Genomic DNA, 69,309 nt, shown 5'->3' on the forward strand with positions numbered 1-69,309 from the left:
AACCCCATTCATGACCAAGGTTGAGAGGCAGTAAGCATCTTGCCTCATTCTTACATCTGCCAAAGCTTTCTAACCCAGAACCACAGTGGCTGAGATGATTCAGCCCCATCCCAACCCCAGCTCCAAGGTAATCTGCGGAAGTCCTGGGGGAAAGGCAAGAGGGCTTTAGAAACGGAAGCCACGGAAAGCACCAGCTTCTAACGGGTATGAGACGTCCCTGGGGGCCTGCACCACAGGACGTAAGCAAGAGGCTCTAGGCCGCCCGCACTTGCCAGTGTGCAACCAAGCGATTCTGCAGGCTACCTCCTCGCCCAGAGTCTAAGCCCGCCTTGATCCTCTGCACCCACCTCCCCCATGCCTGCTCTTCCCAAACCCTCAGGACCACAGCCACGGCTGATTCGCTCCCCGTAACCGCCAAGCCTTCCTGCTTCCCGGTTTTGTCCCTGTTATCTTCTTCACCTGGAACCCCAAATCTTGGCTGCCAAACCTTCCCTCCCCCTTCAGGGCTCAGCACGGAAGCACCCACCCCCAGAAGGGGCTTCTGGCAAGCCACTGAGCTCACTCTGCCCTGCACCCTCCCCACCGGGCCCAGAGCTCTGTCTACTGGATGTGTGTCCCGGCGGCCACTCCACACCTCTCTAGGGCACCATCCTGAGGCACAGGACTGCCAGCCACAGCCAAGTATGGCCTGTCGGTGTACAGAGGCACCGAAGCCCTGCTCCACAGCACCAGTGGCGCCGGGTCAGAGGGGGCTGTTTCCCTAACTCACCGCACAGGGATGCTGTGCCTGTTCAATAACACGTGCTGACAGGACACGTGGATGCACGCCCACCACTCCACCAGAAGTCCCAAAGCTGTGTGGAGCCTGTCCCCACGCCCCAAGCTGCTGGAGCCGGAGCTTTTCCAAAGGCCCCTAGCCATTTTCTCCTCTCCCATCCACCCACACCCCAGGGGCCTCCTAAGGCAGGCAGAGCAGGGCCCTGGCAGCCGCAGCGCTTACCAGGATCCGCTGACTCCTCTTCCTGGGGTTTGCGGAGTCGCTGCTCTGGTACAAGGTGAAGCGCATGTTGCCCGGGTTCTGCAGCTTCCCGTTGGAGAACTGGACTGTAAGAGGACCGCCCGACAATGACCATGGTGCATGGTGGGAGGGAGCTACGGCTGGATGGGGCTGGCAAGGAAACGCGGGTCCGTCCGAGAAGAGGGGACAGGCTGGTGGGGCGAGCGGGGCGGGGGCAGCTGTGACAAGAGGGAATGGCGGCAGGGATGAGGCTGACCAAGGGGCCTGGTCCAGACCTGGGGAGGGAGAATCCGCGCCCAGCGGAGAGAGGGAAAGGAGGCAGGTGGGAGACCTGGCGGGGAGGGGAGGGGAGGGGAGCGTCCCGGGCACCGCCCTGGGGAGGGGGTGATGGAGATGTCCTCATGCAGCTGGGAAGTACCGACAGAAAGGTAGCGGGAAGCCACATGGACCGGGCCGAGTCCCAGGCAGCGGTGGAGACGACAGGGGGCCCAGACGCACTGGGCGGGAAGGGAGACCTGGAGAGGTACCGAGCCGGAAGGGGAACCCCGCTCCAGCTCCGCGGTCCTCACCCAGTACAGCTTTCTGGCTCTCGTCAGGCTCCCCACAGTACAGCCACGTCGCACTCGGCAACACATCTGCGGCCATCCCGTCCGTCAGGCCACCAAACCCAGGAGTTTGGACAACTGCCGGCTCTGCAGCGACGGTCTTCACGCGGCGGCCGGGCTGAGCGGTGAACCGGAAGGGGCGTGGCCTCAGGGCACCGGCCGCGTACGCAACCGTGCGTGGCACGCCCCCTGGAGGAGCCGCGTGGGCCCCGCCCACCGCTCGCCCCGCCCCATCTCACCCGTCGCCACGCCCCCTTCTCGACCAGCAGGGCCAGAAGATCTTGCAACTGCAGCATAACTTTCCAGTAAGGCTTCCTCCCGCTCAGCGCGGTGCAGGTGGAGCACAGGCTGTCTCTTCTACCATGACAAATGTGTCTTCCCTAGGACTAGAAGGCCAAGTTTAAATTTAGAACCATCGGACAGGAATTTTTTGAGCCTAGGCTAAATGTGGCAGCTGGCGGAGGGCCACCCCAACTGTGAGGTGTCCCATACAAGACACGTGGCCGTGCAGCCCTTGAGACCAAGTATTGTCCAGAGCCTGGCAAGCATCTTGCTGCCTGGGTCTCACCTCAAAACCAGATGTTCACCTGTGGCCCCTCAACCTTGGAGGATGGGCCAGGGGAAAGGCCCACCAGGCTCAGAGCATTGGGGCAGAGGATTCTGGAGTGGTCTAGAAGGTGTAGTCTTTTTTTTTTTTTTAAAGATTTCTTATTTATTTGAAAGTCAGAGTTACACAGAGAGGAGAGGCAGAGAGAGAGAGGTCTTCCATCCAATGGTTCACTCCCCAGATGGCTGCAACAGTCGGAGCTGTGTTGATCCAAAGCCAGGAGCTTCTTCCAGGTTTCCCATGCAGGTGCAGGGCCCAAGGACTTGGGCCATCTTCTACTGCTTTCCCAGGCCATAGCAGAGAGCTGGATTGGAAGAGGAGCAGCCGGGACTAGAACCAGTGCCCATATGAGATGCTGGTGCTTCAGGCCAGGGCGTTAACCTGCTGCACCACAGTGCCCATCCCTAGAAGGTGAAGTCTTTTCTAGCTGATGAATGTGTCCCTTTGTCCCTGTGGATTCAATCCTTTAAAGTCTCCTAACTGCCTTCTTTAAAGACAGCCTCATCCTGACCATGACACCCAGAGTCCTCCAAATAATCTCTACACCTGCACTCCCTTTCCTGAGCACTCATTACCTTTTTCTCATTGCCCAATCTCAAACTTACAGAACCATTGCAAGTACCATGCAAAATACTTTCTTTGGCCCTGAACCATTTAGAGCAAGTTGCCTGCCTGGTATCCCTCTACCCCTGAAGACTATAGTATTTCCTACAAGGACAAGGTCGCTCTCTAAATAACTACAGTACAGCTATCAAAATCAGGAAATGGACATTGTTATGTCCCTACCGTATAATCCTCACACCCCTTTTAAGTTCTCCAATTGTCTTAATGCTGTGTTTGCTTTTATTAGGAAGGAATAAAGAAACAGAGACAGAGAGAATCTCCCATATTCTGGTTCACTGCCCAAATGCTTTGCAATATCTAGTTAGGAGCTGGAAAAACAATCCAGGTCTCTCATGTGGTAGGGACCCAAGTACTTAAAGCATTACCTGCTGCATCCCAGGATGAGCAATAGCAGGAAGCTGGCTTCAGAAGCAGAGCCAGGACTCAAATCCAGGCAGTTCTGTGTGGGATACACTCATCCTAGGCAGAGCCTTAAACACTAGTCCCCTCCTCTGCCTTAATTTTTTTTTTAAGATTTATTTACTTATTTGAAAGGAAGAGTTATTGAGCAAGAAAGAGACACAGAGAGAAAGAGCTTCCATCAACTGGTTCACTCCCCAAATGGCTGCAACAAACAGGACTGAGCCAGGACAAAGCCAAGAGCCAGAAGCTTCTTCCAGGTCTCCCATATGGCTGCAGCTTGGACCATCCCCTTAGCAGGAGCTGGATTGGAAGTAGAACAGCTGGAACTTGAACCAGCACCTATATGGGATGCCAGTGTCACAGGCGGTGGCTTTACCTACTACGCCACAGTGCGAGCCTCAGACTGATTCTCTTTTAAGGCACATCTCTGCCAGTCAGACAAATCCGTTGGGAGTCCTCAGGATGGGCTGCTATGTGGCTGGGCAGAGGAGTGCAGAGTCACACACATCTACAAAAAGCAGACACTCCCAGAATTCCCACAAGCAAGAATGCAATGTCATGGAGATTGTAACTGGGGAAGGAAAGTGTTCATAGTAGGGCAGCTGGCACCCACATGGGAGACCCGGATGGATGGAGCTCCAGGCTCCTGGCTTCCGCCTGGCTTGGTCCTGGCCATTGCAGCCATTTGATAGCAAATGGAAGGTGTGTGTGTGTGTGTGTGTGTAACCCTGACTTTCAAATAAATAAATCTTCAAAAAAAAAATAGAGCAGCTGAAAATGTGGTATACTCCTATGTTGCTTAATTATTTACAGTAGCTCAAAACACATACTACACACACATACACAATATATATATATATATATATATATATATATATATATATATATATATATATATATATCACTGGGATGGGGCAGGCTAGGGGAGCCTTATGTAGGCAGTAATCAATGCCAACATCCACAGTGGCTTCTTCTAGATTAGAATCACGAGTTATACATAGGCAGAATTTATTACAGCATGCTTGTTTGGAAAGTTCATTTGGAAACGCAGAGACATCTGGAGTACTCTGTTGGCATCATTTTTCGGAGAACGAAAACTTGATTGTTGAAGCGGGAGAGAAAAAGACCAAGTAGTCTCTTCCTGGGTAAGATCCCCATCTGCTGGTGTTTCAGGATATCGCTGACGAGGACCCGAGTCAGATCCCAGGAGTGTGTTTGCCATGGCTCAGTCTGTGCTCAAAGCTGCCCCTCCGGCCCCGCCTCCACTCTCCTTTCTGGGCCTCTGTCTTGTACCTCCCTTTCTCCCTTCTGTGTTTCCTGTACTCTCCCGTTCTCCGTCTATCGTTTCCTTTCTCTTCCTCCCCGTCCCTGGTGCAGACACTGCTTGCTGACCTGTAGCTAGGGAAGACTCACTCCTTATAAAGCAGACTTTCTCCGTGGGCAAGTTTTTCTCTTCCATGGAACTGATCCGCCTTCTGAAGCTTCCGCTACAGCTTCAGATCCACTTTCCAGGGTCTACAGAACACAACGCCTCTGATCTGAGCCCTTCAAAAGCCTGTCCCGCTGGTCATTTGTCCACTCCTCTCCTGCTGCAGCAATTCTTTCTGCCCTCAGTCATCTCTCCCATGGCAGTGTTTCTGGATGCCTCCTTGTCCTGCTCACTGTGTTGGACACTGGCTAGCATCTCCGGATCCCCCGCATCAGCCACTACTCCAGCCCTGAACCAACCAGCACAGAGCAGGCAGGAGCTGTGACCTCCTTTGTTCTCCAGTTTATGCGTTATTTCTATGCATCCATACAAGTCAGTTAATTTCTTTGGGAGTTAACAATAAAGAAACATTCTTGACTTTGCTTCTCCTAAGTTACATTATCTCTGCTATGTTTTCCCACTTTATTTGAAAGACAGAAAGAAAGGTCTTTGATCCTTTGATTCACTCCCCAAATGACCACCAACAGCCAGGGCCAGGCCAGGCCAAAGCCAGGAGCCAAGAAATTCATTCAGGTCTCCCACAGGGGTGGCATGAGTCCCAGCACTCAGCCATCATTCTCTGCCTTCCCAGATCCATTATCAGGAAGCAGGGTCAAAGCAGAGCAGACAGGACTCAAACTGGCACTTTGATAGGGGGGGCTGGCATTGCAATGGGCAGCTTAACCCACTGCACCGCAATGCCAGCTCCAGATTCTACCAATTTCTTTTTTTAATTTTTTTTTTTAATTTTTGACAGGCAGAGTGGACAGTGAGAGAGAGAGAGAGAGAGACGGAGAGAAAGGTCTTCCTTTTGCCATTGGTTCACCCTCCAATGGTCGTCGCAGCCAGCGCACTGCGCTGATCCCAAGGCAGGAGCTAGGTGCTTCTCCTGGTCTCCCATGCGGGTGCGGGGCCCAAGCACTTGGGCCATCCTCCACTGCACTCCCGGGCCATAGCAGAGAGCTGGCCTGGAAGAGGGGCAACCGGGACAGAATCCGGTGCCCCGACAGGGACTAGAACCCAGTGTGCCAGTGCCACAAGGCGGATGATTAGCCTGTTGAGCCACGGCACCGGCCCAGATTCTACCAATTTCTATCACCACTGGCAATGAATGAGTGGCTGTTTATACCCAAACTGTTGCTAACATGGTGTGTTATCATTTATTTTTTCCTGTCTGGATGGTTGACAAATGATTCTTTATTGTATTATTTTGCATTTCTTCTGCATAAGGTAGAGTGAGACTCTTTTCATAGATTCATGAGATATCCACGTGTCCCTTTCTGTGAATTACCTATTTGTATCCTTTGCTCATTTTTTAAAGATTTGTTTATTTGACAGGTAGAGGTAGGGAGAGATAGAGAGATCCATCCGCTGGTTCACTTCCCAGATGACACCAACATCCAAGGATGGGCCAGGCTGAAGTCAGGAGCCAGGAGCCTCTTCCAGGTCTTCCACGTGGGTGCAGGGGCCCAAGGACTTAGGCCATCTTCCACTGCTTTCCCAGATGCATTAGCAGGGAGCTGGACTTAGAGTGGAGCAGCTGGGACTAGAACCAGCATCCACATGCCAGCACTTAACCCGTTTAGCCACGACGCCAGCCCATCACCCCAGGATCTTATCAGCGGTGTTACTGGCCCTAACAGCCTCCTGGGGCAGAGCAGGGGAACTCCTCTGAGCTTCCCCCAGGAAGAGGGCTGAACCCCCAGCTAACAGTTACAGAACAAGAGCAGTGACTCCAGGGGTACTTGCTGTTCTATTTTCGTTCCACTGCACAAAAATTTATTTTCTTTAAAAAATCATTTTCTCTGGCCCCCCTTTACACACCTAGGCTAATCCCTTCCTAGCCACCTTAACACTGCTGCTCCCCAGGCACATTAACAAGAACCTGGATAGGACGTGTTGTAGCGGGGACTCAAACTAAGCTCTCTGATGAATCCGGAGCTCACTACGCCTGCTCCTGTTGTTTTCGGTTTGTGTGTGAATGGATCGAGAGTGATGAACGCGCCATAACATGCATATATCAATCTGGGGTGCGGTGCGGGGGGGGGAGGGGATCGCACGTGCGCCCCTCCCACCCCGGCCCCGCCTGTGGCTGCAGAGCGACTCCAGGTGGCGGCACCGGGATGGAGCCCTCTCCCCTGCCTGGCTGAGGCGGCACCGCCCGCCGCCGGTCCGCCCCGACCACCCTCTGACCCAGGTGCTAACGCCACAGACCCCAAGAGCTACCCTTCCAACCCGCAGCGTCCGAGGGCGCGGAAGCCGCTGCAAGGCGCCCTGGGCGGTGAACTCCGAAGAGGCACGAGCCCTATTTTTATTTTATTTTTTCCCTTAAAGGGCTTTCTTCTTTCGTCCACACCGAGCAGGAGGGGCTCTCCCCGGGGCCCGGCGCCAGGCGTCCTCCCTGGGCGCGCACCTGCGAGACGGGCGCCGTCCCGGGCTCGCTCTTCCCGGACGGGGTCCACAAGCCCGCCGCCCTCCCACGCCTGGGAAGCTGCTGGGGAGCGCGGCGCTTCCAAGGCCGGCTTTTGGGGCGCTGGGCGGCTGTAACCTCAGTTCTGGGAACCGCCGGCTTCCTGGAGCCGCGGCACGCAAAGCGGAGTCGGCGCGACTCCTCAGGCGCCGGCCACCCGGACTGGCCGCGGGCCGGGCTCCCTCCTCGCCGCCTCAGACGGACGGCATTTTGTTTTTTTTAATTCAGGGCTTTTGGTCTAGATTTTAGATTAATGCCACGTAAAGGGCTTCTTGGAACTTCATCTTTCTCAACGTCTGAGGGGAGACCCTCTGGCTCGGTGTTCCCGGGGACGCACCACGACCCAGAGGGAGCCCCCCGGGTCACACCAGTGCCGGGCGCCTGGAGGGAGGGGAAACCTGGGACAGCCAATGGCCGGCCGCACCGGCGCGCTTTAGACTCCAGGCAGTCGTGATTCTGATTGGACAAACTAGGCGGACAACGCGCTTGTCTCACCCACAACGGATTGTAATTGGCTGCAACATACAGTTGCTTTTCTATGGTCCAAACCTAGAGGGGCTTAGTAATAAATCCCGCCTCAAAAGGCGTTTGATAACAGTTTTGCGTGTTGTAAGGCAAACGGTGATTGGTCACAGCGTTCACGGATTCCGTCGGTAGTAAACACAACCAGGCTCCCGGGACCGTGGATTGGTCAGTTTTTTAGGGGCCGAGTAAATTCCTCCGGGTTTCGTGCGCCGGCTGGCTGCGCTCCCGCCCAGGCCCCGCCCCGCCCTTTTCTAATTGGCTGCAGCCGGGTCTGGGAGAAGGTGAAATGGTGCGGGGAGGGCGCTTTTGCATTGCGTCACTTCCGTTCACTGCCGGGCGCCGCTGCTGTGTACTCCGAGTGCGGCGGCGAACCGGCTGAGGGAGCCGAGGGACGACGACAGGAGGGGTGGGCGGGGGGCGGGCGGGCGGAAGGGGGAGGAAGTTCCATCACGGAGACGCCAGTCTGGACGTTCCCGCCTCCTCCGGCACTGTCGAGTCCGTTAGGAGAAGGGTCGCCTCCTCCGGCGAGGGGAAGGGGGGCGGAGCCCGACTCAGGTGAGTCGCCCCTGTCAGCGAGAGTCGCGAGGGCGCGCCGCGGGCGCGCTCACGTGGAGGCGGTCGAGGGCCGGGGTCGCGCAGGGAGTCGGGGAGCGCGCGGACGGGTACTGGCCACCCCCGCCCCAAGCCTACCCTGTGGTTCTTTCTGAGGGGGCATTGTTACCCTTTGGCTCGGAGGGGCCGGGCGGGTTCTTCTGCGCAGGCGTCCCCTGTGTCCCGACGCCAGACTGTCTGCCGGCTGGGGCGGGGGCTCGTGCCCCCGCGGATCTCCGGCTGGCGACGTGGGTTCCCCTGCGTGGGGTGGGAGAGGCCTCCAGACCGGCCGCCTGACGGGGCGAAGCGAGGACCTGCCGTCGTGCAGCATGGGGTTGGGTGGCTCCCTCGTCCCCATCCTGGGTTTTCTCGAACGACGAGGTTCCGTTTCACGCGAGCAAGGCCACAGGCGGCGTGGAGTGGGGCGCCGGCGGCGGCCCCTGGCCGGGTGGAGTCGGCGTTTCGGAATGCCCGGACTCGCTCCGAGAGGACTGAAGTGTCTGGTGGGCGCTTGCTGAGCGCTCACCACTTGCAGGCTTGGTTGCGGGCAGCTGTGGGAGATGCGGAGGTGAGCCCCCGGCATCGTCGCTCTCCCTCTGTTTGGAGGACGGACATACTGGTACATAAATACTAGTAGAAGGCGGTGCATTAAGGCGCGCGCGCCAGGGGTGGGGGTTCTTCCCAAATGCTCATGTATTCCCAAGTCAGTCTGCATTTTGGCTCAGTGGAGTGTACTGTAGGAGCGCATTTCTGAATGCAAATCGAATCCTAAATAGTTAGCTTGGAGGCCAATTTTTCGGTAAGGACCCGGTTTAGTGTTGAGTACTGAGTGCTGGTGAAGGTGGGTTAGAGGAAGAAACTCATCGCCTGCAAGCATTGAAACCGTCTTTCCAAATTATGTCGGTAGCCTTTGTGGTTGGAGTAAGTCAGTGTTCCATTAGGAACTTCAGAGTAGAAGGGAACGCTGCGGCTTGGTTGCCACTGGTGATCTGTTGTCCGGGCTTGGACTGCTGTGCCTTAGGTAATCCTGTAAGGTGGGAGGGGGGTCTCCGGGGTTTTGCTGGGGAGCTGGCTGCTGGTTTGCTGAAGTCCTGTGACTGCTGCTGTGAGTGGTTGGCGCTGAGCTACAAGAGGCTGGAAGAGACCGGCTGGGAAAGGAGAGATCATTTTAGAGTAAAACCCCTTGGCCAAAGGAACACTTTCCAGTCTTCTGTGTTCTTTCTGGAATACAAGTCTGCAAACTTGAGAAGGCTGACCTGGCCACCGCAGCCAGGTGGGAGCCTGCCAGGTGAGATTAGCTAGTTGCAGACATGTTCTGGACCCTTGGGTTTTGCTGAATGAAGGAACCAGAATATTTTGAAAAGTACTGGAGTCAGCTTGCTTTCTGGAGTTTCTCCTTTTTTTCCTCCTAAAACTTGTGTCAAACATATCTTTCAGTTGGCTGGGGTACAGGCCAGCTGGGTTGTGGTTTATGGATGTGTCAGCAGAATTGTGAAAATGGTAAGATCTGGAGGAAAAGTATTTTACAGTGGGGTATTTTCCTAAATTTTAGGGGTCAATGCTCTCAAAAGAGACTTTGTCACAAGTAGAAGGATCTTTAAAAATCACTTGGATACCAAAATGCATGTGTTTCACATGTTAGAAACTTACTGTGTTGTGTTTGGTGAGGTGGACACAATTTGCTGTATGCAGACAGAATCTGCAGTCTGCCTCAGATCCTCCTTGTGTTACCAGGGTTACGTTGCTCGGGTTCTTGTCTTGGGCAACAAAGAATTCAGATGTGAGAGTGGCCCTGAGCACACTAGCAAAGTGAAATGAAGAATGAAGCGAGTACACCTGACAGACCAGGCGGCCACCTCAGAGAAGAACTGAGAGCCCAGTCTGCATTCACACTGCTGTTTTAGTGGATGTTGGGTGTGGGCCTGCCTTCTCCTTGCGCTGCACCATTTCTGGAATATTGCTGGGTGGAGGGTTTTCTAGGTGTGGAATCCCTCCCAGAGCTTCATAGTAGTCCCCTTGGTGAAGAGCAGATGCCATCTCTCTAAACTGCCCCAAGGGAGAGGGGCTGGGTCCCAGCCCACCCAACCAGGTTAGTGAACTAAGGCAAGACTTTTAACATGTAAATACCGTTTTGCTTCCAAGGCTTGCTTCCTTATTCCATCACATTGAAGTTTCCATTTTTCTTCAGCCTCTCACATACACTTAGGCTCATGTCTGCTTAGCTACCTTAACACTAGGACAGGGAAAAAAGAACCCAAGAAATTGATTCCATGTTAACTGTCAACTTTTCTTCTTTTTAAAGATTTATTTTTATTTTCTTGAAAGAGTTAGAGATGTCTCATCTGCTGGTTCACTGCCCAGATGGCCACAACAGCTGTGGCTGGGCCAGTCCAGGAGCCAGGAGCTTCATCTGGGTCTCCCACGTGGGTGTAGGGACCCATCTACCACTGCTTTCCCAGGAGCATTTAGCAGGGAGCTGGGTTGGAAGTGGAGCAGCCAGGACTAGAACCTGCGCCCATAGGGATGCCCACACTGCAGGTGGCAGCTTAACTCATTATGCCACAAGGTGGGGGACAGCTGTCAACTTTTTACTAATGTAAATTAATTGTAAATATGTTTCCCCTATGTGAGTTTTAAGCATGAAAGACCTTCAGATAGTTCTTAAAATGGATAATGTGCAGGGGAGTGAACCAGTGGATGGAAGACTTCTCTCTCTGCCCCTGCCTTTGTCTCTCTTTCAAATAAATAAATAAATCTTTAAAAAAAAATGCATACTGTGAAAAACCTGTGTGTGGATTTTAACTTTTTGCTCCAAAATAAGCATCTTTTACTTCTGTCTTCCAGAAGTACCCTCTGCGAGTTTTCTTTTACCATACTGAATGTTTCTCAAATATGATGATGTCTAGAAGAGCCAGTTTGGAGTAGCAGGTGGGGCAGAGTGTAACACTACACTGCACCTTTTGTCAGAGGGTGCAGGGAACTTGTCATATGCTGAAACACCAGCTGTTTCTGAGTGAGCTGTTGCTCTTTACAGTTGTTTTCATCATCTTCACCCCCTGAATGGTGGCTTTTAATCTCAAGATCGAGTTTTAGGGTATGATTTTCATTTCAGTAATTATACATATGTATTTGCAGAAAGTTTTGATTTAATCTACTTGACAGCTCAGACAAGAAATTGTGTTGGACTTTTATGTTATAGTAGGTGTAGAGTCTTAGTATCCAAGATTATTTTATCTGTACTTTCCCTACTCTTCTAACGTATTTGGATTATTTAAGGTTCCAGTATTTCCTTGATTCTGAAACACATTGTGTTTACATTTTACTTGCCTTCAAGACAGGATGCGGTAAATAAGCATGAACTGTGCCTTGGTTGGCAGAACTTTTTTCTTTCCTAGTGTTACATGAAATAGTGCATTTTATAAACCTTGGCATCTTAGATTTAATGGAATTTAGTATAATTAAAATACTTTGTACCCAGTTAATTCATTGTAATTGTAACCCTTGAATTTTCTAAATTTGCTGTTGTGCTGTGCTCTGGAGAAAGTTTGTCACTCTAAGGAAACCTGTTGGAGATTTTCTTTATATAGGTGAAAACTAAGAAATATTTCTTTTATAAGCTTTAAAGGATGAGTAAATGGTGGGTCTGTCTTTCAGAAATTATACCAGGTAATCTTTTGGTTTGTGCAGGTGTTAGTGTAGGTTTACAAGTGCTGTATTTCTAACTTCTTAAATTTAAAATGGTTCCAGTGAGTTGTCTCCCCTCTTTTTTGTACATTATTTTGTTAACATGGTGTAGTTGATTTTTCAGTGCATCTTAATCAATCAATTGTAATTTAAAATCCAGTCAACCATCTTCCTCTAAAAATGCAAGGGTTACACATTTGTAGTGCTGATTTAGTCTCTGCTGCAAAGGGGATTTGAGGAAGGAGGGCAGGGAGAAGAAAACCGAGTGTTTTAGAGTTCAGTTGTGAATGGAACCCAAAAATGCTACAAACATTGAGACACATTTTTTTTTTTTTTTTAAAATAGACCTTGAAAAGCAACTCAGCAGGTCAATAGCAGGGGGCAGTGGGAGGTGGGAGGAGAAGATAGCTCCTCCTGCATCAGACAGGTCTGCTGGCAGTGAGGAAGGCTTGGAAGGGTGGCCTTTGGTGGCAGTAGCAGCAGGGGGGGGTTTGAGAAAAGGGGAGAAGGGGGCCGGCGCCGTGGCTCAACAGGCTAATCCTCCGCCTTGCGGCGCCGGCACACCGGGTTCTAGTCCCGGTTGGGGCACCGATCCTGTCCCGGTTGCCCCTCTTCCAGGCCAGCTCTCTGCTGTGGCCAGGGAGTGCAGTGGAGGATGGCCCAAGTGTTTGGGCTCTGCACCCCATGGGAGACCAGGAGAAGCACCTGGCTCCTGCCATCGGAACAGCGCGGTGCGCCGGCCGCAGCCCGCTACCGCGGCGGCCATTGGAGGGTGAACCAATGGCAAAAGGAAGACCTTTCTCTCTGTCTCTCTCTCACTGTCCACTCTGCCTGTCAAAAATTAAAAAAAAAAAGGGGGAGAAGGGAAGACTTTGCTAGTTTTCCCTCCTTTTTCTTCACAGTGTTCACTCTTGACCATGACCCTGCTATTCAGTTCCGTCCCTGTAGTCCCTATACTGCCAGTCTTCTAGTCCTTATTGCTAGTCCTCATTCCTGACTACATACTATCTCTTCTCTGAATGTCCTGTAGTCAGCCACCTGGCCCATAGCTTGTTGGGGTTGCTCCAGTTACGGCAAAATGAGGTGTCATTAAGGAGTATATCTCTTCTTCCTCTTCTTCACTAACTGTTTGAATGAGGTATTGCTGGGAATGATGTGTATAAGGTACCTGGCTTAGTAGTGTTCAGCCATCTCATCTGCTCCTTCACTGCCCGACTGGTGGAGACATAGCAGGAAGTGCTGTGGCGGTGTTGCTGACACTGTGTGCAGGTACCTTTACCAGTTTGCTGCCCTAGGACCAGGTTAAGGAGATACTCTTGGGGGTGATCCTGGAAGGTGATGTTGTTGCTGGGAAACTGCTAAGAGCTTTATTCCACAAACTTAAAGTAGCACAACATATGTACAAGTTGAAGGCTGCCTTTATACTTAGTCTCATTTATGCTGTAATTTTGAAGAATGAAATTCCACGTATGACTTTTTTCCACATAAACTGAATATCCATTAAAAGTAATAAATCCATTATATTTGAACACAAACAACATTTTATAAAAACTATCTCTAAAAAATCTTTAGTGGAGTGTTGCCCCAGGGCACTTGGCAGCCTGGGAAAGCCCGTAAACTAAGGGCTAGACAGGCTCCCCACCTATGCCCAGAAATGCAGATTACCTGGCTGGGAAAAGCCTGTTGGACCACAGGAAAACTCCCCCTACCTAGGAAGGGACCTTGGATTCTACACATAGTGCAGTAACAGTACTTAGCCTCTGCTGTTGTCCACCCACTGCTGTTTGCAGCATGTTCCATAAATCTAACTCTGCTCGCTCTGACTGTTCTGCTGAATTTTCACCACCTGTGACGCTGGCCTCAATAGGTCACTTCCTGCAAGGTCTTGGTGGCCCATATGGAACTTCTCAGATCACTGGGAGCCAACTTGGGATGAGTGGCTGCAGCGCATCCAGGCAAATCCACACGTGCCATAGGCTCCCTATCACTCCCAGCCCTTCCTTCTCCCCTACCCCTGAGGATGAGGGATAGCTCCCCTGTGCAGGGGCAACTGACAGTTCCTGGCCAGGGTAACTCCCTGGTGAAATCAGAAGGACCTGAGGGGTAAGGACTGCACTTCTCTCTGTTCCATCAATAGCCTGTCTTTGTCCTTTTCAAAGTTTGCGTTGACTACTCCAGTGAATTTTTTTTCCTTAAGATTTTTAAAATTTATCTTATTTGAAAGGCATAATTCGATAGGGAGAGCCATTGAGATCAAGAGATCTTCCATCTGCTGATTCATTCCCCGTATGACCGCAAACAGCTAGACCTAGGCCAAGGGAAGCCAGGAGCAGCCAGGAACTCCTTCTGGGTCTCCCATGTGAGTGGCAGGGATCCAAGTACTTGGACCATCATCTGCTGCCTTCCCAGGAAACTGGATTTGAAGCAGAGCTGCTGGGAACTGGCACTTGGATATGGGCTGGATACGGGATGCCAGCATTGGAAATGGCAGCTTTTAACCCACTGCACCACAGTGCCAGCCCCTTTTGTAAATTCTTTCATCATCTGTGCTGTCAGCCTCAATCATGTCCTGTGACGGTGAAGAATAGCTTTTTTTTGGGGGGTGAGGGAGTTTTTTTTTTTTTTAAACAGTTTTAGATTTATAGAAAAATTGTAAAGACAGTACAAAGAGTTCCCACATACCCATACCCAGTTTCCCTATTGTTAACATCTTAAATTACTGTGGTATATTATAATTAGTGAACCATTATTGGTACATTAACTCAAGCTCATTCTTTATTCAGATTTGCTTAGTTTTAACCTGATGTCCTTTTTCTGTTCCAAGATCCCATCTGGGATAGCACGTTACTTTGAGTCATGTTGTCTCCTTACGAGTACTTAAGTTGGTTTCTTTAAAAGGCAAGCTCATTTCATTCATTTTCAAGAAAATGTCTGCCAAGCACCCAGATCTAAGCAGCCAAGGAGAAGTGGGCATTTGGTGCAGAGGTTAAGACAGCACTCAGGACAGCCATGTCCCATCTTCAAGTGTCTGGATTCCAGCCTGGGCTCTGCTTCCATTTCCAGCTTCCTGCTAACATGCACCCTGGGAGGAAGGGAGTATTGAGTGAAGTGCTTGGGGCCCTGATACACATAGGAGACCAAAATTGAGTTCCTGACTCCTGGCTTCAGCTGGCCCAGCCCCAGCTGTTTTGAGCAGCTGGGGAGTGAACTAGTAGGTGGAAGATCTCTTTTTTCTCTGTTTCTACTTCGCTCTGTCTTTCAAATAAATGAAAATAAATAAAAAATTTAAAACAATAAATAGCCATCGATTGTCATTCATTCTTTCGAGTAAAATTGGTGTGCACATGTGCTTTTCCTAGAGGCAATATCACAAGGGTACTTCAAAAAGTTGGTGGAAGATGGAATTAGGACTTTTTTTTTTTTAATAGAAATTCATCTTAAAAATATTTATTTATTTGAAAAGCAGAGTGGCCAAGAGAGAAAGATCTTCCATCTGCTGGTTCACTCCCTGTGTGGCTGCAACAGCTGAGTTTGCTCAGGCGGAAGCTGGGAGCCCGGAACTCCATCCAAGTCTCCCATGTAGGTGGCAGGGACTCAAATACTTGGGCCATCCTTCCCAGGCACATTAAGAGCAGAGCATCCAGACCCAAACCTGTGCTCCAGAATGAGATGCTAGCATCACAAACAGCAGCCTAATCCATCCTACCACAGTATCAGCCCCAGTACGTTTATTTTGGTATAAAAATTTTTTGAAATCCTGTTTTTAGTTTTTTGTTTTTGCAATATGCGCTTTCCCTGGATGTATGGAACTACCCTCCTGTTTCAGTTTGCAGCACAATTACCTCAGGGGTACATGCCATTTCATCATGTATATTAAAAGATACTTACTCTTGGCTGACGTCGCGGCTCACTTGGCTAATGCGGTGCCGGCACACCGGGTTCTAGTCCCGGTTGGGGCGCCGGATTCTATCCCGGTTGCTCCTCTTCCAGGCCAGCTCTCTGCTGTGGCCCAGGAAGGCAGTGGAGGATGGCCCAAGTGCTTGGGCCCTGCACCCCGTGGGAGACCAGGAGAAGCACCTGGCTCCTGGCTTCGGATGGGCGCAGTGCACCGGCTGTAGAGGCAATTTGGGGGGTGAACCAACGGAAGGAAGACCTTTCTCTCTGTCTTTCACTTTCTCTCTCACTGTCTAACTCTGCCTGTCCAAAAAGAAAAAAAAAGATATTTACTCTTAAATTAAAAAAAAAAGGTATAAGATACTTAGGTCGGCACCGCAATAGGCTAATCCTCTGCCTGCAGCGCCGGCACACCGGGTTCTAGTCCTGGTCGGGGCGCCGGATTCTGTCCCGGTTGCCCCTCTTTCAGGCCAGCTCTCTGCTGTGGCCTGGGAAGGGAGTGGAGGATGGCCCAAGTCCTTGGGCCCTGCACCCGCATGGGAGACCAGGAGGAAGTACCTGACTCCTGGCTTCAGATCGGCGCAGTGCCAATTGTAGCGGCCATTTGGGGAGTGAACCAACGGAAGGAAGACCCTTCTCTCTGTCTCTCTCACTGTCCACTCTGCCTGTCAAAAAAAAAAAAAAAAAAAAAAAAGATACTTAAGAGTTGAGATGTGGGGCCGTTACTGTGGCGCAGCAGGTTAAAGCCCTAGCCTGAAGCGCCAGTATCCCATGTGGGCGCTGGTTCTAGTCCCAGCTGCTCCTCTTCCAATCCGGCTCTCTTCTGTGGCCTGGGAAAGCAGTGAAAGATGGCCCAAGTCCTTGGGCCCCTGCACCCATGTGGAAGACCCGGAAGAGGCTCCTGGTGCCTGGCTTTGGATCAATGCAGCTCTGGTCATTGTGGCCATCTAGGGAGTGAACCAGCGAATGGAGGACCTTTCTATCTCTACCTCTCTCTGTAACTCTGTCTTTCAAATAAATAAATCTTTTTGAAGAAAAAAAAAAAGAGTTGAGACTTAAAAACAGTGAAAGAAGGGGGAGGTGAGGTCTGACCAGGTTGTTCCTGTTACCCATTCTGGTTCTGCCCAGTTCAAGCATAGGTGTCTACCCTTTCCACCAATTCTGTAATGAAGCCAGTAGTCTTTCAGTAAATTACTATCATCCTTAACTAAGATAAGCTAGTGTTGCTGCTACCAAGAAACCTGGCTAATAATTGTTTAAAATTTAAAGAAAAAAAAAAGAATAAAATATTTTTATGACCACTATCTGAAAGGGATGATAGTGTTTAGTTGAAAATTATGTGCTGGGCTGGCACCGTGGCTCACTTGGTTAATCCTCCGCCTGCGGCGCTGGCATCCCATATGGGCACCGGGTTCTAGTCCTGGTTGCTCCTCTTCCAGTTCAGCTCTCTGCTGTGGCCCGGGAAGGCAGTGGAGGATGGCCTAAGTGCTTGGGCCCTGCACCTGCATGGGAGACCAGGAGGAAGCACCTGGCTCCTGGCTTCACATCGGAGTAGCTCCGGCCGTGGTGGCCATTTGGGGGGTGAACCAACGGAAGGAAAAATCTTTCTCTCTGTCTCTCTCTCTCACTGTCTAACTCTGTCAAATAAAAAAAGAAAAAAAAAAAGAAAATTATGTGCCTCCTGTTTAACCTTTCTGATGAAGTGTGGTAAATATTAACATTAGTTAATAAGCAATCACTATGCAGTGCCTACCTCTCTAGACCTTCCTGCTTTTCAGCCAAGCTACATAGGTTGCTTCCCACTCCTCAACCCCTTCCCAACATTTATTTGCCTCTGTCTAGAAAGTGCTTTACATCTGTTTGTCAAAATCCAAGCCACCCCAGCTTTATTGTCCATGTTTTCATGAAATTAGAATGACTTTTGTCTTTTGTTTTTTTAAGATTTATTTTAAATTCAGATTTACTTGAAGTGAGACTTACACAGAGAAGGAGAGGCAGAGAGAGAGAGAGGTCTTCTATCCGCTGGTTGACTCCCCAGATGGCTGCAGTAGCCGGAGCCGTGCTGATCTGAAGCCAGGGGCTTCCTCCAGATCTTCCCATGCGGGTGCAGGGGCCCAAGGACTTGGGCCATCTTCTACTGCTTTCCCAGGCCATAGCAGAGAGCTGGATCGGAAGTGGAGCAGCGGAGTCTCAACCTGGCGCCCTATTGTGTTGGATGCCGGCACTGTAGTGCTGGCCCTCTCCTTTTTTTTTTTTTTTTTTTTAAGATTTATTTATTTGGATGACAGAGTTGCAGAGAGGCAGAGGCAGAGAGAGAAAGGTCTTTCATCCACTGGTTCTTTCCCCAGATGGCTGCAACAGCCAGAGCTGCACCGATCTGAAGCCAGGAGCTTCTTCTGGATCTCCCACGGGGGTGCAAGTGCCCAAGCACTTGGGCCATCTTCTACTGCTTTCCCAGGCCATATTATAGAGCTGGATCAGAAGTGGAGCAGCTGGGACTCGAACCGGTGCCCATATAGGATGCTGGCACTACAGGCAGCAGCTTTAGCTGCTACACCACAGCACCAGCCCCAACTTTTGTCTTCTTTGAACACTGATTACACTTCCTTCTTCTACATCGTTTAATGCTTTCTGCTTATGAATAGATTATTTATGTCTTACTTTGATTGATCGCCTGTAATTGGCAGTACTGTGTTTCACAGCACTTAACCCTGAACAAAGTGTGTACTTCCAGCCATTATAGGAATGCATTTGTGTGCCAAATTCACAAGTACATTAACAGGCTGTTGAGGCGTCTGGGCCGTATGGCTCCTCCACTACATAAGCCCTTGGTGGGTTAGCTATGTCTTCGTGCAGCTGTCAACGTAATTCAGCTAAGCAGCCACCTCTTGCCCTCATTTTAGAGTTGTCACTGTTCATCTTCAATCAGTTGGGGATTGAATTTTGTTTTTATCTAAAACAGAAGACTGAGAGCTTGAGGGGACTTTCCTGTGAGAAAATCTTTTCTTACACAGACTTTGATCTTTATTTCGGATATTCTGAGACTTTTTCTTCCTGGGTTTTGGTTGATCTTAGAGTTAGTTCAGATTCTCAAAAGTGATTGTTGGATAACGTGGTGTTACGTTTTATCTATATACAGCCAAATTTCATTCAACAGATAATTTGATGAATTGTATATCAGGCATCATGAGAGAGAGAAGTAGATAGAAAGTAAGCAAGCTGTTTTAGTAGAACAAAAAACATTTTTGGGGCTGGCCCTATGGCACTGCACGTAAAGCCACCACCTGCATATGGGCGCTGGTTCAAGTCCTGGCTGCTCCTCTTCTGATCCAGCTCTGTGCTATGGCCTAGGAAAGTAGTGCAAGATGGCCCAAATCCTTGGGCCCCTGCAACGGGGTGGGAGACCCAGAGGAAGCTCCCGGCTTGGGATCGGCTCAGTTCCGGTTGCAGCTATTTGGGGAGTGAACCAGTGGATGGAAGACCTCCCTCTCTCTCTCTCTCTCTCTCTCATTCTAGCTCTTGCTCTGCCTCTCTATAATTCTGCCTTTCAAATAAATTAAATAAATAAATCTTTAAAAAAGAATAAAGCATTTTGAATTTGCACTAGAAACTTTAGTGGGATACTACCTTTTCTTTTTTTAAAAAGATTTATTTATTTGAAAGGCACAGAGTTTGATTGATTCGCTCCCCGTTGACCACAAAAGCTGAGATTGGGCCAGGCTGAAGGCAGAAGCCAGGAACTGCATCCTGGTCTCCTACATGGGTGGCAGAAAGTCAAGTACCTGAGCCATCGTCTGCTGCCTCCCAGATACATCAGCAGGGAGCTGGGTTGGAAGTGAAGTAACCGGGACTTGATATGGGATGTAGACATTCCAGGAGGCAGCATAGCCAACTCTGCCACAATGCCTGTCCCGTAGAACCTGAGAACTCTTTTTTTTTTTTTTTTTTTTAAAAGATTTACTTAGTTATTTGAAAGAGCACTAGCTTCTATCTGCCGGTTCATTTCCCAAATTGCTGTAGTGGCCAGGGCTGAGTCAGGAGCCAGGAGCCTCTTCTGGGTCTCCCATGTAGGTGGCAGGGCCCCAAACACTTCGGCCATCCTCTGCTTCCTTTCGCATGCAGGCCATTAGCAGAGTGCTGGATGGGAAGTGGAACAGCCAAGACCCAAACTGGCGCTTCTATGGGATGCTGGTGTTGCAAGTGATAGCCTTACCTGCTATGTCACAGTGCCAGCCCCTTGTAAAACCCTGTTTCCTTAGAACAGCCTGACAGAGTGGTTGTGGCTGAGTACCACATCAAGAGTACCAGAAAGCATCTCAGTGTAAGTCAGAGAGTCCTTAATTAAACACAGTAAAGTTCAGTCAAGCTTTAAGGAAAAATATGTTTGAGATTATAGTATTTTAGTTCACAAAATCTCCAGGAAAGTGAGAAAGCCACACTTGGGTGCCTCAGAGCCGGAAAGATTGCAGGACCACATGGTGTAACCTCTGTAGAGAAATCATACTGCTACTGCCACCTCCACCACATGCTGCTTTGCACAGATCCTGCTCTAGACTAGCTACTTAGAAAAGGAACTGCTGGGGGCTGGCGCTGTGGCGCAGCAGGTTAATGCCCTGACCTGAAGCGCCAGCATCCCATATTTGTGCTTGCATGAGACCCAGCTGCTCCACTTCCAATCCAGCTCTCTGCTATGGCCTGGGAAAGCAGTGGAAGATGGCACAAGTCCTTGGGCCCCTGCACCCATGTGGGAGACCTGGAGGAAGCTCCTGGCTCCTGGCTTCGGTCGGCGCAGCTCCGGTCGTTGCAGCCAATTGGGGAGTGAACCAGCAGATGGAAGACCTCTCTCCCTGTCTTTACCTCTCTCTGTAACTTTGTCTTTCAGATAAATAAAATAAATCTTAAAAAGTTAATTGGCCAGTTTTCTGGCTAAGATTAGCTTTGATTTTAGTGAATTTGATTTCCATTGCGATCCAAAAGATCCTAAGGGAAGTGATTATATTGGGGTGAAAGAAGGTCACAATTAAGGAAAGATTATTTTGGAGTATCTCCAAATGGATACTTGCACATAGTTTCTCCAGATTTCTCTCTTTTTTTTTAATTTTATATTTTTTATTTATATTTTTAAAATTTTATTTATTTATATAAAAGGCAGCATTACAGAGAGGGAGAGACAGAGATCTTCCATCTACTGTTTTACTCCCCAAATCGCCACAATAGTCGGGGCCCAAAGCCAGGAGCCTGTAACTCCATGTAGGTCTCCCACAGGGTTGGCAGGAGCCCAAGTACTTGAGCCATCTGCTTTCCCAGGCACATTAGCAGCGAGCTAATGGAAGTGGAGCAGCCAGGACTTGACCCACATCCATGCGGGATGTGGGTGGTGTTACAGGCTTAACATGGCAGATATTTAAGGCCCAAAGTCGTAAATTAATGTTACTAACTCAATTATAGTATTTAGAAGACAGGCCCTGTGAGAAGTCCATAGGTCATTGTGGGTAGTGAGTGCTCTTAGTTCTCCCAAGAGAGATTGTTATAAAGGCCCGAGTTTGGAGCCAGCTTCGTCCTATGAGGGTTAAGCTGTCACCAGTGACACCAGCATCCCATATGGGCCCCAGTTTGAGTCCCTGCAACTCAACTTTATTTCCTGTCCAGCTCCCTGATGATGCACCTGAAAAGCAGCAGAAGGTGACCGAGTGCTTGGGTCCCTGACACCCACTTGGAGACCCAGATAAAGCTCCTAGCTTTGGCTTGGCCCAACTCTGGCTGTTTCAGCCATTTGGGGAATGAACCAGCAGATGGAAGGTTTCTCTCTCTCTCTCTCTCTTAACTCTACCTTTCAAATAAAGAAATCTTTTTAAAAGGGGGCTGGGGTGGGTAGCACTGTGGTACAGCAGGTTAAGCTGTGGCCTGCAGTGCCAACATACCATATGGGCACTGGTTTGAGTCACAGCTGCTCCATTGCCACTCCAGTTCCCTGCTAATGCACCTGGGAAAGCAGTAGAAGATTGCCCAAGTCCCTGCGCCCCTGCCACCTACATGGGAGACCTGGATGAAGCTCCTGGCTTCAGCCTGGCCCAGCCCTGGCCATTGTAGCTATTTGGAGACTGAACCAGCAGATGGAAGATCTCTCTCTCTCTCTCTCTCTTCTCACACACACTCTGCCTTTCACATTTGTAAATAAATCTTAAAAAAAAATTTTTTTTTAAAACATGGACAAAGTGGAATTAAGGCTGGCGCCGTGGCTCAACAGGCTAATCCTCCGCCTTGCGGCGCCGGCACACCGGGTTCTAATCCTGGTTGGGGCGCTGGATTCTATCCCGGTTGCCCCTCTTCCAGGCCAGCTCTCTGCTATGGCCCAAGTCCTTGGGCCCTGCACCCGCATGGGAGACCAGGAGAAGCACCTGGCTCCTGGCTTCGGATCAGCGAGATGCGCCGGCCGCAGCGGCCATTGGAGGGTGAACCAACGGCAAAAAGGAAGACCCTTCTCTCTCTCTCTCTCTCACTATCCACTCTGCCTGTCAAAAAAAAAAAAAAAAAAAAAGTGGAATTATTGACAAGTACATTAAAAAAAAACACACCTGAGTCAGGACGGGCCCCTCCCTCTGCTTCCTGGCTCACCATGTGATCCATCTTGTGCACAGCTTCGTGTTCTGCCATTATTGCCCTCATCGGAGGCCAAATCAGGGCTACCCAACCTTAACCGCTAAAACTGAGCTGACTGTACATTTTCTTTTTATGAAGTTAGCTTATCTCAGGTATTTCATTGTTGTAACAAAGAAAAAAATGACTAATACAGGGGATCTAATGTGGAGCTGAGAATCTCTAGACTGATGGAAAGTAGAAAGATTGCATGCGCTGTCTACTAGTATTTGAACCTCTGTTTTTTGGGGGGGTCATTTTTAAACTTTAAAATATTTATTTTGATCTACTTGAAAGAGAGAAAGGTATTTTCCATCTGCTGGTTCACTACTCAAATGCCAACAACAGCCAAGACTGGGCCAGACTGAAGCCAAGACTCCAACTGAGTCTCCGATATGGGTGGCAGGGCCCCCACGCACTTGAGCCATCACCAGCTGCATCCCAGGATGTATTAGCAAGAAGCTGGATCAGAAGTGGAGTAGTAGAGACTCGAATTAGGCCCTCTGACATGGGATGCAGACATCCCAAGTGACGACTTAACTGCTGCCCCACTGGGATCATTTTAACCCCCTCAGTAGCCTCCTCTTCTCATAGATCTGTGGGCCATGGGAAATTTCCTCAAAGTGGTGCTTCTGGAACCACAATCTCTGTGCTCTGTAGCTTTTTCTATGGAAAGTAGAGATTGCACATTGAGTTTGACATTTTAGTGACTGACCTTTTGTGGGAAGAGTCACAGTTTCTTCTTAGACTCAAGGTGAGATTTTTAAAGTAAGGTTTTTTTTTTGTTGTTGTTGTTGTTGTTGTTGTTGTTTTTTTCATATAACCTCTGCCTCTTGCTGAAAAAGGAGAGGCACTGAATGGAATATTGCCATCCTTTTAGATTCATATTCTGGGCTGAAGTTCTATTTCTTTGGGAAGTTACGGTTTCTACTTTGCAGGATTGTTTTGAACATTAAAAAGATTGTAAATCAAAAACCAGCACAGTTATTGGCAGGCACTTGGAAGGCTCTCAAATGGTAGGTACTATTATTTTATGATTACTTCTACAGTTGCTCCATCCTCCATGCAGGAGAAAAAGTGATAAGCTGAGTGTCCGGCACTGCTTGTTTTCCCATAGCAGGGCCCAAGTTTTCATGGTCTCTTACTTCTTAGGATAGCTGACTTATACAACTTGGAACAACTCCATTTCATTTATTTTGTTCCTCAAACTAGAATGTTTCGTGTCTGTTACTGTCACAAAATATTACACCTCTTTGGAACTTGGCACTGACTAGTTTATGAGATTACTTTCCAAAGCAGGGACTACCAACATGTGAGTAGTCATTTTGTTTAATCTTCCCAAATCTTTTTTTTTTTTTTTTTGGGCATTTAAAAAAAAAGATTTACTTATTTATTTGAAAGGCAGAGAGAGAGAGAGAGGTCTTCCATCTACTGGTTCACCCTCCAGATGGCTGCAACAGCTGGAACTGGGCTGATCTGAAGCCAGGAGCCAGGAGCTTCTTCTGGCTGTCCCTTGGGTCATCTTCTGCTTTCCCAGCCATAGCAGAGAGCTAGATCAGAAGTGGCTGGTGCCGCGGCTCACTTGGCTAATCCTCCACCTGCGGCGCCAGCACCCCAGGTTCTAGTCCCAATTGAGGCGCCAGATTCTGTCCCGGTTGCTCCTCTTCCAGTCCAGCTCTCTGCTGTGGCCCGGGAAAGCAGTGGAGGATGGCCCAAGTGCTTGGGCCCTGCACCTGCCTAGGAGACCAGGAAGAAGCACCTGGCTCCTGGCTTCAGATCGGCACAGCACGCCGGCCATAGTGACCATTTGCGGGGTGAACCAATGGATAGGAAAACCTTTCTCTCTGTCTCTCTCTCTCACTGTCTAAATCTGCCTGTCAAAAAAAAAAAAAAAAGTGGAGCAGCCGGGACTCATAGGATGCCAGCTCTGCAGGCAGTGGCTTTATGCACTGCACTACAGTGCCAGCCCTTCTTCCAAAGCTTTGAGCTCTGTGGCCCCTGAGTGAGTTGGGCAGAGGTCAAGGATGTGAAAATCCAGGACTGCATGCCACTGTTGGCTCTCTGCTCCCAGCAGGGAATTGTGGTGTAGAGGGATGTGGAATGACTGCCTGTTTGCCTTTATTTTTCTTTTTTAGTGACTATTTTATTTGAAAGGCAGAGTTACACAGAGAGAGGATAGAGTGAGAGATCTTCCATCTGCTGGTTCACTCCCCAAATGGTTACAATGGCTGGGGCTGGCCCAGACAGAAGCCAGGAGCCAGAAACTCCATCCAGATCTCCAAGCACTTGGGCCATCCTCCGCTGCTTTCTCTGGCACATTACATGGAGCTGGATTGGAAGTGGAGTAGCTGGGACTCAAACCAGCACCCACATGGTGCTGCAGGCAGTGGCTCAACCAGCTGTGTCACAGTGCTAGCCTCCCCCCACAACACAGCTTTTTTAAACAGATTTATTTATTAGAGAGGGAGAGACAGATCTTCCATCTTCTGGTTTACTCCCCGAATGGCCATGATAGCCAGAGCTGCTCCAGGTTAAAGCCAGGAGCCAGGGACTCCATCCAGGTCTCCCACATGTGTGGCAGGGGCCCAAATACTTGGGCCATCTTCTGCTGCCTTCCCAGGCACATTAGCAGGATTATAAGCAGAGCAGCTGTGACCAAACCAGCTCTCGGATATGGGATGCTCTAATGTCTCAGGCAGTGGCTTAACTCATTATGCTACAACACCAGCTCCAGTGTGAAAGACATTTTACTGAAACTAACAGCCACCACAGCCCATGTCTTCACAATCTCAGATGTGTTATGTATGCCTGGCCACTTCTGTTTCCATGTCATGTAGTGCCCTGTCCAGAGTGAGTCTCTGGCTCAGCTGCTTAGCCTGCGGGGGGGTTCTTCTGGCTCCTTGAAGGTGCCTGGCACTTGCCTGTAATCCAGGTGGGTTCCTAGGTGGGCCCAGGTCAGTCTGTCCTGAGGGCAGCTTCCAGGTCAGCTGTGCCTCCTGTGCCCTGGCCACCACTCAAGAGCCCCAGGCCTTGCCCTCCACATGGCTGCACACAGCCAGTGCCCAGGTCTCTGCTGTGAAGGTAGGCATGGCCCTGAGCCACCTGATAGGCACAGAGTTCCCCACGGGCTGGGGACTGAACAGGAATGTGGGTGGCGCTCGCTCAACATAGCTGTTGTACCACCTTCACCCTCACCTTCACCAAGACAGACTCAACAGTGCCTCCTTGCGTTTCTGATCTCACATAGAATCACAGAGTAGATACTCTCAATAGGAAAATGAGTGTTTTAGTGATAGATTTTGTTGTTGGAAATTCATCAGAGATTTAAAAACAAAACGTGGGCAACGTGTGGCTACTACTTTAAGACATTTTGCCATTCCAGTAGCGACTTTCCAGATAAAGCTAAGTGGTATGATACTCTCAGTTGCTAAGTCCACCTTTGGCTGAGTCCACCTTTGGTTTTTGTGGCTTCTAGAGTCTGCGAATGACTGCTTCCCAGGATCCTGAACAACTTTGGCCTCTTTTTAAGGCTGGGGCACCAGAGCAGGTGGTTGGATTTGGCTTCCATGTTGCCCTCCTCCTGCAGACATTTCTATGAAGTTCCATAATAGTATTTGTGAATTTGAAAGTTTGCAAAAATCTCAGGGCATATGTATTTAGAATGTCAATTATTTTTTGTATATATGTATAATCTTACATATACTTTGTACTTTGTCCCATCATCCTTTTTTAAAATTAATTAATTTGTATTTATTTGAAAGGCAGAGACAGGAACAGAGATTTTCTGTCCATTGGCTCACTCCGTAAATGCCCACAACAGCCAGGGCTGGGTCAAGCTAAAGCCAGGAGCCAAGAACTCATTCTGTGTCTCCCATGTGGGTTGCAGGGACCCAAGTACTTGAACTCTATCACCTGCTGCCTCCCAGGGTGCACATTAGCAGGAAGCTAGAACCTGAAGGAAGCAAGGTCAGGACTTGAACTCCGGTGTCCTGAGAGGGGACGTGGGCTTCCCAGGCAGTGTCTTAACCACCGAGCTAAATGCCTGCACTCTGCCCTCATCAGCCTTTCCCTCCAGGTTAACGTTCCTCAGAGGCAACTACTTTGAATTGTTGTACCCGTTTCTCAGGGCAGTGACTTCTAAATAACACTTCTCTTGCTATTTTGAGAAAATTCGTTTCAGATGGTATTTCTTGACTATAGAAAAGGTGAGGACTTCATTATATCATTTCTCCTCTGTCCCATTCCCCATACAGATTTGCACTTCCTCACTCTCCCATTATCTCAGATTCGGTTCAGTGTTCTATTATGACTATGCAAATATTGTCCATAAATGAACCACATAGTGTCTGGCAACTAAATAACTTTTTTTTTTAATTTCCTGGAGTTCATCACTGCCCCCCCCCCCTTTTTAAAGATTTTTTTATTGATTTGAGAGGTAGAGTTACAGACAGTGAGAGGAAGAGACAGAGAGAAAGGTCTCTGTCTGCTGGTTCACTCCCCAAATGGCCGCAACGGCCGGAGCTGCGCCGATCAGGAGCCAGGAACTTCCTCCAGGTCTTCCCACGAGGGTGCAGGGGCCCAAAGACTTGGGCCATCTTCTGCTGCTTTCCCAGGCCATAGCAGAGAGCTGGATGGGAAGTGGAGCAGCTGGGACTCCAACTGGCACCCATATGGGATGCCGGCACTGCAGGCAGCAGCTTTACCTGCTATGCCACAGCGCCGGCCCCATCTTCTTTCTTTTTAAATGACCTATTTCACACTTTGAGGGAACTGTTAAATTTTTACCACCCAGCCACATTAGATCATCTCTGCATTCCATTTTCTTTTCTGGGGGATTTCTTCCTTGATGTCTCTTCCTGCTCCGATTTGAACAGGTTGCTCTTGAGGTCACATCAGCTTTGGCAAATTCTCCTTTCCTGGCTCTCTGGTGGGTCTCTTATTTACCAGGTCATTTGCTTTCCTTCTCTTGGTTTATTCCCAGCTTGCTTAAGCATAACTTCTAATAGCTTCCCAGGAAAGGGAATGTAGGAAAAAAACCTCTTGTGCTCTTGCTTGGCTGAAAATGCCTGACTAGGTGTGGAATTCTACATTGGAAATAATTTCTTAGAGAATTTTGAAGAAAATATTGTCTTTAGCTTTGGTATCGCTTTGGAAAAGTGTAAATGTTCTTGATTCTTTATTTACTGTCAAGCACCCTCCCCTGCCTTTCGAACCTTTAGTGTCTTTAATCCAAGGAGCTGTGAAATGTCACAGTGATGATGTGGTGTGGTGATCTGTGTGTTCATTTGTGTTGTTGAGTGCTGGTACTTGTAGGCCTTTCTATTCTTCCTAAACGAGTCCTTCAGTTCTGGAAATTTTTTCTTGTGTTGTTTCCTAATCAGTTCCCCCTTCATTAACTAATCCCCTTGTCATATTCATTTACATTTATTTCTCCTTTGCCTTTGTGAAATATCTTCAACCATTCTCTTCCAGCCCTTCTATTAACTTGTAAAATTTTTTTCTCTTTTACATGATCAGTAGTTTTCTTATTCCCTGACTATTCCTTTCTTAAAAATAATGTAAAAAATATATTCTCATTTCATAGATATCTGTGTCTTGTCTGAGGGTGTTAATTACAGGTGTTTTCCCCCCTGCATTACTTCTTTCCAAACGCCTTTTTATTCTCTGTTTGTCTGGGGCTTTGTCTTTTGTTAGAGGTTTTTCCTTCCAGTTTGTGGTACTCCTCAAGGGTTCACATTTAGCTTGATGCATGAACTGATTGAAAGCTGAATGTTTGGGAAGCCTTGAGGACGAGTGGGTTTCACCATAGGAAAATTACTTGGGACCCCAGTGTTCTATTGGAGGGGCTCCCCAGACATCAATTTCCCCAGAGAGGACTCTCCAGTTTCTTTGGGCAGGTTGAGCCTGCTCCTTGTCTTGCTGATTGCTGGGCAGAGGAAGGGGCTGGATGGTCTGGGGTGGAGGGGTCTCCCCATATGCAGACTAGCTTGAAGCTTCAGGTTTCAGTTTATAGGGGCTGATCCCAGCCTCACTCAGGTGCTTAGCTAGTGTCCTGAGTATTCTCTCTGGCTCAACCCCCTTGTACTGCAGGGACCAGATTTCTTCCTGGAAACCTTCCACGCGCTCTCCCCTCACCCTTGTGAAAGGCAGGTAGTGTTCTTGGTTTCCTGTTCACCTGTTCTTCCCCTATCATCACACTTAAAATACTTTATTGTAATAGCCTGTTTATGAGTCTGAGGGCAGAATTTAGATCTGCCATTTTACTTATGGTACCTGGGCACATTAGAAACTCAATCCGCATATGTTTGTAAATTGGAGTTTTGTCATTAGATTCAACCTAACGCCATTGCAAGACCAGAAGTTCATTTTCTGGAGAGAAACAGGGTCTTGTTTTGTTTGTTTGAGAAAGAACTATATTGCTTTTTGGCCAGGGCTAGGCCAGGCCAAAGCTGAGAGCCTGAAACTCCATCTCGGTCTCCCATGTAGGTGGCAAGGACCCAACACTTGAGCTATCACCAGCTGCCTCTCAGGGTCTGCACCAGCAGGAAACTAGAATTGGGAGCAGAGCTGGGTCTTGAACAGTTGCTGTGACATGGGCATACAAAGAGTGTCTTCATGAGACCAAATGCCTTCATCAAAACATGCCAGGGGATTCCAGTTCAGTCCCATCAAGGTGGCATGTACCAATGCCATCTCACCAGTCCAAGTGATGAATTTCTGTTCACAGTTGATCATAATGATAGGACTAAGAGTCAAAGGGATCACATAAACAAGACTAGTGTCTGCAAATACTAACTGATAGAATAAAAGGGAGAGAACGATCCAACATGGGAAGCGGGATACACAGCAGACTCATAGAATGGCGGATGTCCTAAACAGCACTCTGGCCTCAGAATCAGCCCTTAAGGCATTCGGATCTGGCTGAAGAGCCCATGAGAGTATTTTAGGCATGGAAAGCCAAGACACTCTGGCAAAAACAAACAAACAAACAAAAACCCAACAACAACAACAACCCTACATGAAAGATCTCTGTGAGTGAGATCCCAGTGGAAAGAAGGAGATACCTTTCTCTGAAGGGAGGAGAGAACTTCCACTTTGACTATGACCTTGTCTAAATAAGACCAGAGTCGGCAAACTCAAAAGGCCTCCATAGCCTTGGCAACTCATGACAAAAGCCTAGGGTGATTCCTGACGCCATAAACAAGAGTGTCAATTTGTTAACTCAACAACAGGAGTCACTGTGCACTTACTCCTCATGTAGGATCTCTGTCCTTAATGTGTTGTACATTGTGATTTAATGCTATAACTAGTACTCAAACAGTATTTTACATTTTGTGTTTCTGTGTGGGTGCAAACTGTTGAAATCTTTACCTAATATATGCTAAATTGATCTTCTGTATGTAAAGAAATTGAAAATTAATTTTGATGTGAATGGAAGGGGGGGAGGGTTGTGGGTGGGAGGGAAGTTATAGGGGGGAAAAGCCATTGTAATCCATAAGCTGTACTTTGGAAATTTATATTCATTAAATAAAAGTTAAAAAATAAAAAAAAACAGCTTTTTTAAACATTGTGGCTTCTTTAGCTATAAAAAAGCCATGGGCAGAGGGCACAAGGGGGGTCTTTGGGATTACTGATCTTGTTATCCTGTTTTCTGACCATATAACCAGCTCTGTCACAGACTCCGGCAGAGGATAGGGGCTTTGATTTGGCAGTCACAAAGTTTTTAGGAAGGATAGTAGCTTCTTGGATGAGAGAAGTAAGTTCTTACCTCAGATGAGTCTAGAGGGGAAAATTGTGCAAATTTTTTAAAATTTTATTTTCATTTATTTGAAAGGCAGAGAGAGAGGTCTTCCATCTGCTGGTTCACTCCCCAAATGGCTGCAACAGCCAGAGCTGGGACAATCTGAAGCTAGGAGCCAGGAGCTTCTTCTGGGTCTCCCACGTGGGTGCAGGGGCCCAAGCACTTGGGCCATCTTCTACTGCTTTCCCAGGCCGTAGCAGAGAGCTGCATGGGAAGTGGAGCAGCCGGGACTCAAACTGGCACTCATATGGGATGCCAGCCCTGCAGGCAGCGGCTCCACCCACTGCTTCATTGCCCTTAGGGAAGGCAGGACTCCTTACAAACCTCTTTGAGAAGAATGTGCCTTCAGCCACACACTGGCCTTTTCTAACACAGACCCTCAGTGTTCTGAGGGCTCATGGGGAGCATGAAGGGGCATCTGTAACTGGCCAGTCACTGAGCCCATGCGTATGCACGCTTCCTGGGCTGGTAGCGGAGTCAACAGGCTCCAGTGCTCGGGCCCGTCATCAGGCACACCGCAGATTCTAGAGGTCCGTGCTTGGCCAGCCACACCTTTCTTCATTGCAACCTTGTGTTCTGACTTCGACTTAAGCTCTTCTGGGTCCTAACACTTTCCTTTGTTCTTCCTGTAGGATCATGGATTTTCCTGGTCACTTTGAACAGATCTTCCAGCAGCTGAACTACCAGAGACTTCACGGCCAGCTCTGTGATTGTGTCATAGTCGTGGGGAACAGGCATTTTAAAGCCCACCGCTCGGTGCTTGCGGCATGCAGCACGCATTTCCGAGCCCTGTTCTCGGTGGCAGAGGGAGACCAGACCATGAACATGATCCAGCTGGATAGCGAGGTAGTGACAGCGGAGGCCTTTGCGGCGCTGATTGACATGATGTATACGTCCACCCTCATGCTGGGGGAGAGCAACGTTATGGACGTCTTATTGGCAGCCTCTCACCTGCACTTGAACTCTGTTGTTAAGGCGTGTAAACATTACCTAACGACAAGGACGCTGCCCATGTCTCCCCCCAGTGAGCGCGTTCAGGAGCAGAGCGCCCGCATGCAGCGCTCCTTTATGCTGCAGCAGCTGGGGCTGAGCATCGTGAGCTCAGCCCTCACTTCCAGCCAGGGTGGCGAGGAGCAGCCGGCCCCCATGAGCTCCTCCCTGCGTGGGAACCTGGACCAGCGAGCGCCCTTCCCCATCAGGCGCCTTCACAAGCGCAAGCAGTCTGCCGAGGAGCGGGCTAGACAGCGCCTCCGGCCCCCGGTGGACGAGTCGGCCGTCTCCGATGTGACCCCAGATAATGGGCCTTCGGGGCTTCACTCTCGGGAAGAGTTCTTCTCACCCGATTCTCTGAAAATCGTGGATAACGCGAAAGCCGACGGGATGGCCGACAACCCGGAAGATGGTGCTATCATGTTTGACCAGACTTTCGGCGCTCAGGAAGATGCCCAGGTGCCCAGCCAATCTGACAACAGCGCTGGCAACATGGGGCAGCTGTCTATGGCCTCGCGTGCAACTCAGGTGGAGACTGGTTTTGAGCAGGAAGCGGCAGCTGAGAAGGGGGGTTTTCAGTGTGAGAACCCCGAGGTGGGCCTCGGGGAGAAGGAGCACATGAGAGTGGTGGTGAAGGCAGAGCCCCTGAGCTCACCTGAGCCTCAGGATGAAGTGAGCGATGTGACCTCCCAGGCAGAGGGCAGCGAGTCTGTGGAAGTGGAAGGCGTCGTGGTCAGCGCTGAGAAGATCGACCTGAGCCCCGAAAGCAGTGACCGGAGTTTCTCAGATCCCCAGTCGAGCACGGACAGGGTAGGCGACATCCACATTTTGGAAGTCACAAATAACCTAGAGCATAAGTCTTCTTTTAGCATTTCAAATTTTCTAAACAAGAGCAGAGGAAGTAACTTCGGTGCAAATCAGAACAGTGATGATAACATCCCAAACACCACGAGTGACTGCAGGCTGGAGGGCGAGGCCCCCTACTTGCTGAGTCCAGAGGCTGGGCCTGCAGGCGGGCCCTCTGCCCCTGGCTCCCATGTGGAGAACCCGTTCAGTGAGCCTGCAGACTCCCACTTTGTCAGGCCCGTGCAGGAGGTGATGGGCCTGCCCTGTGTGCAGACTTCAGGCTACCAAGGAGGAGAACAGTTTGGGATGGATTTTTCCAGGCCTGGCTTGGGCCTCCACTCCTCCTTCTCCAGGGTAATGATGGGTTCCCCAAGAGGAGGAGCCAGTAACTTTCCATACTACCGCCGCATAGCTCCCAAAATGCCAGTTGTAACTTCCGTCAGGAGCTCACAGATCCCAGAAAACACTGCCAGTTCCCAGCTAATGATGAATGGGGCCTCGTCCTCATTTGAAAACAGTCACCCTTCCCAGCCTGGCCCTCCGCAGTTGACTAGGGCTTCCGCTGACGTCCTGTCAAAGTGCAAGAAAGCCTTGTCAGAGCACAATGTGCTGGTCGTGGAGGGAGCACGCAAGTACGCCTGCAAAATCTGCTGCAAAACTTTCCTGACTCTGACCGATTGCAAGAAGCACATCCGCGTTCACACAGGCGAGAAGCCCTACGCCTGCCTCAAGTGCGGCAAGCGGTTTAGTCAGTCGAGCCATCTGTACAAACACTCGAAGACCACCTGCCTGCGCTGGCAGAGCAGCAATCTGCCCAGCACTTTGCTCTAACCGCCCTCACCAGACGAGGCCAAGGCCAGCTGTAGGACCGAAATGAAAGTCTGTGTTGTGTGGCAGTTAGTGCCGTGGGGCTTGGGGCTTCAGACTGCCCTGTGGCTCTTGAAGATTCCGACAGCTAGTAAGTGGAGAACTGCTGCGTGTCGCCCTAGTGCTGCTGCGGGCTGAGTGGCATGTACACCTCGGGAGAGGGATGGGATCCCTGAACGAAGTTCTTCCTTAGGGTCAAGCAGTGCATTCGTAGTAGTTTGTAATTGATGTTATTAAAAGCAGCACATTTAAAAAATTGAAGTGCAAAAAAAATTTTTTAACAATTTTTGTAAAACTGATGCATTTAATTAAATTTCCTATACCTTCTGATGGGAATGTTATATCCCTGTTCAGTGATGCAAAAATGCACTTACGTGTAACCAACTGGTGGTAACTTGGTGCCTGTCTAAAAGGCCCTTGAGGACATGCCTGTCTGCCACAAATGCTTTAAAGTATACCCTGAGCGCATCCCCGCCTCAGAAAGTACTGTATTTTTTATTTCTGAGTTGCAGTCACAGGCACTGCGCTTTGATGGTGCTGACACTGGTCCAGAGCACGTGTGCTCTTGGACTGTTAGTGTAGATACTTCCGGAAACACCCCTGTTGGGTAGATGTCTTAACAGTTGTTCTCTGGTTTTAAGAACAAAGTTGTAAATGGAGTATGTACTTGTAGGAAGTGACAAGTAAGGTATTGTTTCTGTATGTGCCGTCTTAGCAGTATTTTAACCAACTTGTATTAGTAATGTTACAGTCTCACGTTTGGAAGTCAGAAAAGAGCTAGTGCTGTCTTTGTTCTGATGATGTAATCGCTTTTTGTGGGGTCTTCTGTGGCACACAGACCTTTTGCTCACCCAGGCGTCCAGGGCCAGTCCAGTCGGTCACATCCCACCCGAGGACGAGCCTCTCCGTCTTGTTGCTTCACATTCCCGTGCCCCAGGCCTGTGTTGTTTTCAGTTACAAACTAACCAAAAACAGTGTCACCCTCCTCCCTCGTGGGTTTTGTTATTGTTATATACTGTACTTTTATAGACTCTGGACTTTTTATTAGTGTTGTTACCCCTCAACTTGATACTGTTTAAAATGGTCTGAAATCCAATGTAGTACCGTTCATGGATAAATATTTCCCCAGCTGTGTAAGGGGTAGACAGCCTGTAACTTAGAAGTCACCAGGTAGCATCCAAGACTGGTGGGCAGGCATTGGGGTCGCTTCCTGGAGCCTCCCTGCTCCCCATGGGCACTGATCATCATGGCTGCTGGTGGCACCGGAGTTGAGTTTAGGCCCAGCCCTGGCTCACCTGCATCCAGGGAACAGCACAGGCCAGGGCGTCTAGCACTCACCGAGTCAGTTTAGTTCACGCACGAATGTGCATTCATTTAATTGTTTTATACTGCTTTCTTAACGATACCAAACCTTTGTGTGTAATTCAGTTACTCAGTTCTTATGTTTAGAAAGCTAAATATTTATATAGCCTACAACAAACATGAGCATGTGTTTTCTATTAATCCACATCTTACCTATCTGTGGCTAGACCTGTCCCATCCACAGAGGGGCTCAGCGTCGCCTACTGACGATCCCCAGGGAGGGAAATCCAAAAGGAAACCTGTTGAGCAGACACGGGAGGATGTGTCTCACTGGCAGCAACCATGCTCTGACGTGATGTGCAGGGGCTCTAAATCCAGCCCTCTACACAACGCAGGGACCAGTGTGTTGAGATTCACCTTGGGAGTCAGGTGGTCAGCGTGGAGATGAGAGGCCCTGTCCGGGAAGGGGAGCCAGTGACAGGCAGGATGGGGACAGCTCTCCTTCCCTTCCATCCCAAGGAGGTGGTGCCGGGAGCCTGCTTCCCACTGCAGCTCAGCTCTAAGTTGGACATTGCTCTTGGGGGCCTGTGCCCTATGCTGGAGCCCCATCTCCTCTCCACTGCCAGACAGCACCTGGATCCTCTCATCTACCTCTTAGTTTCTACGCCTGAGAAGCAAGCTTGCGGGCCAGTGTCCTTGGACGTGCTGTAGCACTTAGGATTCCAAGGTCCCCTGGGGAACCAGTCTCAGGGTCCCTTCGACCTGCCATTTCTACTGGATTCTAACTGGTATTGGGTACCTGAATTCGGATTGGTTAGCCTTAATTCTAGCCTGGCATAATCGTGTAGAATCTTGGTGATCACATCACAAAGCTGTGTCAGGGCACCCATGTCAGTGGTGCTATCTGGTGGGAATTTGAGATTTTGAAATAAAAAATTTGTCATATTCATGCCTCTAAATACCTGTTCTTTGCTTACGTTACTAAGGTTGAAACAAAGACGGGAAGTGATGCTTCGCTCATGGCTAGCCATGCTTTGAACAGTACTTTTTAAAAACCAAGTGTCCTAGAAAATCATGCTGTTAATAAATTAGTGGTTGCTCCCCTCGATTAGTCCCTCTGCCTTGCCTGCACCCTGTCTTTGATCTGTGGGTACATGTGAGGTATCTGTCACCCAGCTCAGAGGGCCCCCGCGCCGCACTTACTGCCCAAACTGAGAACACCGTTTGCTGGCGGGCAGCTGTGAGCAAGAGCTGGAAGCTGCTTCCTTCACCCAGCCAGGCTTTGGCCAGGGCTGTGCTAGAGGCCTCGTCAGGAAGAGGAGAGGGTAGTGATTAAAAAAGCATCCTGTTTGGGGTGGGGGAGTGTGCAGGGGCTGAAACCCACCCAGGAGGGCATTTGGCACAGAGGTTAAGTTACTGCTAGGGATGCCGCCATCCCACATCAGAGGGCCCTGGTTCCAGTCCCACCTCTGTTTCTGACATCGGCTTTCTGCCACGCATGCCCTAGGAAGCAGCAGGTGATGGTTCAAGTGCTTAGACCCCTACCACCCATGTAGGAGACCTGGATAGAGTTCCGGGGTCCTGGCTTCAGGCTGTTGCAGGCATTTAGGAAGCAAACTGGCAGATGGATGAACTCTGTTTCTGACCCTTTGTCAACTAAAATGAAAAAAAGAAAACTTGAAATCAAGAAACCCACCTACTGGGACTGGCACTGTGGCATAGTAGATTAAGCCTCCAGCCCCAGCATCCCATATTGGGCGCAGGTTCCGGCTGCTCCACTTCTGATACTGCTCCCTGTTGATAGGTCTGACAAAAACAGATGGCCCAAGTCCTTGGGCCCCTGCACCCATGTTGGAGACCTGGAAGCAGCTCCTGGCTCCTGGCTCTGGATTGGCCCAGCTCTGCTGTTGCAGCCATTTGGGGAGTGAACCAGTAGATGGAAGACCTCTCCCTCTGTCTATAACTCTGACTCTCAAATAAATAAATAAATCTTTAAAAAAAAAGACCCACCTACCTCCAAGTACTAGTGACCTCAAATACAAGAGTGTGGAGATCTTGTCTGGTGTCTGTTCCCAGGCACTGTCCCGCACTAGGCGTGCTCTTTAATTCTCACAGGTTAGCTGTTGGATTCTAGCACCACAGCCCCAGCTGGGCTCCACTTGTCCCGGCCTGAGAGAGGGATGAGGGCAGGAATTTGGGCAGAGGACGAGAGACAACAGTGGTTTGGACAAGCTCTTGTGAGCCAAGGGCAGGGGCAGGAAGCGGTGACAGGCACGTGCCCAGAGACACACCCCCCCCTCCCCCCCGGGAGAAAAGCCAGCACACGCTTTCCTGTTGGCTTCCCGAGTTACAGGCTGAAACGACACTCTGGGAATTCTTTAATGGCAGAATCATGCGCTTGTGGCTCAGCTGGGTTCAGCGGGCACAGCATCCCTCATGGAACTAGGACGGAGCAGGCTTCTCTTCGGCTCCCTCCTGTGGCCGCATGTCCTGCCTGTGCATCTTGCAGCCCTCGGGGTCTCTGGCTGGCTACAGCTTGAGTTCACTGGGCATTGGCTCCCCTCTCAGGCCAGCCAGCAGGTTGTTAGCTGCCAACAAGGACATGGTGTTGCGAGTCTTGTAGGTTGCACTGCCAATGTGGGGCAGGATCACTGGAAAGGAGAGGAAGAGGATGGATCAGGAGCCCGTGTCTCCTGGGTTTACCAGGAAGGGGAACAGAGAGCTGCCTCAAGGTTCCCGGACCGCCTCCCTCCTGTCACCATGCATGCCTCTCCCTGGGGCTGAGGTTCGACGCAAAGGACTCCAGGCTGCTGACACCCAGGCACAGGCGGGGCAAGAGACTGACATCCCAAATAGAAAGGAACCTCAAAAAGTGTGTGGAAAATGGAATTTAAAGATATGTTTATTTGGGGGCAAAAAAATTGAGGGGCTAGCATTGTGGCACCACAGGTTAAGCTGCTGCCTGTTATGTGGCATCCCATATGGGCACCAGTTCAAGTCCCAGCTGCTCCACTCCTGATCTAACTCCCTGCTAGTTTGCCTGGGAAAGCAGCAGAAGATGGCCCAAGTGCTTGGGCCCCTGCCACCCATGCAGAAGACCTGTTCGAGCCTCCTAGCTTTGGCCTGACCCAGCCCTGGGCTGTTGTGGCTATTTGGGGAGTGAACCCGCAGATGGAAGGTTCTCTCCCTGTTTCTGGAACTCTTTCAAATAAATAAATCTTCAAAGAAACTTCTTGGTATCTGCATAGGAACATGAGCACCTAGGGGCCAGGAGGCTCTGGAGCCCATGGAGACCCAGCCCTGCCTCCACTCTTGCCTCAGAGCTGAGCACTGACCACCCACACTCTGGCCCCGGAAGTGATGCCACAGTTTCTGACCTACAGACCTAACTGTGATCAAATGTGGACGGCACGGCTGCCTCTGAGATCACTCGCCCCTAGAAACTGCATTTAGAGGTGCAGGGGGTGCCAAGCTGAACGCCAGGTCTTGGGGAGAGGGCAGCACCTGACATCACAGCCAGCGTCCCCCGCGGGCGGGGGCAGGGGTGCCACAGTGGTCTCCAAGGCCACAGTTAGGGGCGCGCTGACCGAGGAAGGCAGCTGAGGCCCTTCTGTGTGGGTTTCCCTGCTGGAATACAAAGGACAGGCCTGGCCCAGAAAACTCATGGCCATGGGCACTCACAGGCTGCAGGCAGAGCCTACACCGGCCTCCTGAACAGGAGCTCCAGAGGAAGAACTAGCCGGCTGTTAAGTTGTTAATCAGGGAACTGAGGAGGCAAAAAAATACCAAAGTAATCCACTGTGGCCACTGCCTTGGCTGTCACACGGGTCCCAGGACCAGTAGCAGAAGTGCACAGGCGCAGGCCCAGGGTGGGGGGTGGTGTGTGTGTGTGTGTGCGCACATGTGCACAGTCTGATGAATCCCTGCAAACGGGACAGTCAGAGGCGGCCCCTGCCTGACGCATCTGGGGCCAGCAGGGAGGGTGGGATGCTAACGCCCAGGGACCGAAGCACGACCCCTCTGGAGCTGAAACCCAGAGCCAGCGGCAGGGCCCTGGCTGCTCAGCACAGCGCCAGGCAAACTGCAGACTGGATGGGAGAGGCACAGGGCACAAGTCCTCCAGTGCCCACATGAGCAGGGCAGGCCCCACCCCACAACGCACAGCATACAGGGGACTTCTCCTGGCCTAAGCTGTGGACCTAGCACTGTAATGACACCTGTAATTTGTCACTCAAACCCCAATGACAGTTCATAAGAACAGGTGCTCCCATAAGTGGGCCTGCTCCCTTCCTTTTAAACAAACCCACTCACCCCTGGCTTCAACCCTGGGGACACAGGGACAAAGACCCACTCCAGCTGCACAGCCAGCACAGTGGTCCCACGGGGCGGCAGAGATGGAAAAGCATGGTTCTCACCACAGTTCTTCAGGGACAGGAGGGGGTGGTCCGTAGGCAGAGGTTCGGGGGTCGTCACGTCCAGCCCAGCAGCTGCAATCTGACCACTGGCCAAGGCCTGATACAGATCATCCTGGTTCACGACGTCTCCCCTGGCAATGACAGAGTGACACGGCTGTCCTGAGGCCCCCTCCCCCTCGCCCAAGGAGGCCTGAGTATAGAACAGCCCCTAGGATCAATTTTCCCACAGACTGGGCCCTTGGCAGTCACTTTTTTTCACTGGGGCCATTGTTGTGGTACAGCAGGTTAAGCCACCACTTGCAACACTAGCAACCACTTGCAACATCTGAGTGTGGGTTCAAGCCCCAGCTGCTCTGCTTCTGACCCAGCTCCCTGCTGATGTGCCTGGAAAGGCAGCAGGTGGTGACCCAAGTGCCTGGGCCCCTGCCACCCTGGTGGCAGACCGATGGAGTTCCTGGCTCTTGGCTTTGGTCTGGCCCAGTCCTGACTGTTACAGTCATTTGGCGAGTGAACCGGTGGATGGAAGATCTCTTTCTCTCCCTCTCTTTCAAATAAAATCTTTTAAAAAAAAATTGTTGTTGATTTGAGAGGCAGAGAGAGAACAAGACAAACAGAGCACTCCCATCTTCTGCTTCACTTCCCAAATGCCCACAGTGGCCAGGGCTGCACTGGGCCAGGAGCCAGGTTGGCAGGGACCCAACTACTTGGGCTATTACCTGCTGCCTCCCAGGGCATGTATTAGGAAGCCGGAGTCGGGAGCCAGAGCTGGTGTCGAACCCAGACACTACCATATGGAGTGTGGACATCGTAACCCCTAAGACAACGCCCACCCCAGCACCGACTTTCACGGGAGTCAGTGGATAGGAGCTGTCTCTGCCTTTAAAGAAAAAATACTATTTACTTAAGGAGCAAGACTTTGAGAACAGTTCCCCACAGAAGGCTGCATGGGAGTGCAGGTCTCTATACTCAGTCCAGAGCCCTGCCACTTTAGCCGCGTGATCCTAGACAGGCTTGCTCTCGGTAAGCTACAGCAGGCATGGCGGGAAGACGAGAGCTGCTCACAGACAGGCCTAGCACTCTGCATCTGACCTGGGACACACCCTGGCGGTGCTGACCTGGCTGCCTCTCAGAACACCTGCTGCAAATGGCCATGGCACGCCACCCGGCAGGGCCACCCACCAGAGCTGGGCAGCCGCCTACCTCCATCCAGTGAGCCGTCTCTGAAATAAACACAGGACTGTCTAGACCCTTCCTACGAGGCACTGAGTCGTGTGCGACAATGGGGAATGCAGGCCCTGTGCAGCCCTGGGCACAGCTGGTGCTTGGCGCATGGAAGCAACGGCACCTGCTGGCCGTTAGCACGAGCTGTACTCCCGCACGTGTCCCTCCTCCACCTCCCGCGTCACCTCCCTTGTAGCAGATTGCTGGCAATGCCAGGCAACCGTGGAGGCCCTTGGGGTGACCTCAGCCAAAGCCTGCCTCCAAAGTGATTCTAACAGGTGCAGAGGGGACCTGCCTGGGAGGGGCGGGAGGGGCAGGGAAGGGTCTGCCCCCATGCATGCCAGTGGCTGTGGGCACCCTGGGGACATTCTGGGGACTTCGAGTCATAAGCTCAGAGGGCATGGAGGTTCAGTCACTGAGGTCAGCATGGGGACCCCGAAAGAGGAAAAGGGGCCTGCCCAAGACGCCTGGTGACAGGCACCTGTCACATCACTCCGTAGGCCAACACGGCTGCGCACTAGGCCAGGCTGCGTGCGGCCCTACTCAACTGCATTTCCTGCCTACCCTGGCCTTTCTCCTGGCCTTCCCTGTTTCCGTGTGAGCTGGTTGGTTAGCTGGTCGGCTGGTCGGTCCGTTAGTCGGTTGTTTAGTTAGCTGGCCGGCTGTCTGGATGGTTGGTTAGTTGGTCAGTTAGCTGGTTGGTTGGCTGGCTGGTTGCTGGAGATGAGCAGCCTGAGCTGAGGTTCCGTCAACAGCCCCAGGTCACAGGAGCAGGGCTGCCCGTCCGCGGGCTCGCTGCAGCCCAGGAGTACCTGCTGATGTTGACGAACACGGCCGTGCCCTTCATCTTCTGGAAGAAGTCCTTGTTGCACAGCCCCTTGGTCGCTGGCGTGAGGGCACAGGACACAACCACGAAGTCCGACTCTGCGGCTAGCTCTGGGGCGGACACTGTGGGGGCGGGGGCGCCATCAGCCGCCACGGCCAGGTGCAGGGCAGCCAGAGCCCCCTTCCCCCTGTCGTCACTGAGCTTCCTGGAGGCCCCGTCTCCGTCTGCACGGCTCCGATGACAAAGTCCACGGCCACTGTGGGAGCCTGGTCCTTCACAGCATTTGCCCAGCCCCTGGGTCCGGGCACTGAGCAGGGAACCCAGGCCAGAGAGGTGCAGGCCCCGTGAGTGCTGCCCAGGCCTCACCACCTTCAGGGCCCGTGCGGCAAAGGGACAGGCGCGGGGCGAGACCCAGCCTGCTGCCCACCCTGCTCGCTGCATGCCCGACAAGTACCGGATCCCCTGGACGAAGGCACCCAGGGCTGGGGCTCTGCTGGCCAGCGCAAGTGCTTGGCACTCCCTCCCCTCCATGCCATCCCTGCTGCTCTGCCCTCACCGGGTGGTGGGGACAGGAACTCTGAGATGAGGAGGCCTAGTGCTGAGAACCCCCTGGGTGGTCACCATGTCCAGGGCCGAGTAGAGGAGGTGACACCCGGGACACAGCGGCCCCCAGACCACCCATAGCCCCTGCATTCTGCCTGCAATGCCACCCTTCAAGAAAACGGAGGGGCAGCATCAGGCGCAGTGGGTTAAGCCAGACACCCTGTGCTGGAGTGCCTGGTTCGAGTCCGAGCCACTCCGCCTCTAATCCAGCTCCCCGCTAATGCACCTGGGAAAGCAGCGAAGGAGGGCCCAAGTGCTTGGGCCCCTGAACCCACGTGGGAGACCCAGACAGAGCTGTGACCACTTAGGGAGTGAACTAGTAGATGGAAGATGGGGCTCTCCCTCTGTCACCCTTTCAAATAAAAATAAATAGATAAATAAGAGCCCCGTCCCCACCCCAGCACAGGCGGCCTCCAGTGGAAATCAAGGTTGTACTTACCAAACTCAGCCTGGAATTCTGCTGCTTCCTGGGGCTTGGGCTGCCGCCCGGTGTATAAAAACCTCTGGACGCCAAAGGGTTTCAGACGCCGAGCAATGGCCTGGCCTGGAGCAAGGAGTCAGGGTCCACAGCATGCTCCCACCCTCATAGAGGGCAGCAGCAGCGCCACAGCTCTCCCAGGGGCAGGCCCTGCCAGTGGTACGGCCCCACCTTAACTGGCTGTGTCTTGGCGGGGGCACGGCTAGGCCGCCCACACTGCCCCAGGGACCCGGAGCTGTTCTGCACCTGTGACTGGCTTACGCTGTCCTCTCGGGGTCCCGGCCACCTCAGGGGCCATTTGCTCACCTTCCCTGAAACAGATCTGGCACGCCAGGAGACGCCTGCCCAAGCACTCCCCTCCCAGCTTCTAGAGCCTCGGCTCTTGTTAATGCACAACAGAGCTCATTTCACTTGTTTACTTTTTTTTTTTTGACAGGCAGAGTGGATAGTGAGAAAGAGGGACAGAGAGAAAGGTCTTCGTTTTTGCCGTTGGTTCACCCTCCAATGGCCGCTGCGGCCGGCGCATCATGTTGATCCGAAGCCAGGAGCCAGGTGCTTCTCCTGGTCTCCCAATGCGGGTGCAGGGCCCACGGACTTGGGCCATCCTCCACTGCCTTCCCGGGCCATAGCAGAGAGCTGGCCTGGAAGAGGGGCAACTGGGACAGAATCCGGCGCCCTAACCAGGACTAGAACCTGGTGTGCTGGCGCCGCAAGGCGGAGGATTAGCCTGTTAAGCCATGGCGCCGGCCCATTGTTTACATTTTTAAAACTATATTTAGGGTTGGGCGTCTGGCAGAGTGTTTCGGTCACCAACATCCCACATCGGAGTCCCAGCCCCTCTGCTTCCAACCGAGCTTCCAGCTAAGGTGCACCTTGGGAGATAGCAGATGACGGCTCAAGTCCTTGGCTCCCCTGTTACCTCTGCAGGAGACCTGGGTGGAGTAACGGGCTCCTGGCTTGAGCCTGACCCGGGCCTCACTATTGTGGGCATCTGGGGAAAGAACCAGTGGATGGAAGAGCTTTCTCCCTGGTTCCCTGTTTCTCTGCCTTTCAAATAAAGTGAATTTTTTTTTTTAAAGTTTTAAAATAATTTTTCAAGAAGCAAGAGAGACACAGTTCTCACCAGTGACCAGGGCTGGGCCAAAGCCAGGAGCTCAATGCCTGGCAGGGACCCGATGATTGGAGCCGTCACTGCGGCCACCTCAGTCTGCAGTAGTGAGAACGGGAATGGGAGGCAGAGCTGGGACTCGCACCCAGGCACCGACATGGGATGCAGCCTCTTGGCCACCAGCCCGAACACCTGCCCTTCATTTGACTTCTTAGAGGCGTCATCAAACTGCCGACCCGCCCCGAGCCTGCCACACCTGTTATCCATGTGCCCTGGGGACGGGTGTGGGTGGTGGGGATTACAAAGCCAGCAGATGCCCCAAAGTGGTGGGGTTCCTCCGGGCAGTGAGTGACAGGTGCCCTCATCCACACCCCAACTCGACCACCCGCAACTGCTGGGCTGCCCCAGCCCTCCTGCCTCGCTCCTCCAGACAGCGCCATGGCGAGAAAAACAGCCCTACTTGGCCTGCAGAACTGCGGGTGAACTCTGCCTCCCCAGCAAAGCCATCACAGACGAGCACCCTGGGAACCCCGGCTCTCCCACCAGAAAGCACTCCTGGAGCCGCCCGCACCTGCAGCCTTTGTCTGTTCTTTACGGAGCCCAAGTCCTACAGAGCCCTGGCTCCTGACACCCCGCTTCTCTTACTCCGCCAGGAACTCCAGGTTTTACTGACTTGTTAGCCTAGGCTGCCGAGGTTGTACCTTCTCAAGGGCGCCAGCCCCACCGTGTGCAAAGTGCCTGGCAGTGTGCGGCCGAGGCGGCCCTTCCTCACGCAGGGGCGTTTGCGGAGGGCGAGCACGTGGGGCCAGGGGTCACCCCAAGCCCACGCTCACCTATGCGGCCCAGCCCCACGATGCCGACCGTGCTCTGCGTCAGTCCGTAGCCGCACATCCACAGGGGTTTCCACGAGGTCCAGCCGCCGCTGCAGGAGAGTGGGGGCAGGTGAGAGGCCTGGGGCCCTGGGAGCGTGCACGGCCATCACCCGGGGCCGCAGTCAAGGGGCTGCCATCGAACAAGCCACCCCCACAGGACCCCTCCTCTGCAGCCATCAGGAACACAGGAAACCAGGGCTGGACGGGACCTGGGAGACCCTAATCCACGGGGAAACAGGAGAAAGGGAGCCTGCCTGGGGTCACACAGCCCGCGACAGCTGGGAGCAGCAGCAGGTGGCAGACGCGGGAGGCGGGGCAGCTAGGAGCCAGCGCAGGTGCCCACTCCCCCCAGACAGCGCAGGGACAGCATCCGGGGCTCAGCACCAGCCCTCAGGGCTCCAGAGGACGCCACAGCTGCTTCTTCCCAGAAGCGGCCCCCGAGCACGCTCCTGCCCCACTGCCCACCAGCCGGCAGAACACGTGCCGCTGCCACCCTCCTCTCGCGCGGTGTCCCTGCGCGCCCCGTTCCCTGCCGCTCTGAACTTGGCCAAGCCGCCCCCTCCCTAGAGGGAGCACCCCCAGGGACAGGGAGCAGGTCCTCGCTGGGCGGGGCTGACGTCACTCACTTCTTCACTTCCCCAATGGCTTCGGGCAGCCGGCGGCAGGTGGTGAGCAGCAGGGAGACCGCGAGTTCAGCGGTGGCGTCGGTCAGGACGTCTGGGGTGTAGCCCACTCTGATTCCGCTGCAAATCAAACACCCAGTGGGACACAGGCCTTGCACACCTTTACTGGGGCCGGCGCTGTGGCGCATCAGGCTAGACCACTGCCTGCAGTGCCCGTATCCCACAGGGGCGCCGGTTCCAGTCCCAGCTGCTCCACTTCAATCCAGCTCCCTGGTAATGTGTGTGGGAAAGCAGTGGAGGATGGCGCTGGTGCTTGGGCTCCTGCACCCACATGGGAGACCAGGAAGAAGCTCCTGGCTTTGCATCGACCCAGCTCCAGCCATCACGGCCATTTGGGGAGTGAACCAACAGATGGAAGGTTTTCTTTCTTTCTCTCTCTTTGTCCCCCACCCCGTGTCGCCACCTTTCAAATAAATAAATCTTTAAAAAAAAGAAAGACATCTCCACACTACCTTCCACGGTGGCTGCACTAATTAAAACCAACACAACCTTTACTGACGTCTGTCGCGGGGACACTGCCAGGGAATTACTTTGTTCCCTTTTTGCCCTGCCTGCCAGGAAGCTCAAAACTGTTAAGGGAACACTGAGAAACGGTCAGTGTTCATTCCCGTTTCGACGGTCTCCCACTTTGGGAAGGATGTGAAGGTGGAAGCAATCGGACAGGCGATCCACACACTTCCTTTTCTACGTCCCGTGTTGTTTGTGTGCATCAAAACAAGTCCATGAAGGGAGAGGGGACACCCAGAGGCTGCCCGCTCCGACCTCTCGGGAGCATCCTACCTGACGGGTGCACGCGTGGACGGAGGCCACCACCAGCCACCTGGAGTTCTGAGCGAAGCCAAACACATGCCCCCCCCCCCCGGCCACGCCCCTCCCCAGACCCTCCTCCCAAACCCCAGCTGCACTCACCGCTTCTTGATCTCATCCAAAGCCAAGTGGTCAACCCCCACGGACAGCGTGCTGATGACTTTGAGGTTGGCTCCTGCGGTACAGAAAACGCATCGTTTCTCTTCCTCGTGGAAGTCAGAGACACGCACGGGGGACTAGGTGCGGAGGCCTGGTCAGGGCTTTCTGAGACCGAGGCACGGTGGCATCTCCGTCCCTCACAGAAAGCTCTGGGCGCTGCTGTAGAATGGCTGCAGCCCGAGTCAGACAGGTCCAGCGGCCTGGTCCAGGGGCGAGCGGAGCCGGGGTTCACCTCGGGGCCTCTGACACCAGGGGCCCCACCCACCCACCCAGTGAAGCCTGGGGCTGCCTGCGGACACCTGGGAACGCTAAGGAGTGGCAGGTGCAGGACCCTCTTACACTCTCTCCTCCAAGCAGAACCTTAGAGCTCCCGGGCCAGCATCGGGGCCTGGTGGGCTCGGCACTGGCTCACAAGGCTCCCTCCCCAGCTGGCTGCCTCTCAGCCTCAACACTTTCTCGCAGCTGTCAGGGTCTCAAGGTGGCCTTACCCCTCCCCTCGCTCTACAAGGGTGTGTTGGGGCCTTAAGGCAGGAGGAGGGCCCAGGGCCTCATGCTGACTCCCACCCTGGCCTCCACACCAACGTCTTTGGCCTCCTGGGCCTCACCTAGGGACTTGTAGCAGGACGGGGGTGGGGGGTCAGTGTCCGCAGCAGGCCTAGAACCCAGAGAGCACCCTGGGCTGAGTTGCTGGTCACCCCCCAGGCGCGCCCAGGGCACATACCTGCAGCGTCCAGAACCTTCTTGTCCACGCGGTCAGAGAGGAGGCAGAGCAGGCCGTGGGCCCCCACCACGCCGCGCTCCAGCTCCTTGCTGGGGATGGGCTCATCTGAGTCCCACTGCTCCACGTCACAGCTGAAGAAGGGAAGGCAGGCGCCTCAGTCCCCACTGGGGCAGAGCTGCCTGCCCGAGGGTGGCCGGAGGGTGCAGGGCTGCCACAGAGCAGAGGGAGCCGGCCGGGGCTGAGCCACCCCCAGGTGGAGCCCGAACTGAGAGGCCGACAGTGCTGGGGTCGTGGCTCAGCTGTTCACGGAGAAGAGCCGGCCTAACACAGTGCAGCCAACACAGGTGGGCCCGCTGTGTGGCTGGATATGCAGCACCTGGGCCCGTGCCGGCCCGCCCACGGCACCCACCGCTCGGCGCAGGCCCGAGGGAGCCCTGTGGTCAGCGCCCTTGTTTCTGCCTGCCCCTTGCCCGCTGGCCTTTCTCCCAGGACAAGCAGGCCCTGAGCTGAGGTTTTGTTGCACTGACCCAAATAAGTACACAAACCTCTCTCCCCTACACCGGGGGCTGGGTCCCACCTCCTGGGCCTAGAGCCGGTGGCCCGCAGGACAGGTCATCAAAGGCCACCGCCAACCTCCCACGGGGCCAGGCCAGTGACCCCTAAGGTCTCTGACCCCACCTGCCTATCCCGCAACCCTGGAGGGTAAAGAATGAACAGCCTGGACGTGCGTCAGCGGCTCAACTCCGGCTGCGGTGCCCTCCCGGCCGCCCCGCGCAAGGGGAGCCGCAGGTCCCAGAGTCACTGCAAGGCGCGCCCCGGAGCCTCCGTCTCCCCCAAGTCCAGGCGAGGCCGAGCGCCGCCCCGCCCGACCTCCAAACCTCAGGGCGCCTCTGAAGGCCGCCCCCCGCCCCCAGCAGCGCCTAGAGATCGCTGAGTCACCCAGGCAGGGGCGCCCGCGACCCCGCAGCGGGCTGGCGCGCTCCGGGCCCCGCAGCGCCTGGGCGACACCGCCGGGCGGGAGCCTCTCCGCGACCGAGACGCGGCCTCTTACTCTGCGGCCTGGGCGAGCGCGGCCCTGCCCTCGGGGGGGATCCTGCGGGTGACGAACACCTTCATGAGTCGCTCCAGCCTCACCCAGGTCGCCGTTCTGGAACTCTGACCGGAACCTGCCGCGGCGCGGGGACGGGAGCAGGGCGGGGCCTCGGAGGGGCGGGGCCTCGGAGGGGCGGGGCCTCGGAGGGGCGGGGCCTCGGAGGGGCGGGGCCGGGCAGGGCCTGCGGCTGCGCGGCGGCTGCGCGTGTCCCGGGAGCGTTCTGTGTGGGTGTCTGCTGGGCGAGGCATCCCTAGCGGCTCTGAGGCTGGGGCCCCGGGTTGAGGCGGCCAAGCGTGGGCACCTGCCGCCCCAGCGGCTCGGGACCGGCAGGTGTGTTTTGGGGTTGGCGCCAGCCACCGGGCATCGGAAGGCCTGGAGGATGTGGGGGTGTGCGTGAAGAACCTGGGGTTGGCACCAGGGACCGCTTCCATTCCCAGCCTGGGTAGCCTGACCATCCGCGCTAGTCCCTCCCATCCTGGCCACACCGTCCCAGGCTGCGGCCTCCGGGCTCACAGACCGGGCCCTGAGCCTGGCCTTTGGGGCACACTCTCAGGAGGCCTGAATCCAGCTGTGTGCTAGACACCAGCTGAGGGGCTGCAGGCAGCTCTTGCATGTAGCCGGGGCCGCCTGCGTGCTGGGCAGACCCAGGGTTGGCAGACAGATGGACCTGGGTCTGAGTCAAATCACTTCCAGCCATTTGTCCTTGGTGGGGTCCTGTCATCTTCCTAAGATACGGACAGACAGGGACATCATGGGCTTGGGACCACACTGCAAGTCCCTGGGCCACCTGGACGCCGTCCAGAGCTCTGCTTGGCTGGCTGCCTCCCTCTCGTAAGTGACACATTAATAAGGGTCTCCCAGCAGACCGTTATCGGTGCCGCTAGGCCACTGTAGGCAGAGCTGCTGACGTACATCAAACATTGACGCGTCGGGCCCCAGGCCAGGCCCTCTGGGGAGCAGCGTGGCCTGAGGCTTCACCCCTGTCAACCAATCACCAGAGCCCAGCTCCTCCCACACATCAGGGCCAGAGATGGCACTGGGCACCGGGCAAGGCTGTCCCACAGGGACATGATGGGTTAATGGGTCCTCTTCCTCCAAGGCACAGCGCTCAGGTGGTGGGAATGGAGCCAGCATGTGGGTGGCCATCTTAGCTACTGGGCCAATGCCTGCTGCTCACATGCTACTTGGGAATGAGTGTCTTCTTTATTTCGGGAGTGGACGATAAATGCACAAGCTACAAATCCCCAGTGGCACATAGGGTTGAAGGTGAAAATGTGTCCCTGTACGTTGTAAGCAGCCCCCAGCCCCAGCCAGGTCCTCTCCCCAGAGGCAGATGGCCCTTCCAGTCTCTCGTGTACCTTCTCAGTGTCAGCGTATATGTGAGAGCACGCAGGGCAGGTGTGTGGCGCAGCGGTTAGGGGCCCCACTTGGGACACCCGTATGGAGAATCGGGGTGCCTGGGACTGCATCCTGGATCCGCGTCCAATTCCAATTCCAGCTTCCCGCTAATGTACGTCCTGGCAGTGGTGATGGCTCAAGTAGTTGGGCCCCTGCTGCTCATGGGGGAAACCTGGATTGAATTCCCAGCTCTTGTCTTCTGCCTGGCTCAACCCAGGCTGTTCTAGGGATGAGGGAAGTGAACTGACAGGTGGCACATCTCTCTGTTGTCTGCTTCTCTCTCTGTCTTTGAAAATAAACTGCATATAGGGCTGGCATTGTGGAATAGCAGGTAACAGCCACTGCCTGCAACGCCAGCATCCCATAAGGGCACTGGTTCAAGTCCCAGCTGCTCCACTTCTGATCCAGCTCCCTGCTAATGCACCTGGGAAAGCAGTGGAAGATGGCCCAAGTGCTTGGGCCCCTGCACCCACATGAGGGACCTGGATGGAGTTCCAGGCTCATGGCTTTGACTTGGCTATTGTGGCCATTTGGGGAGTAAGCCAGCAGGTGGACAATCGATATTTCTCTCTCTGTCTATAACTCTTTCAAATAAATCAATAAATCTTTTTTCTAAAGATTTATTGATTATTTGAAAGTCAGAGTTACACAGAGAGGAGAGGCAGAGAGAGAGAGAGAGAGAGAGAGAGAGAGAGATCTTCCATCCACTGGTTCACTCCCCAATTGGCTGCAACGGCCGGAACTGCGCCCATCCAAAGCCAGGAGCCAGGAGCTTCTTCCAGGTCTTGCACGCTGGTACAGGGGCTCAAGGACTTGGGCCATCTTCTACTGCTTTCCCAGTCCATAGCAGAGAGCTGGATGGGAAGTGGAGCAGCTGGAACTCAAACTGGCGCCCATATGGAATGCTGCCGCTTCAGGCCAGGGCGTTAACCCACTGCACCATAGTGCCAGCCCCAATAAATCTTCTTTCAAAAACTGCCTAAATAGGGGCTGGTGCTGTGGTGTACTGGGCTAAGCCTCTGCCTGCAGTGCCAGCATCCCATAAGGGTGCCAGTTTGTGTCCTGGCTGCTCCTCTCTGATCCAGCTCTCTGTGTGGCCTGAGAAGTGGTGGAAGATGGCCCAAGTCCTTGAACCCCTTAACCCTTGTGGGAGACCCGGAAGAGGCTCCAGGCTCCTGGCTTCAGATTGGCACAGCTCCAGCTGTTGTGGCCATCTGGGGAGTGAACCAGTGGATAGAAGACCTCTCTACCTCTCTTGCCTCAGCCTCTCTGTAACTCTGCCTTCCAAATAAATAAATAAATCTGAAAAAAAAAAAATCTTAAACACAGTTGCTGTGATTTTGTCCCTTGATAGTTCTGTTGAGCTATTGTATGGGTTAGTTCAGCAGTTGTTAAATTATTATAGCTTTTTTTTTTTTTTTTTTTTGACAGGCAGAGTGGATAGTGAGAAAGAGAGAGACAGAGAGAAGGGTCTTCCTTTTTGCCGTTGGTTCACCCTCCAATGGCTGCTGCAGCTGGCTCATTGCGCTGATCCGAAGCCAGGAGCCAGGCGCTTCTCCCAGTCTCCCATGCAGGTGCAGGGCCCAAGGACTTGGGCCATCCTCCACTGCCTTCCCGGGCCATAGCAGAGAGCTGGCCTGGAAGAGGGGCAACTGGGATAGAATCCGGCGCTCCAACCGGGACTAGAACCCGGTGTACTGGTGCCGCAAGGCGGAGGATTAGCCTGTTAAGCCACGGTGCCGGCCAAATTATTATAGCTTTTTAACCTGTTTAACATCTTCTAACTTTTTTATTGAATGACCTACCCTTCCCTCGCTATGTTTATCTTATGCTAAATTCTTATGGCTCACGTCTCTCTCTAGACTTTCTTTTTCTTTCTTTCTCAGAGGCAGAGAGAGAGAAACAGAGAGATACAGAGCCAGTCCAGGAAACGGCCTCCCCCTCTTCAGGACAGTGTTTAAAAGTTACTTGTCCATTTATTTGAGAGAAAGGGAGAGGGAGAGAGGGAAAGGGGGTGGGATGGGGGAAGGAGAGGAGGAGGGAGGGGAAGGGTGGGAGAGAGAGAGAGGAGAAGAGGGTTCACTCCTCAAATGCCTGCAACAGTCCAGGTTGATCCAGGGCTGGAGCTGGGAGCTGGAACTCCATCACATGTGGGTGGCAGGGACCTGAGTACTTGAGCCACCGCCTGCTGCCTCCCAGGGTCTGCATTAGCCGGAAACTGGAGTCAGGAGCCAGAGCTGGGACGCAAACCCAGGCCCTTCTATATGGAATTCAGGCCTCAACCTCCACATCAAATGCCCACCCCTTAAAGAGTCTTTGTTACTTTGGAACTGACGAGGGGACCGCCCACTATGACCCTAAGGCCAGCTCCATGTGGTAGCTGCTGCCACTTGTCACCGTGGGCACCGGAAGGGCCAGTGGCCGCCCTCCCTGGCTCCCCCTGGTCCCAGACCTACCGGAGGCACCTGGCTTGTGCACCTGTTCCTGGGTTCCCGTCTGGCTCTTCGTTACTCCCAGCGTGCGCTGTGTCCTTGAGCTCTGGATTTTGTGTTTGCTGCCATTGCTGAGGGCCTCAGGCCCCACAAAACAGATCGCGCCCACAGCCGGGGCACGAGGAAGGGACGGTGAGTTCCCAAGGGACAGTGCCTGGACTCGGCCTGTGACCCCTTCACAGGGGATCCAGATGCGGGAGGCAGAAGGGCGGTGTTCGGCTGTGGTGGCGGTGAGACGTGGACGCAGGCGAGGCCGCCGGAGCACCCAGCAGCTCCCTGGGCCTCGAGTGTTCTCTGAGGCTCTGTGCGGACCAGGCTGCTCAGCTCTGCCCCAGCCATACACAGATCGGGTTCTTGGTTCCAGGCTGCAGATGGGGGCCCACTGCTCCGAGCACATGGTGATCAGGGCTGGGTGCTGGCTCCCTGGGGGGCCTGGGAAGGTCTGGCAGGGTGGGAGTGACTTTCGTCCTTCCTGGGAGCAGGAAGTGGGCCCAGGCCACAGCCACGGCCCTGCTGCCCCCGGCTCTGCTCCCCGCAGCCCTGGCGCCGGCCCCCGCAGTGCCCGTCTTGCTGCAGGCCTGGACCCCTCCCGCTCTTGGGCAGGGGTTGTGAAGTGCTCACGGGCTCCGACCCGGGGCAGCCTGGCCGCAGGCTCTGCTTGGCCCCTGGGAATCTGTCCTGGTCACCCAGCCTTTGCCAGGCGCCAAGACTCCAGCTCACCATGCTCTACCTCCGGAGCCCGGAACCCTGAGAATCTGAGCCAGCCCATAGCCCTCCTGGGCCCAGTCCAGCTGTGCGGGGTCCTTCCTGGCTCTGGCCCCTGAGCCCTGACCAGAGTCCAGCGTGGCTTCTCTGGGCTGGAGTCACACAGCAGGACCCCAGCCCCTGGCCGTCCCCCTATGCCTGCTCCAGTACCCACTCGGGCACGCCGTGGCTTGGCCTGGGCATGTGGCCAGACTGGGGATCCGACAGCCAGGGGCCAGGATGAGTCCGTGCCGCCTGCCATCCGGGTAAGGGTGACATATAGAGAAGCGTCCCGTCTCGGTCATGTGCAAGTGCCCACAAACATTCCAACACGCCACCACTGAGAGCCACCGCGCCTGCGGCTGTCCTTTGTCTGTGCGTCTCGTTTCAGCTCCACGGCAGCCCTCTGCAGTCAGTGCTGCTGTCAGACCCAGTTTGGAGGTGGGTCACTGAGGCTCGGGGTTAGAAAGCTGCCCAGGTTCCCACGCCCACAGGCGGCTGCGCGGACGTTGCAATCCAAGCAGGAATGACCGAGGGCTGTGCGCTCGGCTCCTCTGCTCCCCATCCTGTGGGGGGGGGGGGGGGAGGATAGAGAAACTATGTTCATGACCTTGAGAAAAGCTCGGGCGCTGGCCCAGAAAGGGACCAGAGAAGCTTCTCGCAGGAGCAGACTTTGAGCGGGGCCCCGAGGGGCCGAGAGCGTCCCAAGAGGCAGGTGGGACACAGAGGGAGAAGCAAAGGTGGAAAACACAGGCACAAACGCGGGCTGCAGCTGTGCTGTCTGGGGAGCAGGCTGGGGGCTGGGGGCCGGGGCCAGGCTGGAGCAGGTTAAAGGCTGTGGGAGCCACGGACAGGCTGAGCAGGGAGAGCCGTCCCAGCTGCACCCCAGTGCCTGCACCTCTGCCTGCACCAAGACCCCCAGGCTCCTGATGGAGGCGCAACAGGGAAGCCCTTGGCCCCCAGAGATGGATGCCCTGGGGCCCACTCAGCTGGAAGCCCCCCAGGCACCCCAGGGCAAGGCCCCTGCACGACAGGTCTCTCTCCCCGAGGGGCACCCAGGATGGGGGAGGCTCTTCCCGCTGCCTGCACTGGCCTGTAGCCCCTTCTCAGGAACAGGCCCGATACCGCTACCCCAGCTAAAACGGAAAACAGCAAAACAGTCCTCATGGGCACCCACCGCCCACTCTGGCAGCGTTCACCCCAAACACAGAGACTCAGCTGCCCGGGGGCTCCTGGGAGACACGCCCCTCACTGGGCCCTGAGTCCCTGTCACCAAGGGTGGGCACGCCCGGGGCAGGGAGCAGCCAACTTTCCTCCAGGGTGGACGGTGGACGGCCCAGGCTTTGCGACTCCTCGGTGGTGCTGCTGCAGCGGCTGTCCTAGACAATGTGAACGAGTGGGTGCAGCCCCGTGCCCATCCATCCTCACTGCGGGGCGTGCACATCTGAGTTCATATATATGTTTAATTTTATCACAAACGATTCTTTACAAATTGTTCTTTTCTGAGCGGGCTCGTTCTTAGCCTGGGAGTCACATGGAAGTCGGCCGCTGGAGTTGGCCCCTGGTGTCACTCAGTCCTGGGACAGGAATCCCGGGGCCTGGTTCCCGGGCGGCCCCTGACCCAGGACAGTGTGCAGGGCCCGTGAGTCCCGCGCCCGCGCCGCAGGGCGAGCGGCAAGGGCAGGTGAGCGGGCTGGGCCCCGGTCGCTGCAGGGCCCTTGCACAGTCCCCACCTCGGTCTCCCGTTTTCCCTGCTCTTCTTTCCCTCTCTCACTAGAACATAAGCTCCCTGAGAGCAGCGACCTTGTTGCTGTGTCCACCGCTGCCTCCCTACAGCCCTGCGCGCTGCTCGTGCGCCCAGAGGATCTGCCCGGTGGAGGAATGAATGATGCTGGCGGCGTCTGGCTGGCCGCGCTCAGCGCCCGGCCCCGCGGGGACTTCGCTGTTCTATCACCACCTAGTGGGCACTTCGGTGTACTGCGGGGTGGGAGAGCAAACGCCTGGGTCGGATGCGAGAGGAGCCCCTGCTGGCGCCCCAGTAACGAAGGCGCTCAGAGCTCCCGAGAGGGGGCCTTCCTGGAGGAGGTGGCCTTTGAACTGAGTGAGAAGATTTGGAATGATGGGAATGAGAGGGAAAAGGCATTCCTGGAGGAACTGCATGTGCCAAAAAGGAAGGGAGTGACAGCAGCTGGGACCGGCGAGGCAGGAGGGGAGCAGAGGCCCCGAGAGAAGGAAACTCCTGCTTTGCAGACAAGAGCTCGTCTAACCCCCCCACAAAGGCCCGTGAAGTGGATTTCAGAGAAGCCACCTCCCTGATGACGCACCAAGTGAGGCCAGTGTGGCTGCTGCTCTGGCCCCTGCTGGTGCTCCACGGAAAAGGCCCCCTTGACCAGGCCGGAGCCCTGAGAACCGTGTCTGGGCCTCAGCTCCCAGAGAGGCATGTCCCTCGGGGCCGGGCGAGCGTGCAGGGCTGCAGGCTGGGGAGGGCAGGGAGGCCCGGCAGGCCCTGTCCGTCCTGTCCCCGGGCTGAGCCAAGGCTGCTGGGCAGCGCGGCGCAGGGGTGCAGGGCCGCCCGCTCGCCCAGCTCGGCCGCGGCCCAGGCAGCTCCGCACTTGCACGCAGTCTTGGCTCCTCCACAGGAAGCCACCTGCTCCCTTCTCAGTCCCCTGATGGCTCCGGGGCTGGGGGACTCAAGGTGAGGCGGCCTCCTGCACTCAGACTGGGGCTTCGAGCTTGCCAGCAGCCTGGGAGGGGCACTGTTAGGGTCCCCACTGTCACGTCAAGAGCACTCGGCCAAGGTCACCGTCAGCACTGCCGTCCCCTTCCTGTCTTGGGGCCTGGGCGCAATGCAGGGCAAGGACGGGGAGGCTCCAGGTCTTTGCCCAGGCCCCGGTGCCCAGCCCGCACCCTGGGAAACACCCTCTCTCTGACACCATCCCCACCCTTTAAAACATTTATCTTCATTTTATTTGAAAGGCAGAGAGACAGGGGCAGATGGAGAGAGATCTGCCATCTACTGGGTCACTCCCCAAAAACAGCTGGGGCTGGGGCTGGGGCTGGGCCAGGCTGAGGCCAGCAGCCCGGACCTCAATCTGGGTGTCCCATGTGGGTGCCAGGGACTCGAGCACTCAGGCCATCATCTGCTGCCTCGCGGGAGGCCTTAGCGGGAAGCTGGATCAGGAGCAGAGAACCAGGACTCAAACCAAGCACCACGAGTGGCGATTTAACCATGGTCCCATGACACAAGCTGCCATCTCCATTGTTTCAGTGGGAAAGTGGACGGCTAGCAGAGGACGGTGTCCCACCTGGGACCCCAGCAGGTTCCAGGCAGAGCAGAGACTTATCCAGGCTTAGTTTATTTATTTATTTTTATTGTATTCATTTATTTGAGAGGTAGAGTTACAGACAAAGATCTTCCATCTGCTGGTTCACTCCCCAAATGGCAAGGGCGGGAGATGTGCTGATCTGAAGCCAGGAGCCAGGAGCGTCTTCCGGGTCTCCCTCAAGGGTGCAGGGGCCCAAGGACTTGGGCCACCTTCCACTGCTTTCCCAGGCTCATTAGTAGAGAGCTGGATCGGAGGAGGAGCAGCTGGGACTCGAACCAGCACCCATATGGGATGGCGGTGCTGCAGGTGGAGGTTTAGCCCACGATGCCACAGCGCTGTCCCTATCCAGGCTTCTTGCTGTCCAGCCTCAGTGTCCACTCATGGGGGGCCAGCACAGATATAACAACACCGCTCTCAGCTCACGGGCCCACGCCCTGCACGTGGGTCAGAAAGCGGGCAGCCGGGCCACGTTCCTGCCAGCCAAAGCCCCGGTGAACGTGCCCTTCCAGCAGCCCCAGCCTGACGCTTCCTCTGCCGTGGTCTGTCTTGAGAGCCAGTGTCCTGTCAGGCATCCCCGTGAGCACCTGCATCACCCAGACAACACCTGGAGCGCCTGTTTCACCGCAGCCTCACAGGGTGCAGGTGCCGCCCGCCACGCCCTTCTCCCTCCCAGGCAGTCATTATCAACCCCACCTTACAGATAAGGAAACTGTGCGGTCAGAAGTGACAGGCCCAGGCCCCACAGGGAGGAGGGCAGAGCCCAGGCCCTGGGCCCCAGCCAAGGCCACCGCAGCTCTGTGCTCACAGCTTGTGTGTCTGGAGAATGAGTGACGGGGCACACGGGGCTGTCAGGGCTCCGACACGGTACCCAGGCGAGAGCTGGCCCCAGGCAGGCAGCCAGGTTCCTGCTCCCCGGGCAGAGACGCCTCCCTCCCCTCGCTGGAAGAGTGAGACCAGGGGCGCCGGCCCGTGGGACGGGAAGCCGCCGCACGACAGGACCCAGCACCTGGCTCTCAGCCTCTCTTTGGGCAGAGGGCTGCGTGGTGAGCCGGGTGCTGGGGGCAGAGCCTGCCGGGCCCAGCCTCCCAACAGCCAGTCCTGTGTTTGCTCTGTCTCCTCTCCTGAAGCTACATCCCCAGGACCTTGCCCCAGTGTCTCTGCCTGCGATGTAGGAGTAGTTGTACCCATCTTCATCCACTGCTTCGCTCCCCAGATGGCTGCAGTAGATGGTCGCAATGGCCAGGGCTGGGCCAGGCTGAAGCAGGAGCCAGGAACTTCATCCGGTCTCCCACATGGGCGCAGGGGCCCAAGCCCTGGGGCATCTTCCACTGATTCCCCAGTGCGTTCATTAGCAGGGAACTAATTCTTATCTGGCTCCAAGGCAAGTGCCTATATGCAGCTACTTCAAAAAGTTTGTGGGAAATGGAACGAAGAGACAAGAGACTCCTGGGTGCCCCTTGTCTACCACGTGTTTTCCACGACTGATCTGAAGGCCCGCGTAGTCCACTGCCTCCTTCTTCCCCAGCCTTCCTAGTGGCTCTCAAGGCCCAGAGCTGCCAACTTGGTAGTTTGAAGAAATCCTGTTTCTTTAGAACAAAAATCAATTGAAATAATGGTGCTTAATGGTGAAATGATGTGGCAAAAACTACTACAGCACGGTAGCACTTGGGGAGCATTTGAAATATTCAAGGTAAATATCTCATCAGGTGTTAAATATTAATAGCTTCATTTTGCCTGATTCCCCTGACTTTTAAAATGTATGCTAAGGCAACAAGTAATCTCAAAGTTGTTGGGCTAAGCAAGCTGTAAATTGGATTTATGGCATTGCCAACCCACGCATGTTTTCCAACTGGTAAACCAGTGTAAATGTCTCCTCTCACCCTTTGCAGGGTTGGTCTGGAATTCTGCAAGTTTTGAATTATGCGAAGTCAGGAGTGGGCCTTCCTGGCACAAGAGGCAATGGTCTCAACACACATACGAAGGGTCTCCAGAAAGTTCGTGGAGGGGACCGGCATTGTGGCACGGGGGGTGAGGTGCCACCTGCAATCTTGGCATCCCATATCAGAGTGTCACGTTGGGTCCTGGCTGCTCCATGTCCGGTCCAGCTCCCTGCTAATGCACCTGGAAGGCAGTGGAAGACGGCCCAAGTGCTTGGTTCCTGCTGCCCATGGGGCAGTCCCAGATGGAGTCCTAGGCTCCTGGCTTCAGCTTGGCCCAGCCCAGACCATTGCCGCCATTTGGGGAGTGAACCAGTAGATGGAAGAGCTCTCTCTCCCTCTCTCCCTCTCTCCCTCCCTCCTCCTCCCTCTCTCTGCCTCTCCCTCTCTTCCCCCTCCCCCTCTCCCTCTCTCCCTCTCCTTCTCTTTCAGTAACTGCCTTTTTTTTTTTTTTTCTTGACAGGCAGAGTGGATAGTGAGAGAGAGAGACAGAGAGAAAGGTCTTCCTTTTTGCCGTTGGTTCACCCTCCAATGGCCGCTGCGGCCGGTTCATCGCGCCGATCCGAAGCCAGGAGCCAGGTGCTTCTCCTGGTCTCCCATGCGGGTGCAGGGCCCAAGCACCCGGGTCATCCTCCACTGCCTTCCCAGGCCACAGCAGAGAGCTGGCCTGGAAGAGGGGTAACCGGGATAGAATTCAACGCCCCGACTGGGACTAGAACCCGGTGTGCCGGCGCCCCAAGGCGGAGGATTAGCCTGTTAAGCCACGGTGCCGGCCTAAACATACTTTAAAAAAAAAAAATCATGGAAAATACTTGTTAGCTTTTAATTGTTTTCCATGAACTTTAAACAATTTATTTTATTTTTTTGAAAGAGAAAGAATGAGAGAGTTCCCGTCTGCTGGTTCCCTCTGCAAAGGCCTGCAGCTGCAGGGCTAGGCCAGGCTGAAGCCAGGAGTCTAGAGCCCAATCCCAGTCTCCCCCCGGAGTGGCAGGACCCCAAGCATTGAGCTGTCTCCTGCTGCCTCCCAGGGTGTGTGCTGGCAGGAGGCTGGAATAGAAAGCAGAGCTGGGACTCAAGTCCAGGCGCTCCCGTAGGGGCTGTGGTTGTCCCAAGCAGCTGCCTAACTAACCCCTGTACCAAATGGTCACCCCAACCATAAAAAACTTGGTGAGGTCCCCTTGCTTTCGTCCCCAGAACCAATTCTCTGAGAAGGAGCAATTTGACAGACATAGCAGGAGCCACAGAAACCATTTACATACTTTGATGGGTTCTTTCCTCTGGAATTTACCCAAGTGAAATAATTTTGTAAAAGCGAACCAAAAATAAATGCACATAAGGGCCAGCGCTGTGGTGTAGTGGGTTAAGCCACTATCTGCAGTGCCAGCATCCCATATGGGTACCAGCTGAGCCCTGGCTGCTCCACTTCCAATCTGGCTCCCTGCTAATGCATCTGGGAAAGCAGCAGAGGATGCTCCAAGTCCGGGAGACCCGGAAGAAGCTCCTGGCTTTGGACTGGCCCAGCTCCAGCTATTGCAGCCATTTGGGGAGTGAACCAGCAGATGGAAGACCTCTCTCTCTGTAACTTTGCCTTTCAAATAAGTAACTCTTAAAAAATAATAAATGCACATAGAAATGTTCACTGCAATGCTTTTTTTTAAAATTGTATTTATTTATTTGATAGGTAAAGTTAGAAGCAGAGAGAGGGAGAGACAGAAAGGTCTTCCATCTGCTGGTTCACTCCCCAAATGGGTGCAATGGCCGGAGCTGAGCTGATCTGAAACAGGAGCCAGGAGCTTCTTGTGGGTCTCCCATGTGGGTACAGGGACCCAAGCACTTGGGTTGCCTTCCACAGCTTTCCCAGGCCATAGCAGGGAGCTGGATTGGAAGAGGAGCAGCTGGGACTAGAATCAGTGCCTTATATGGGATGCCAGCACTGCAGGCAGAGGCTTAGCCCACTACACCACAGGACTGGCCTCCAATGCCTTTTTTTTTTTTTTTTTTAAAGATTTATTTATTTGGGCCGGCGCCATGGCTCAACAGGCTAATCATCCGCCTTGCGGCGCCGGCACACCGGGTTCTAGTCCCGGTCAGGGCGCTGGATTCTGTCCCGGTTGCCCCTCTTCCAGGCCAGCTCTCTGCTGTGGCCCGGGAAGGCAGTGGAGGATGGCCCGGGTGCTTGGGCCCTGCACCCCATGGGAGACCAGGAGAAGCACCTGGCTCCTGCCATCGGATCAGCGCGGTGCGCAGGCCACAGCGCGCCGACGGCGGCAGCCATTGGAGTGTGAACCAACGGCAAAGGAAGACCTTTCTCTCTGTCTCTCTCTCTCTCACTGTCCACTCTGCCTGTCAAAAAAAAAAAAAAGATTTATTTATTTGAAGGGCAGAGTTTTTACAGAGAGAGAGGGGAATACACACACACACAGACACAGAGGAATCTTCCATCCGCTGGTTCACTCTCCAAATGGCTGCAATCGCTGGAGGTGGGCTGATCCAAAGTCAGGAGCCAGGAGCTTCATCCAGGTCTCCCACGTGGATGGCAGGGGCCCAAGTACCTGGGCCATCCTCTGCTGCTTTCCCAGGTGCATTAGCTGGATCGGAAGTGGAGCAGCCAAGGCTCAACCGGCACCCATATGGGATGCCGGTGTGTCAGGTGGCCGTTTTACCTGCTACACCACAACGGCGGCCCCTGCAATGCTGTTTATAGTAGAGAAGATGTCAAACACAGTCTATAACAACAGAGGGATAATTTACTAAATCCTGCTTGAGTCTTTGGTGGTTCTCCAACCAATAAAAACGAGCATCTCGAGGAGCAGGTGTCCGACCTAGTGGGTTACCTGGGTTTGCGTCCCAGCTCTGGCTCCTGACTCCAGCTTCCTGCTAATGCAGACGCTGGGAGGCAGCAGTGACGTGGTACCCAGGTCCCTGCCGCCCTCTAGGAGAGCTGAATCAAGTTCCCAACTACAGCCCCGGCCCAGCTCCCCTGTGGCAGGCATTTGGGGAGTACACTAGTGGATGGGAGCACTCACTCTCTTCTCTGCCTCTCAATCAGATAAAATAATAATTACAAAAAATGTTAACATTATCAGCTTGAAGACTACGTAACAACATGGAGGATGTTTATGTGAAAAGATTCCATATCAAAAGAAAAAAAAAATGGAAAACTGCCCTGAGCCTCTGGTCTCTGCTGTCAGGGAGATTTGTATTCCCTGCTCTGTGATTCTCACAGCAGCCCTGTGTGCAGATCAGACAAGGTCAAGTTCACTCTCTCCATGAGAAACTGAGTGGAGGTTCCCACAGGGACTCGGCTTCTGACCTGGGACAGCTCCCAGGCTTCCTAAAGCGGCACCAGTGGCGGCCAGCCCCACCCCAGAAGAGGTGGCCCCCTGGACTTCCCCTTGCTCTCTGTCTGGCAGGGAATTCCCCTCTAGGGAGGTCTGGGAGAACCCCCACCCCAGGCCCCACCAAAGCCCTTTCTGCACACTTGACCCAGAGCTCATGTGGGAAAACCCTTGGAAACTCTAGCACCTGCTGCAGGTGTTTGTAGTTCCTATTATTGAAAAGAAAATTGTAGTGTGAAATTTTTCTGCCATGCAAAAATTGTTAATAATAAAGCAGCAAACACTCCTAACTCCATCGCCCGACTTACAAATAACACCTGCCAGGGACAGGGAGGCGCCTGGGTGCCCCACCTCTGTCACCTGGGGCAACTCGGGCCGGAATTGGGTGCTTATCCCTGAAAGTGGGGGCGAGTGTTCGGTTTAGTCTTTAAGATGCCACTTGGACACCTGCTTCCCACAACGGAGTCCCAGGATTTGAGTCCCGGCTCTGTTCCCGGTTCCAGCTTCCTGCTAACGCACACCCTGGGAGGCAGCAGGCGATGGCTCAGCACCCCCGGGGGAGGCCTGGATTGAGCTCCTGGCTCCTGGGCACTGGGGGAGTGAAGCAGCGGGTGGGATCCCGGTCTCTTTCTGCACCTAAGTCATTAGTTAATCTCACAAAGCAGTGTGGCCCTGCATGCTCTTCAGCTCTCCATGGTGGCTCCCCAGTGTCTCCTGTCCACGCCGCAGTACTTACTGAGCACGACTTGTCACGCAGCGCCACGCCACCTCCATCAGTGAGCACCGCGGACAAGCCCACAGCCCCGGTGTGTGCTGGGGGCTGGGTAGGAGCCAAACAATAAACAGCATCCATGAAATGCAGGTAGATTAATGTAAATGCCAGAATTTGAGAATTGCACGGGGGAAAAATGAAGGAAGTTGGAGAGGCAGGGGTGGTACTGACGATGCTGAGTAAGGATCACATCCTCCCATATCTTGGCTATGTACTCAGCCTTCGTTTTCGGCGTGCGAATGCACCATATTTACCCGTATCGCTGCCGATACGCACCTAGGGTTTCTTTTCCCTTGGCCATTATGAAGGATGTTGCTGTGAGCATTCCACACGTGAGGGATTTTCTTTCTTTCTTTTTTTTTTTAAGAGCTGATGAACACAGTGAGAAGACCGACCACACACTGGGAGGAAGCTTCTTCTTCTTCTTCTTCTTTTTTTTTTTTTTGACAGGCAGAGTGGACAGTGAGAGAGAGAGAGAGAGACAGAGAGAAAGGTCTTCCTTTTTGCCGTTGGTTCACCCTCCAATGGCCGCTGTGGCCGGCGCGCTGCGCTGATCCGAAGGCAGGAGCCAGGTGCTTCCCCTGGTCTCCCATGCGGGTGCAGGGCCCAAGCACTTGGGCCATCCTCCACTGCCTTCCCGGGCCACAGCAGAGAGCTGGCCTGGAAGAGGGGCAACTGGGACAGAATCCGGCACCCCGACCGGGACTAGAACCCGGTGTGCCGGCAACGCAAGGCGGAGGATTAGCCTGTTAAGCCACGGCGCCGGCCACGTGAGGGATTTTCTAAGCTAATGTACTCTGGTGTAGAATAACCGAGTGGGAGCATCTTCCAACTAACTCAGCCAGACAGAGCCAGGGGTCTCTCCAGAGTTTGCGCGAATGACTCCCTCCCTGGTTATCCCATCTCTTTCCCAACACTTGGTATTGTCAGGTTTTTAAAAATACTGATAACTTGATAGTTATAAAATGCATTTTCCTTGTTTAAGTCTGAATTTTCCAGATAACTACTAAGGTTCAGCACCTTTTCTTAAGTTTATTTATCATCGCCATTTCTTCTTTGATGGCTGAATTTCATCAGCTTTTGTCTTTTTTAAGATTTATTACTTTGAATGCAGATAGAAAGATGGAGAGACACAACTCCAGTCCTGTCTTTTGAGAGAGAGAGAGAGAGAGAGAGAGACCTTCCATCCACTGGTTTGTTCCCCAAATGTCTGCAACCTCCTGGCTGCCAGGGTCGGGGGTTGGGGCAGGCCAAAGCCAGGAGACTGGAACACCATTGGATCTCCCACAGTGGAGCAGCTGGGACTGGAACCGGCGCCCACATGGGATGCCAGTGTGACAGGTGGTGGCTTAACCTGCTCTGCCACAACTCCAGCCCTGTCTTTTGATCTTATATCCAGTAATCTTGTTAACTAATCATTGGTCTATAGGTTCTTTCTGGTTTTCTCAACAATGAAATCATTTGCAAATAATAACAGCTTATTTCTTTTCTTTCAAATACACGCCATTCATATACTTTATTTTGTTGAATTATTTTTAAACATCTGTCATTACATTTATTAATTTAAGAAAAATAAATTCAAAAGTACAGTGTTGGCTAAAAAACGCGACAGAGGGCATCCTCTCTCTTCCTGCTTTTAAAGGACATGTTTCTGTTGTTTTCATATTAAGCAATATTTTCTTTAGAGTCTTAGATAGATATATTGTATCAGGCTAGGGAAAGGCCCTTCTGTCTCCCACACATATAGAAGTCTTTGTGTCTATAGATCTTTATCAAGTATCTTTCCCACCTCTATTGAGGCAATCGTACAGCTTTTCTTCCTTACTCTATTAATGTGGTAAATTACCTTTATTTTCTAGTATTAAGCCATCTTTGTATTCCTGGATAAATCCAGTCTGGTTATGGTAATTATCTTTATTGTACATAGTTGGATAATTATAACACAAGGAGTCTTTAGAAATTCACAGAAAAATCCATACTATTTGAACCAAAACAAACCTGTTTCAATTCCATTTTCCATACATTTTTTTTTCTTCCTTTATTTAATAGGCCAATAGGACCTGGGCCAGAGAGCAGGAAGTACGCATAGAGGTTTAGATAGAAGATAGGAAAAAGCTTGAACATGTGGGATCTCCTTCCATTTTCCTGAACACTCACAGAAGTGATAAAGATCTTGAATGCTATCAGGGTCAAACATACCATGGAGGGCCACTTTGACTGACTGTTAAGGTCAAACATGGGCCATGCTCGATTACAGAGAAAGATGAGGCATTGATGTTTGTGGCTTGAGCCAATTTGAGAGGGACCACATTACTTAGGAGGCTACCAAGAGGAGAGTCGGACGGAACACAAGAAGAGAAAGCTCCCATGGTGACCCGTAGAGCCAAATCGGTGGCCATCAGGCGTCCCTAATACCACGGCCGTCTGACTAAGGAGAGAATATGTGAGCAGAGGGTGGGGTCGTCACCCCGGCACCCACTGGAGCCCAGGGCTTAGCCTGTAGAAGGGAAACAGGAGGTGAGTCGTCACCCACACCCACTGTTGCCTGGACACAGCGTCTGTAGAGACTAAAAGCCTTTGGGAGTTGTGGTTGGCGCCTAGTACTAGGACTTTCAGACGAGAGTAGATGTGAGTAGAACCACAACTCGTGGTAGAAGGCACCGTGAGAATGTCCCGTTCTACGTCTTACCTCAGAATTGGGAAGTTCTGTGTGTGAATGGAGATCACAGAGCGTTCGGTGGCATGGAAGGAGTTCTGGGGATGTGTTTTGTGACTGGCAGAAATCCAGGACCCCAAGGGAGAGCAAAGTCCCTGGGGGGGCCTGGATTTGAGTCACAGCACCAATGTGAGGCCACCACAAAGCACACCAGACACCGGAGTAAGGAAAGAGTTTATTGGGGGGGGAACCCGACAGATTGGAGGGAAGGGGCGAACAAGGAAAAGGAGAAAGATGGAGAGTGTAAGAGAGAGAGGTACAGAGACAGAGAGAGAGACAGAGACAGAGAGATCAGGAGACGGAGAGAGAGACAGAGACAGAGACGAAGAGATCAGGAGGCGGAGAGAGACCACACGTTTTCCTAGGGCTCCTCACGCTTCCTTCTGCAGCTCAGCGGCCCCTACTTTCCCCTTTCTCGCCGGACTCGTCTGCTTCGGGAACTGAGCTCGTGTCGGCCCCAGAGAATTAATTCGGGAGTTTTTCTAATTTTTCGCTCCTCTGGAAGAATTCATATGGGATTCAGATGTTCTATTCCTTGAAACGGTGGGCCCAGCCTGTAACGCCACCTGGACCTTGCTCTTCTTCGTGGTGAGATTCTCAGTTCTTGCTTTCACTTCGTGAATAGCTTAGGATCGGTCAGAACTGGTTTTCTCTCAGTGTTGGTAGGAATCTGTTTCAAGTGAGTATTCTAGTTTGTTGGCGTACAATTGTGGACAGCATTCTCTTGCACTAGTATTTTCTCTGCAAATACAGCCCAGGAAAAGCTCCGTCTCCAGCTGTCTAAGCCTCTGCTGTCCTGAAGCTATGCTTCCCTTTTCTTTTCTTTAATGAATGCATTGTTACATAGATACAACTTTAGGATTACAGTGGTTCTTTCCCTCTTGCCCCCCACCCCACTCCCATCCCACCTCCCATCTCCTTCTTCATTATGGATCATTTTTAGTATGACTTCATATACAGAGGACCAACTCTGCTAATCATAGATTTCAACAATTTGCCCCCACGCCCGCACACAGCATATAGAGTACAGTTTGGGGAGAGAATTTGCAGTTGATTCTCATATTGCAATTCGATAGGGACAGAGGTCCTACCTGGAGAGCAGGTGCACAGTGACTACTGTTGTTCCTTTAACAATTCACACTCTTGTTTTATGACGTCAGTGATCATCTGAGGCTCTTGTCGTGAGCTGCCAGGGCTATGGAGGCCTTTCGTGACCACAGAATCCGCCGGTATTGGGACACGGCCATCAGCAAAGAGGATGTTCTCCTCTCCCTTCAGAGAAGAGTGTCTCCTTTGATGACCCTTCCTTTCCTCCGAGGTCTCGCAGAGATCCTCCGTGGAGGATGTTTTTGGTCACTGAGTCTCGTCTTCCCATGCCTGAGATGCTCTCGCAGGCCTTTCAGCCCGACCAGGAGGCCTTATGGGCTGATTCTGAGGTCAGAGTGGTATTTACTGTGAAAGTCATTCTAGGAGTCTGCTGTGTGGACTGCTTCCCATGTTGGTCCCTCCTTCCTTTTTTAATTCTATTACTTTTACTGGGTATTTGATGTTATTTATGCCATCCCTTTTAAACTTAGACCGGTCTATCTGTTGCCTTTAACACTTAAGTTGATCACTGTAACAGTGAAGATGGTGTTTCTACCACCGGTTCTGATGGGTTTGGAGCCCCATGATTAGCTCTTAGGCTGTACCCTTAGAGGTGAGTCTATATGCCTGTATGCAGAACTATATTTTTTTTACAGTTTTAGACTACCTCCTCCATCTCTTATTCCCTCCTTTTTAAAAAAAAAAAAAACTGGTATCTTTTCCCAGTTGCTTTAAAATACATATAATTAACTCCATGTTACCTAGAGAGTTCAGCCTACAGTGTGAGATAGATGAGAGAGAGAGAGAGAGAGAGAGAGAGAGAGAGAGAGAGAGAGAAAGAAAGAAAACAGAGGAAAAAGAAAAAAAAAACAACAACAAAAACTGTGCTTCCCTTTTCATTCGTGACACTGTTCTCTGTATTTCTTCTTTTTCCTTGGTCATTCTTTCCAGAGGTTTGCCTAGTTCCTCCTTTCAGAGAATCAGTTCCTGGTTTTGTTGGTCTCTTGCATCGCATTTTTCTCTCCTATTCCACTGATTTTCCTTTTGCCTTTATTATCTCCTTGTTTGTATTGCTTGGGGTTTGCTGTCCTTTATTACTTCTCACTCGGACACTTCAGGCATTTGCCTGCCTCCTAGCCCGAGCTGGACTGGGACAGGCAGCTGTGCTTTGAGAAGACGCTGGGGGTGAGGAGGTGGGAAGTGGAGGCCCAGGACCTGCGCGGGCAGGGGGCCAGGTCACAGGCTCCTCCTGAGTTTGGAGCTCCAAGAACCTAACCGGGATGTCATTTTGCTTTCTTTCCAGACTATCCAAGCTGATTTTATTTATTCATTTATTTTTTAAATCAAAAGGCCCATAAGGAGGACCATGACAGAGGAGTCATCTACAACAACATTTTGGAAGCTAGAGAGTAAATAGATTTAACAGTCCCAACAAGGCCAACCCCAGACCCTCCACACGGCAGAACTGCCAAGGGGCCCAGACACCAGGCATGCCAGTGTCTCGGCGCCAGGAACTGGGGTTGATGCGGGGTGAGAAGAGAGGGAGAAAAACACACAGGGCCAGAGCGAAGACTCCCGGCAACTTAGGTCTCTGCACTCGGCACCTGGACCCCAGCGCAGTGTGGGGAGGGGAGGGTCCTCGAGCCAAGGACCCTGGGAGGGGGCGGCAGGCACTGAGTGCACACGTGTGTGCAATGCTGAACACACAGACGCCCAGCCTTCTCCGCCCACCCACTTCCAGAGACTTCAACCGCACCGTCTTCTAGGCGCCGTGGGTGCCGGGCGCCCCTCTGCACGGGGAGGTTCAGCTGGGGGCGTCTCCCGGAACCGGGCGCCAAAGCAGACACAGAGGAAATCCAAGATAACAGCAGGAGACCAGCAAGGAGGGTGAGAACTCTGAGTGACAGGGCTTCCAGAGAAAGGAAACAGTGCAGTTCACGGCTGTTTGATTCCAGTTCCAACAGCACCATTCATTCCGACAGCACCAGCGGAAGTCAGAACACAGTGGAGTAAAAAGCTGACAATTCTGAAAGATGGGTGGGCATCCGGCATCAAGGTGATGATGCCGTGTGCCCCTCCCCTTCTCATGTTGGAGTGCCTGGGTCTGAGTCCCGACTGCTCTTGGTGCCAGCTTCCTGCCAACTGCACCCTGGGAGGCAGCAGGAGTCCCTGGGGCAGACGTGGGAGACCCGGATGGAGTTCTGGGCTCCAGCCCAGCTCCTGCTATTTTAAGAGTGAATGAATCCTCCATCTTGTGGCGCCAGCACCCCGGGTTCTAGTCCCGGTTGGGGCGCCGGTTCTGTCCCGGTTGCCCCTCTTCCAGGCCAGCTCTCTGCTGTGGCCCGGGAGTGCAGTGGAGGATGGCCCAAGTTCTTGGGTCCTGCACCCCATGGGAGACCAGGAGAAGCACCTGGCTCCTGCCATCGGATCAGCGCGGTGCGCTGGCCGCAGTGGCCATTGGAGGGTGAACCAACGGCAAAGGAAGACCTTTCTCTCTGTCTCTCTCTCTCACTGTCCACTCTGCCTGTCCAAAAAAAAAAAAAAAAAAAGTGAATGAGAGGGCAGAAGATTTCTCTGTTTCTCTTTCAGATAAATAAAATAAATAATGAAAATTCGGGTTTGTGGTTAATGATAGAAATTAGTAAACTAACCCAGTGACAAAGGCAAGCCGGCGCATGACTCTGGGGCAAACAAAACAGGCTAGAAGACAAAGGGACAGACTGCTATGCGGGTCATTCGACAATCAGTTCACCGTGGGAATGAGGCAAGTGACAAGCACTGATCTGGTCATAAATACAAATGAAGAAACTGGGAGTCTGTGTGTGGTGGGGGAGAATGTGTGTGCGTGTTGTGTGTGTGTGTTGTGGGGTGTGTGTTGGGTGTGTGCATTGTGGGAGAGTTATAGGGTGTGGGGGTGTGTTGTGCGGTGTGTGGTATTGTGTGTGTTATGGGTGTGTGTGTTGTGGGGGGTGTTGCAGGGTCTGTGTGCGTTGTGGGGTGTGCGCATTGTCAGGTCTGTGTGTGTGTTGGGGTGCGTGTGGCGGGGTGAGGGGCTGATGAGAGAGCCAAGTTCTCTCCCCCGTGACAAGTCACACCGCCAGACAAACCTGGGCGTGCACAACAGGCTTGGTGGGGATGGCGCTTAGAGAAACAGCCAGCGGCCAAGGAGGCGGAGGGGCAACGGGCCGGGAGGGCGTCAGGGCCTGGCTGACTTCCTAACGTCCCTGTGGAGTGTTCCACCCTTCACTGCTGTGCCCGTGAACCTGGATGAAAACGCAAACACAGTGAAGCAGCCCCCAGGAGCCGCAGCCCTGCGCCTGTCCCCGGAGTGGCGCTGCTGCGGGACCGGCCGCCCTGGCCCGAGCTGTTTCCCCGACTCCGTGGCCCTGGGGAGAGCGGCGCGCCCCCGGAGCCTGGGTGGCCACTTCCAGCCCTGCAAACGCCTCGCCAGCTGCGCCTCTGCCCGCTCGCTGGTGAAGAAATCAAATCCCACAGTAGTTTTCAGCATCATTTGATTACGGGTGAGTTTTAGGCAGTTAACACTTGACCCGTTTTTATGAATTCCCTGTTGCTGGGCCTTGCCGTTTTCATCCTCGAGCCATCACCATCGTCATAGGCGCACTCACTCCTGCCCAGCACGCACCTCCCCTGCCAGGGGCTCCTCCAGTCAGGGTTCTGTCTTGCTGGGAGGGGCTTTTTATTTCCATGAGGTCGCGGCGCTCTGGCGCGCTGTTTTGCTTTGGGGATGGCACTGGAAGGCCGGGCCCCCCGGCGGCTTTTACACACACAGTGCGTGTCCCCGTTTCCTCCCCGTTCACATCCAACACAGCTGCCGCTAAGTGCTCACGTGTTATTTATTTAAAAGATTCATTCACCTATTTATTCTAAAGGCAGAGAGAGAGAGAGAGAGAGAGGGAGAGGTCTTCCATCTGCTGGTTCACTCCCCAAATAGGAACAACTCCCTAGGCTGCGCCAAGCTGAAGCTGGGAGCCTGGAACTCCATCCAGGTCTCCCGCATGGGTGGCAGGGGCCCAGGTACTTGGGCCATCACCTGCTGCCTCCCAGGTGCCTCAGCAGAAAGCTGGAAGCGATGGGAGGTGGGACCGGACCCCAGACACTTCCATATAGGATGCTGGAGACGCAAGCTGGGCTTAACCCACGGCGCCACAAGGCCTGCTCGGGTT

General features: G+C 53.1%; 3 protein-coding genes and 1 long non-coding RNA gene across 5 annotated transcripts in view; 1 reads left to right on the forward strand and 3 right to left on the reverse strand.

Moving 5' to 3' along the window:
* POLR1E (RNA polymerase I subunit E) overlaps positions 1-1,758 on the reverse strand; it is a 15,175-nt gene extending 13,417 nt beyond the window's left edge. The window contains exons 1-2 of the mRNA XM_062207938.1: positions 1,588-1,758; positions 1,001-1,104 (exon numbers count right to left, since the gene is read on the reverse strand). Coding sequence (XP_062063922.1) covers positions 1,001-1,104; positions 1,588-1,663 — 180 coding nt within the window. The 5' untranslated portion in view covers positions 1,664-1,758. The remainder of the gene's footprint in view (positions 1-1,000; positions 1,105-1,587) is intronic.
* Positions 1,759-8,162: 6,404 nt separating this feature from the next.
* ZBTB5 (zinc finger and BTB domain containing 5) lies at positions 8,163-35,429 on the forward strand. Of its 2 annotated transcripts, none has more exons than XM_062207940.1 (2): positions 8,163-8,274; positions 30,958-35,429. In XM_062207940.1, exon 2 carries the CDS (start codon positions 30,962-30,964, stop codon positions 32,990-32,992), a length of 2,031 nt encoding a protein of 676 aa, XP_062063924.1. In that variant the 5' UTR covers positions 8,163-8,274; positions 30,958-30,961; the 3' UTR covers positions 32,993-35,429. The 2 variants fall into 2 exon arrangements, with proteins under 2 accessions (XP_062063924.1, XP_062063923.1); XM_062207939.1 differs by lacking the exon at positions 8,163-8,274 and adding an exon at positions 8,789-8,878.
* LOC133771708 (uncharacterized) lies at positions 32,648-35,885 on the reverse strand. The gene is made up of 3 exons (XR_009867613.1): positions 35,534-35,885; positions 34,544-34,629; positions 32,648-32,731 (listed from the first exon to the last, which is right to left on the reverse strand). It is a non-coding gene; the product is annotated as an uncharacterized LOC133771708 (long non-coding RNA).
* Positions 35,886-36,691: 806 nt separating this feature from the next.
* Positions 36,692-47,929, reverse strand: GRHPR (glyoxylate and hydroxypyruvate reductase). Its single transcript, XM_062206726.1, has 10 exons — positions 47,802-47,929; positions 47,275-47,439; positions 46,224-46,354; positions 45,446-45,518; positions 44,480-44,596; positions 43,815-43,903; positions 41,835-41,939; positions 40,779-40,914; positions 38,746-38,876; positions 36,692-36,981 (listed from the first exon to the last, which is right to left on the reverse strand). The coding sequence occupies exons 1-10, from the start codon at positions 47,927-47,929 to the stop codon at positions 36,860-36,862; spliced, it is 1,197 nt and encodes a 398-aa protein (XP_062062710.1). The 3' UTR covers positions 36,692-36,859.
* Between the last annotated feature and the right edge of the window lie 21,380 nt (positions 47,930-69,309).

The sequence above is a fragment of the Lepus europaeus genome, chromosome 12 (assembly GCF_033115175.1).
Source record: "Lepus europaeus isolate LE1 chromosome 12, mLepTim1.pri, whole genome shotgun sequence".
In the NCBI taxonomy this organism is placed as follows: domain Eukaryota; kingdom Metazoa; phylum Chordata; class Mammalia; order Lagomorpha; family Leporidae; genus Lepus; species Lepus europaeus.

Bases quoted from the DNA above. Each gene is read 5' to 3' on its own strand.
- GRHPR (XM_062206726.1), bottom strand. From the start codon at position 47,929: ATGCAAGAGCTGCCTGCAGCCCCTCAGCTGGTGTCTAGCACACAGCTG. The intron at 46,355-47,274 runs GTAAGAGGCCGC...TCCCTTCTTCAG, and splicing joins GCGCTCGCCCAGGCCGCAGA to CTGTGACGTGGAGCAGTGGG. The intron at 44,597-45,445 runs GTGAGTGCAGCT...TTTGATTTGCAG, and splicing joins TTGGATGAGATCAAGAAGCG to CGGAATCAGAGTGGGCTACA.